At 47.1% G+C, this 72,089-nt stretch overlaps 2 protein-coding genes across 3 annotated transcripts; both read left to right on the top strand.

The window, feature by feature from the left end:
* Positions 1–25,129: 25,129 nt before the first annotated feature.
* LOC136537847 (expansin-B5-like) lies at positions 25,130–27,219 on the top strand. 2 transcript variants are annotated; one of them, XM_066529820.1, is made up of 4 exons: positions 25,130–25,286; positions 25,380–25,477; positions 25,598–25,797; positions 26,694–27,219. In XM_066529820.1, exons 1-4 carry the CDS (start codon positions 25,142–25,144, stop codon positions 27,070–27,072), a joined length of 822 nt encoding a protein of 273 aa, XP_066385917.1. In that variant the 5' UTR covers positions 25,130–25,141; the 3' UTR covers positions 27,073–27,219. The 2 variants fall into 2 exon arrangements, with proteins under 2 accessions (XP_066385917.1, XP_066385918.1); XM_066529821.1 differs by having other exon boundaries at positions 25,601–25,797.
* A 6,116-nt stretch (positions 27,220–33,335) lies between these two features.
* LOC136536048 (uncharacterized) lies at positions 33,336–33,755 on the top strand. The gene has a single exon (XM_066528469.1). The coding sequence runs from the start codon at positions 33,336–33,338 to the stop codon at positions 33,753–33,755; it is 420 nt and encodes a 139-aa protein (XP_066384566.1).
* The last annotated feature ends 38,334 nt before the right edge of the window (positions 33,756–72,089 follow it).

Consider the following 72,089-nt stretch of genomic DNA (forward strand, 5'->3'; position numbering starts at 1 on the left):
CGGTTGAGAAGTGGTGTCCGGGACTTAGGGGGGTGTCCGGGACTTAGGGGGGTTCCCCCTTTTTAGCCCCCGAGGGAGGCTCGTCTTTGCAGAGGCAGAGCCGAGTCTCCCTTATTGCGTTATAGTGACGTCGAGCCCCTATCGATAGATAACCTCTCTGCAAAGAACTTCCTCGGAACCTAAGCTGTCCTTTGGGCGAAACGGTGGTGAGGGAGCTGCCGTAGCCCAGAGGCATAGGCCGTTCTCACGACTCGGCCGGCCTTTTCGCCCTTGAGACGATCTTTCGGTCCTTGGGTTCTATACAGCCGATTTGTCTATAAGGGGGTTCCTCGAAAGATTATAGCAATTTAAAGAACGCTTCTTTATTCGTTTCGAGAAACCATGTAAACAACGTTTGGAAATTTAAGGGTAGAAACGACGTAGCTGTTCTATGTTCCAAGCGTTGGTGAAGATTTCGCCCTTCTCGTTGGCTAACTTGTAGGTCCCGGGCTTCAGCACTTGAGCGACGATATACGGCCCCTCCCAGGGTGGGGTCAGCTTGTGGCGGCCCTTGTTGCTCTGCCTCAGTCTCAGCACTAGGTCGCCCACCTTCAGGTCCCGGCTTTGGACGCGCCGGGCTTGGTAGCGTCGTAGGGCTTGCTGATACCTGGCTGAGTGTAGTAGCGCGACGTCGCGGGCTTCCTCCAGTTGGTCGAGGGCGTCTTCGCGGGCAGTGCGGTTGCTTTGCTCGTTGTACGCCTGTAGCCTCGGGGAGCCGTATTCTAAGTCAGTGGGGAGGATGGCCTCGGCTCCATAGACCAGAAAGAACGGTGTGAATCCCGTGGCTCGGCTCGGGGTATTTCTTAGGCTCCAGATGACTGACGGGAGTTCGGCAAGCCATTTCTTGCCAAACTTCTTCAACTGGTCGAATATTCTTGGCTTAAGGCCTCGTAGGATCATGCCGTTGGCACGCTCTACTTGGCCATTCGTCCTTGGGTGCCCTACGGCCGCCCAGGCCACCCGGACGTGGTGGTCGTCGCAGAACGTTAGGAATTTGCGCCCGGTGAATTGTGTCCCATTGTCAGTGATGATGGTGTTAGGAACCCCGAACCTGTGGATGATATCCGTAAAGAATAGCACCGCTTGCTCGGATTTGATCTGAGCGATCGGACGAGCCTCGATCCATTTAGAGAATTTGTCGATAGCTACCAGCAGATGGGTATAGCCCCCGGGTGCCTTCTGCAGAGGCCCAACCATGTCCAGTCCCCACACAGCGAATGGCCATGTGATGGGGATGGTTTGGAGGGCTTGGGCCGGGAGGTGCGTCTGTCGAGCATAGTACTGGCATCCCTCGCAGGTGCGTACTAGCTTTGTGGCGTCGGCCACCGCCGTTGGCCAATAGAAACCTTGGCGGAAGGCGTTACCTACGAGCGCCCGAGGCGCCGCGTGGTGCCCGCAGACTCCCGCGTGTAAGTCCTGAAGTAGGGATTGGCCAGCCTCGGTGGTGATGCATCGTTGGAGAATACCAGACGGGCTGCGCCTATATAACTCGCCGTTGCAGAGGACGTAAGTCTTGGCGCGACGCGCAAGCCGTCGGGCTTCGGTTCTGTTAGCAGGAAGCTCTCCTCGGACGAGGCGATCAAGGAAAGGGACTCGCCAGTCCGTTCCTTGGTCGGTCTTGGGAGGCTCTTCGTCAATCGCCATCGCCTCGGGCTCGGCTGGCGGGGTCTCGACGGCAGAGGGGGCCTCGAGCCCTGCGGTGGGCTCGGCCGATGGGTCCTCTTCCGTCGCCGAGGCGTAGTCGACGGACGGCTTGTGGAGGTCTCTGGCGAAGACGTTCGGAGGGGCCGGGGTCCGTGCCGACGCCATCTTTGCCAGTTCGTCCGCGGCCTCGTTGAACTTTCGTGCAACGTGGTTGAGTTCGAGACCGTCGAACTTGTTCTCCAGACGACGTACCATCGCACAGTACGCCTTCATTTTGGGGTCGTGGCAGCTTGACTCTTTCATCACCTGATCGACGACGAGCTGCGAATCACCCCGTACGTCGAGACGTCGTACTCCAAGTTCGATGGCGATTTGCAGGCCGTTGACGAGGGCCTCGTATTCGGCGACATTGTTGGAGGCGGCGAAGTGAAGCCGGATCATGTAGCGCATGTGTATTCCGAGGGGCGAGACCAGGAGCAGGCCCGCGCCGGCCCCAGTCTTCATCAGAGACCCGTCGAAGTACATGGTCCAGCATTCTGATTGGATTTGAACGGGTGGCAGCTGTGTGTCGGTCCACTCGGCTACAAAGTCGGCCAGGACCTGTGATTTGATCGCTTTCCGAGGCGCGAAAGACAAGGTCTCCCCCATGAGTTCGACAGCCCATTTGGCTATTCTACCCGAGGCCTCCCGGTTTTGGATTATCTCCCCCAGGGGAAAAGACGACACCACAGTCACCGGGTGGGACTCGAAGTAGTGACGCAGCTTGCGTCGAGCCAAGACTATGGCGTAAACTAACTTCTGGATGTGCGGGGTAACGTGTCTTAGTCTCGGAGAGCACTTCGCTGATGAAGTAGACAGGTCGCTGGATGGGCAGAGCGTGTCCCTTCTCCTGCCTCTCGACGACTACGGCCGCGCTGACCACTTGGGTCGTCGCGGCGACGTAGAGCAAGAGGTGTTCGCCCTCGGCGGGCGGAACCAGGACGGGGGGGGTTGGTGAGTAGTGCTTTGAGCCTGGCGAGGGCTTCCTCGGCCTCGACGGTCCAAGAAAAGCGCTCGGCCTTTCTCAAAAGGCGGTACAGGGGCAGGCCTTTTTCGCCGAGGCGGGAGATGAAGCGGCTCAGGGCCGCAAGGCATCCCATGACCCTCTGCACGCCTTTGAGGTCTCGGATCGGGCCCATGTTGGTCACGGCCGAGACCTTCTCCGGGTTGGCCTCGATCCCACGTTCCGAGACTATGAATCCTAAGAGCATGCCTCGGGGGACCCCGAAGACACACTTCTCGGGGTTGAGCTTGATGTCCTTCTTTCTGAGACATGTGAAGGCAACCTCCAGGTCGCCGACGAGATCGCCGGCCTTCCTGGACTTGACTACGATGTCATCCACATAGGCCTCAATGGTTCGTCCGATATGCTCGCCAAAGACTTGGATCATGCACCGTTGGTAAGTGGCCCCTGCGTTTCTGAGGCCAAACGGCATGGTTACGTAGCAGTACATGCCGAATGGAGTGATGAAAGAAGTCGCGAGCTGGTCGGACTCTTTCATCTTGATTTGGTGGTAACCGGAATACGCATCAAGGAAGGAGAGGGTTTCGCATCCTGCAGTGGAGTCGACGATTTGGTCAATTCGTGGTAGTGGGAATGGGACTTTCGGGCATGCTTTATTTAGACCAGTGTAGTCCACGCACATCCTCCACTTGCCACTTTTCTTCCTGACTAGTACAGGGTTAGCCAACCATTCTGGGTGGGATACTTCCTTGATGAACCCGGCTGCCACGAGCTTCTGTACTTCTTCGCCGATGGCCCTGCGCTTCTCCTCGTCAAACCGGCGCAGGCGCTGCTTTGCCGGCCTGGAGCCTGGCCGGATATCTAAGGCGTGCTCGGCGACCTCCCTTGGTATGCCTGGCATGTCCGAGGGACTCCATGCGAACATATCGACGTTCGCACGGAGAAAGTCGACGAGCACGGCCTCCTATTTGCTGTCGAGGGTGGCGCTGATCTTCAGTCCTCGGCCGTCGGGGACGGCGGGGTCGACGGGGACGTGCTTGACAGCCTCCGCGGGCTCGAAGGCCCCGGCGCGCCGCTTGGCGTCGGGAACCTCGCCACCAAGCTGGACGAGATCGGCGATGAGGGTCTCGGCCTCCACGATGGCCTCGGCGTACTCGATGCACTCGACGTCGCAGTCGTATGCATGTTCGTACGTGGACTCGACGGTGATGACGCCGTTGGGTCCTGGCATCTTGAGCTTGAGGTAGGTGTAGTTGGGGATCGCCATGAACTTGGCGTAGCACGGGCGCCCCAAGATGGCGTGGTAAGCCCCCTTGAATTCCACCACTTCGAAGGTGAGGACCTCCTTGCGGTAGTTGGAGGGAGTGCCGAAACAGACGGGTAAGTCGATGCGTCCGAGGGGTCGCGTGCGCTTTCCTGGCACGACGCCGTGGAAGGGCGCGGAACCGCCTCGGAGCCGTGATCGGTCGAGCTCCAGGAGCTCCAGAGTGTTGACGTAGAGGATGTTGAGGCCGCTGCCTCCGTCCATGAGCACTTTGGTGAGCCGGGTGTTGCTGATGATCGGGTCGACGACCAGTGGGTACTGCCCGGGGTTTGGAACGTAATCAGGGTGGTCATCCCGGTCAAAGGTGATTGCTTCCCGAGACCAATTGAGGTACCGGGGGGTGGCTACCCTGACCGAGAAGACCTCCCGGCGTTCCCTCTTTCGCTGGCGCGCCGTGAGGCATGCCGAGGGTCCGCCAAAGATCATGAAAGCGTTGCGTACCTCGGGAAACCCATCATCTTTATCACCGTCCCTTTCGCCGGCGCCCCTTTTCCTGGCCTCATCATCGTCGGGGAGCCCGAGCCTGGCGTAGTAACGCCGGAGCATGGTGCATTCCTCGAGGGCATGCTTCACCGGGCCTTGATGGTAAGGACAGGGCTTTTTTAGCATGTCGTCAAATAGCCCGGGGCCGCGGGGGCCTCGGGGATTCCTGCGATCTGTTGTGGCGACGTGAACGGCCTCGAGGACTTCCTGCTTCCCCGGGCGGCCCTTCTTCTTTCTCTTAGGGACGCGGGTGGGCGAGGCCTCGGGGGCCTCGTCCTTCTGCTTCCCCTTGGCGTCATTATTGGGGAAGATGGCCCCCACCGCCTCTTCGCCCGAGGCGAAGTTGGTGGCGATGTCGAGGAGCGCGGCGGCAGAGCGCGGGACGTTGCGCCCTAACTCTCGGACCAAGTCCCGACAAGTGGTGCCGGAGAGGAAAGCCTGGACGATCTCCGAGTCACCGACGCTGGGTAGCTCGGTGCACTGTTTGGAGAAGCGCCGGATGAAGTCTCGGAGAGACTCGTCCGGCTTCTGGCGGCAGTTCTTGAGATCCCAGGAATTCCCAGGGCGTACGTAGGTGCCCTGGAAGTTCCCGACGAAGATCCTAACCAAGTCGCGCCAGTCGTGGATTTGCGAGGGGGGGAGATGCTCAAGCCAGGCTCGCGCCGAGTCCGTCAAGAGCAAAGGGAGATTGCGGATGATGAGCAGATCATCGTCCGCGCCACCCAGCTGACAGGCCAGGCGATAATCGGCTAGCCATAGCTCAGGGTTCGTCTCGCCGCTATACTTGGTGAGGTTGGCCGGCTGTCGGAACCGGGCGGGGAAAGGAGCAACGCGGATGGCCCTGCTGAAGACCCGAGGTCCTGGCGGCTCAGGGGAGGGGCTGCGGTCCTCACCACTGTCGTAGCGACCGCCTCGGTGCGGATGGTAGCCTCGGGCGGCTCCGTCGTCGTGGCGCCGTCGCCTGCCAATTACCTCGTGGTCGCCTTGTACCTCGCGTTGGTGTCCAGGTCGGTCGCGCACCGAGGGGGCCCTGTTGACCGTCGGTGCGCGAGCGGGCTCGGGACGGACCGAGGCATCCTGGCCTTGGCGAGGTCGTGCCGTGGGTTGCTCCGAAGTGCCTCCGCGCCGGTGGGAGGCGGAACTTTCGGCCTGCTGCACTGCTGCGGTCTCGAGGAGGTCGCGGAGCTCTCCGCGGACCCGTCGCCCTTCAGTGGTGGAGGGCTCGGGCATCGCTCGGATCAGCATCGCAGCAGCTGCGACATTCTGGCTAGCGCGGTTAAAGATTGGGGGTGGCTCCCCGCCCTCGTTGTCGTTGATGCGGTGATGAACGTCGCGGGCCCGCCCTCGGGCTCCTCCGCCCTCACCGCGCCCTCGCTGCTCCTGCTCGAGAGTGTCCCGGAGCTGTTGCAGAAGGAGTCGGTCCTGTTCGACCTTGGCCTGAAGCTCGCGGAGCTGCTCCAGGTCTGGGCGACGATGCCCGCCGTGGACGAGATTCTCGTTCCGTGCTGCCGGGGCTACGAGACGCGGAGACGTGGCACCACCCGTCCCCGCCCGGGGCGGTGAACGAGTGCCTGTCCCTTCTTCCTCTTCGCCCACGGTTGGCATCCCGAGCCCGACGTGGAAGCACTCACGGGATGGATCGTAAGTCCCTTCGTCGTCGGAGTCGGAATAGCCGAGGCAGTAATCGCTTGCGGCCAAGAATTGGCGTAAAGCCCCAGGGTTGTGGAGTTTGGAGAAATCCACCCCGGGCCACGCCTCGTCCTCGTCCGAGGGGTCGGAGTGGGTGCTCAGGTCGAGAGCGAAGCGCTGGCGGCGTTCCGAGGGGTGCTCGTGAGCGGCAGCGTAAGCGTAGGCGTAGGAGGTGGCGGCATTTCTCAACCCAGAGGGGTATGGGAACGGGGCCGTCTCCAGATTCTGCCCCGCCGGGGTCGGTTCTTCAGGGAGTGGCGGAGCGGGGTTAGATGACTGGGCATCGTCGTAAGCCCCCGGCGATTTTCCTTTGTCCAGGCTCAGGTCAGACAGGTCCCCAGTCAGGGACCCCGTACCAACAGCTGGTCGCAGGATATCGGCGGGGAGTGTCGCGCTGCCCCGGGCTCGCGTAGCGTCGGGGTGGCCTTGCTCGCGCCGTGCCCGGCGAGCGTGGCGAGAGCGGCCGCCCGGACGCCGCCTACGCCTGGGCTGCCGGGGCGCGACTTCGTCGTCGGACGGTGGGGTTCGAGGAGTGAGGAGTACCATGTCGTACTCATGCCCTAGAGACATGAACTCTAGGCTTCCGAACCAAACTATGGTGCCGAGGCGCAATGGTCGTATGTGGTCTGCCATCCGGAACTTGCTAGGATGACGAAGCTGACACGCAGAGTCCCCTACCTGGCGCGCCAACTGTCGGTGTTTTGGAACCGGGGGTCCCTCAACCAACGAGTGAATTTGTACTGCGTGTCCCTAATCCCGGATGGTGATGCAAAGAGACACAAGGTTTATACTGGTTCGGGCAATCGAGGCCCTACGTCCAGTCTGAGAGATTGATCTTGTATTCCTTGCACCGGAGTGCTCGTGGTAGGGGGTTACAAGCTGAGTGAGAGAGGGAGCTAGCCCCAGGTCTCGGCGAGGGTGGTGCGAACCGCTTGGGACGTTGCTCCCAAGCAGCGTGGAAGTGCGTGATTCTATCGGTGTGTTTGTCCTCCTGCCCCCCTAGAAACGGCCCTGGCCACCTCCTTTTATAGCTACAAGGAGGAAGCGAGAGGTACATGAGAAGGCTACTATTCGCTGACGTATTCCACTCCCTGAAGCAGTATGGCGTTGTGGGAGTTCTAGTCGATGTCTAGTCGGCATGGTCTTCAGGCTGACGACATGCTGCGCTCTTGTACTTTTGTTGACTTGGTGAAATGCCGAGGCCTGGGGGCTGCTGTAGTAGGCTATGTCGAGGCCTATCGCGCTGAGGCCGAGACCCTCTGTGCTGAGGCCTGCTGTGCCGAGGCCTTTAGCGGGTGGCGATGTGAGGTCTGGGCGGCCATCGTCGATAGTTGATTTGGGCGGGACAGTGCCGAACATGCGTCTACAGGATACGGTGCCCTGTATCGTCAGTAAGGGATGGTAAAAAGGCGATTTGACCGTTGTCCTGTCGCGGCATACTGCCGATCGTGGCTTTCGTAGTGAGGGCAGCTGGGTGCATTAATTGGATGCGATAGCCTGCCAGAGTGACTGTCGAGGCGGAGACGACGAGATTGCGGGACGCGCCCAGCCTCGGGCGAGGCGGAGCATAGCCAGTTCGCCCGAGGCCCTACCGGGAGTCTCGGGCGAGGCGGAATCCGAGGCTCATCGGGGGTCTCGAGCGGGGCGGAGCGGTCGGTTTGCTGGCCCCGAGGTCACAGGAACCCGGTTCTGACTCCCCACGTCGTGTCCGTCCTTGGTGCAGGAGTTTAGGCAGCACAGTAGCCGGTAATCCTCGCACAGTCCCGTCGTGGATGGCAGGGTGCTGACGTGACGGACGTCTGGTCTGCCACGTCGCCGTGCTGCGCCGTTGTGTGATTTGTCGGAGTGGTTGAGCGCCTTGATGGGACGTGCGGAAGTGACATGCTGGTCGTACTCGGTCTCGTGCGTCGTGGGGCTTCAGTACGGCTTGATGCAGGACATGGCGGGCGACGTGCGGGTTGCCGTGTAACGACGTCGTAGGGGTCAGCGGCTATGCCGAGGCCGAGCCATCGCGGGGGGCTCGGTGGTCATGGACCCTCAGGCTGCCGAGCCCGTGAAGCAAACTGTCGAGGTCCTTGGGGGGAGTTATTGGCCTTGGGTACTGATCCCGAGGCTACAGTAGCCCAGATGTGGCTTCCCACGCTGCATTGTCCTCGGTGCAGGAGTTGGCAGCATAGTGAGGCATGGGCGTCACGGTGGTTAGTACAGTGGCGGGCAACCCCTGCCCAGTCCTGCCTCCTGTCCCATCGGCCATTCTGCGGTACTGTGCCGGGCGTGCGGCTGTTGTCAGGGGCAGCAGTTGGCTGAGTCGTCGTGACGTTTTGCCAGAGGGACGGGAGAAGGAAGAGGTGGCGGAGTGCTGCCGAGCCCGCCTTGCGCGAGACAGAGGGTCGGTGGCCTGGCCGAGGCCTTTGACGGGGAATCGGCCGAGGCCCGTAGCGAGGAGGCCTCGGGCGAATCGGAGAATCGGCCGAGGCCCTTGGAGCCTCGGGCGAGTCGGAGAATCGGCCGAGGCCAGCAGCGTTTAGCTGGTTTCGATCATCACGAAGTGTAAGCAGTTGCTTTTTTGGGTCTTGCTTGGGGTACCCCTTCTCACGGTATCCGACACTATGCTTGCTCTATTTTCGCTGACTCACTTGAGCTAGGCTCATCTTTGACTTCATTATTTGGGCTGCTGCACAAGAGGAAGAAACCGCTTAGGGGGTGTTTAGTTCCCACCCAAAAACTTTACACCTTATCCCATCGAATGTTTGGAGACATGTATGGAGCATTAAATATAGATAAAAAGAATAACTAATTGCATAGTTTGTATGTATTTTGTGAGACAAATCTTTTAAGCCTAATTAGTCTATGATTGGACACTAATTGCTATAGTTATACATGTGCTACAGTACCCCCAAAAACTTTACAGGCCCTAAACTAAACACACCCTTAGCGGCATTCTTGTAACATAAACCTTCCTTCTTCTAATGCAAAGATACGCACTCTCGTGAGCATTCGCGAAAAAAAAACATCATATTTATTACAACGGTATCGAAGGCTTACAGCGAATGTAAAGGCTTGCGTAACCCAATCGACCAATTCATCTAAGCCAAGATATTTCAAAAGCAGCCAAACAGGCAATGCAAAGCATGTTTGAAGACTACAATATTTCCATGGCAATGGCCCCAAGCAGCACAAGGGCCGTTACAAACTACAATGCTGTAGCAAGAACAATTTGTCTGTTCAGCAAGTCGCGCTGCAGCTGCAAGCGTCAGGAAGCTACGAGCAGTTAAACAATTTGCCTGTTCAGCAAGCCGCTTTGCAGCTGCCATTCAGTTTCCAACCAGCAAACGCAGGGAAGGCAGTAGGAAGCAAGCAAGCAGTGTCAGGAAGCTACGAGCAGGAAGAAGGCAACAGTGGCAGCAGCCTAAATGTGAAGTGAACAGGGAAATAAAACTGAGATGAATCACAAATTGATTTCATTTTGGGGACAGCATGATACATTCATTTTCAGAAGCCAAGAATCACTCCTGTAACATTACCTCTACATTCAGAAAATTTCCCTGATGGACCACATACATTCATGCAGAACACCACGCATTGTAGAATTGTGATTAAGCAGAGCACGTAGACAAATGGATGAATGTGTACTGTGTACAGCAGGGCAAGAATCCAGAGACTACATTATGAGAAATGGAGAAACCACTCTATGTCCAGGTGATGCGACTTAAAAAGTATGCAGGCAACACCTTTTTTTAAAAAAAAGGGGCAAACCCAGTGCTGGAGGCTCCCACATGAGTGGGGTCTGGGGAAGGGAAAAACCGAGGCAAGTCTTCCCCCCGCAAAATCTGCGGAGAGGCCGCTTCGAACCCATGACCTGGTGACTCAGTAAGACAGCTCTCACCACTGCATGCTAAAACAGTGATGCCAGGAAAAAGTTGATACATGGGGTGTGACCATAATCAAACTTAGATGACCACATGCATGCACTATTCATTTACATAACCATTAAGCACAATGAATAAACAGTTGGGGGGAAAGAGTTATGGCAACCAACCTTTCGTTGCTATTAGATGATTCACCCGCGATATCTGTAGTAGCTTGATTTAGTGCATGAATTCACCAGTGATATCTGTAATAGCTTGATTTAGTGCACGAAGTGCTATCTTCTTAACCTGGCGTTTTTTTCTTCTTTCTGAAACTTTCTTAACCTGGCGTTTTGGATCCACAAGACACGGAATTGAACGGAGATGCTTCTCATGTAGCCAAAAATAGACGGTGACACGGTGTTGCAATCAATCATGAACCATCTCTTCTTTTTCAGAGCTAACTATCACAAGCATCTAACAGCTCAATCTGTTGACAAACTGAGAATCTAGATATATTTTTTTTGGAAAATAAATGCAACCTGTACGAAAGTTTTTGGAAATTAATAGTGGGTCCCACATAACCTAGCTACTAAGATTAATATCAATCACAAACCATCTCTTCTTTTTCAGAGCTAACTATGACAACCACAGCTCAATCTGTTCACAAACTGACAATTTAGATCTACTTTTTTTGGAAAATAAATAGAACCTGAAGGAAAGTTTTTGGAAATGAACAGTGGGGTCCCAGACCATGTAGCTATTAAGATTAATTTGCAGCCAGTTTGACCAACCTATATTGGCAAATTTGAAGAAATAAATGAGAGGACAAAGGATCATTAGCGGTAGATCTGTGCTGACCTGCATTAGTCATGACTTTGTGGGTCCTCAGCGGCATTCCTGGCCAGGTTGAGGGCCCTAGGAAAAACGAATGCAGAGATGTTTGTCAGAAACTAACAAAATCGAGAAGGCAAATGGGCAATGCAAAGCATGTTTGAAGACTAAAAATTTTCCATGGCTACTGGGATGAAACCGAGAAGGCAAATGGGCTATTCGTTGGACCAAAGGGAGTTAGTTTTACAACCTGAGGCTTTACTGCTCGTGGCAGCACTGAATCAATGGCAAGAATAGAGTCTGCTTCCTGCAGATCGTGTTCAGGTAATCAGAAAGAATCCCACCACTGCAGGTTGTGTAACTAATGGTAGGACTTTTTTTTTTGGGAGAGAAGCAGTAAAGAAAATGTGGTTAAATCTAAAATATGGTTTTCTTAATTTTCATAATGAAAGTATATGCAGCTGCATCGGTTTTCCCTATAGATATAAACTAATGAATAATGCTCAGAGTAACAACAATTGAGAAGACGGTACCTGCATAGCATACGATAATCAACAAACTTCCGTTTAGCAGTATTATTTATGAGGTGGACCTAAAAAAGAAAAGAAGAGTGGAAAAAGAAAGTTGTGGTGCTGTAAACTTACAGCTGTGAATCAATAGCAGCAGCCGGAGGGAGGGGAAAGCTGGAGACCACACGCAAATCAATAGCAGTAGTAGGAGGGACAGGAAACCTGCAGAGTACACGCGAATGAAGCGGGGTGTGGGTGTGGGGAAGGAGATCGAACAACTCAGGTGGGTGCCCAGTGGATCCAGGTTGAGATCAAGCCAGAGATGATTGGCCACTGCCTCGCAGAGTTCTCCATCTCGTACAAGCCAGTCAAGCACGGTAGGCCCGGTATCGGTGCTACCCACTCTTCGCGGTTCATTCCTCTCAAGTGAGGGCCAAATATGGGCTTCTGTTCTATCAGTTGTTGTTTTTTTTCCATGTAGCCTGAGCGGCAAAGTTAAAACGCTGTATACCTACTACTATGTAATGAGCGTACTGGCTGTGAAACCATTATTGACTGTTATGTTGTTTTTGACGTTCTATTTGATTGCCATATACCTCACTGGATGTCATGCATGTTGCTAAGTTCCACGTCTCTTCTGAAACTGTAACACGCGTTCCACGTTCATGGTACTGGAGCACGAGTTATTTTGTGCCGCCAATGCCCAAATCCCTGCACAAGCTTGCTCAAATGGCCCGTCAGTGCCAAAATCCCTGTCTCATATGCACAACCTTGCTTATGGACTCACTACTGGAGAACGATGTACCAATTTAGCATTAGCCTCGGTATTTTTTTTTTTTTTTTTTTGCCACCGGGACTAAAGGACCCTTTAGTCCTGGTTGGTAATACCAATCGGGACTAAAAGTCCCTGCCCAACGGTTGTCCGCGGGGCAGGGATCTTTAGTCCCGGCTGGTATTACCAACCGGGACTAAAGGTTTATCTTTAGTTTCGGTTGGTAATACCAGCCGGGACTAAAGCTTTTAGTCCCGGTTTGGGTAATGCTCCGGGAATAAAGATTAATCTTTAGTCTCGATTTGACCTCCTAACCGGGACTAATTATCCCGGCCTATAATCCAGCTCGTTTCTTCCTCCCGAGCCCGAGCCATTCTATTCAAACTCACTGCCTCTGTTCTTCAGCTTGCTGTTGTTCTTGCTCTCTCCCCTTCCATTGGTGTTGCTCTTCGATTTTAGAGGTAACAAACTTAATCCTCTTATGTTTTATCAGTAGCTTATCTCATTTTGCGATGTAGATGCATGTGTAACTTTATATGTTAGACTTTATTATGATTTTATATGTCATTTTTAGCTCAAAACACATGATGATTTGCATATATGTTTGGATAAACAAAAGTTAAATTAGTTCATCAAAATCACGCCTCGCTCGTCCTCGCTGGAGCACGCGCCATCCTTGTCCCCGGTGGCTTACGTGATCTTAGAATTAATTTTTCATGAAATGAAAAACTTAGAAAATTGTAGAAAATCCGTACTAGTTGAACTTGCGGACCGTGTTCAGCTCGACAAGCATGTTCTCTGCCGAGCGGTAACGGACGTTAAGGAGGAGCTTTGATTCTACGAGGGAGAGCAGCAACGGTCGTGGAAGACCGTGTTCCCTTTCTCGTAGAATCGAATCTCTTCCTTGGCCAAGTACGGTGCCGTCCGGTGGAGAAATGCTCGCCGAGATGATCACGTAAGCAAGGTCAACTAGTACGGATGGTTATTTATTGAAACATGTTTTTGAGCTATAATTTGATGGATATTTGATAACTTCAGACCTACAAATGTCATCTACAAATGTTACTATCCTCGGCAACCTAAACGCCCGCGAGCTCGCCGATATCGAGCAGGTCACTTAGAATTATTTTTTTCATGAAATGAACTACTTAGAAATCGTGCCTTTTATTTTTTAGAATTAAATTTTCCATGAAATAAAAAACTTAGTAAATAGTTAGAAAATTATAAAAAATCCATACTAGTTGAACTTGCGGACCGTGTTCAGCTCGGCCAACATGTTCTCTGTCGAGCGGTAACGGACGTCAAGGAGGAGCTTTGATTCTACGAGGGAGAGCGGCAACGGTCGTGGAAGACCGTGTTCCCTTTCTCGTAGAATCGGAGCTTTTCCTTGGCTAAGTACGGTGCCGTCCGGTGGAGAAATGCTGGCCGAGATAATCACGTAAGTAAGGTTAACTAGTACGGATGGTTATTTATTGAAACATGTGAAATCCATACTAGTTTTGTTTAAATATATCATTTTAGAAAATATGAAATTTACACTAGTTTGCAAAAATAAGTATAGAAAGTAGGTGACAATTGGTACCAGATCCTCGGCCTCTCGTTCGGTTGCGAAACGACTGAGGCCAAAACTTCCTCTCATTATCTGCGGCAGGTGTAAGCAGAAGATTGTGATGGAGTACCGAGTCAAGAGACAGGGACCCAACAAGGGTCGTGTTTTCTACAAGTGCCCGGATCGCGATGTGAGTTTCTTACGCATTTTATAATTATGGCTAATTGACCTGTTTTTTTTGAATATTTTTTACTAAATATTTTTTGGCTTTAATTTCAGTGGGAGGGCAATGGATGCGATGGTTGGTACTGTAAGGAAGATTATGCTACATACGTGCATAATTTGGTTGCGCTTGAGGTAGCGGCTGCTGATAATGAGGCAGTAAGCCAGCAGGAGAAGCTTATTGATATTCAACAGAAGAATGATTTGTCTGTTTTAATTGCGTACGATCACGAAATAATTATGTTACTGAAGTGCATTGTAGTTTTAGTTTGTTTAATGATAGTTGGGATTGCTTACGTTATAGCCAGGCTTAGTTAATTAATCAACCATGTGTGTCATCTATGTTGTGTAATAAAATACTTAATTATGTTCAAGGTTTTCATAATTTGTCGTGTAATGCAGATTATGTCACGCCATTGGATGTATAATACCAATTGCCGCTTCCAAGACTTTATTGAGGGTGTGCACTATTTCTTAGGTGTGGCTGAGGCAAATAAGTGGGATGGTTTCATGTGCTGTCCATGTGCCATATGTAAAAATTTAAAGGAATATTTAAGCTCAATGAGTCTTCATTCACATTTGCTTAAGTCAGGTTTCATGTCAAACTATATATGTTGGACTAAGCATAGAGAAAACGGGGTCATGATGGAAGAAGGTGAAGGAGAAGATTTAGACATTGATAACATTATTGCTCAATATGCTGCCTTTGATGATACTACAATAGGGAGAGATGAAGAAGAGGTAGCGGCAGAAGATGATCTTGGTGATGCTCTTGGCGATGTCATTCGTGATACACAACAAGAATGCGAAAGTGAAAAAGAGAAAGTTAAGTTCGAGCGCATGCTTGAGAATCATAGGTAGTTGCTATACCCGACGGCCGAAGAGGGGCAAAAAAAATTGGGTACAACACTGGAATTGCTACAGTGAAAGACAAAGAATGGTATATCCGACAAGGCATTTAGGAATTTATTGAACCTCATAAAGAAGATGCTTCCGAAGCCAAATGAATTGTCCACCACTACGTACGAAGCAAAAAAAGGTTGTCTACCCTTTGGGATTAAAAATCCAGAAGATACATGCATGTCCTAATGACTGCATCCTCTACCATGGCAATAAATACGAGAATTTGGATGAATACCCGGTATGTAAAGCAGTGCGGTATAAGATCAAACACGATGATCCTGGTGATGTCGAGGGTGAACAACATCCTAGAAAGAAAATCCCTACCAAGGTTATGTGGTATGCTCCTATAATACCACGCTTAAAACGTTTGTTCAGAAATAAAGACCATGCAAAGTTGTTGCGGTGGCATAAAGAAGACCGTAAGGTAGACAATATGCTGAAACACCTAGCTGATGGGTCCCAGTGAAGAGCGATAGACAGAGAATTTCCAGAGTTTGCAAATGAGGCTAGAAACTTAAGGTTTGCCTTAAGTACAGATGGTATGAATCCTTTTGGAGAGCAGAGCACTAGTCATAGCACTTGGCCAGTTACTCTATGTATCTACAATCTTCCTCCATAGTTATGTATGAGCGGAAGTTCATTATGATGCTGATCCTCATCCAAGGTCCGAGGCAACCTAGCAACGACATTGATGTCTATCTGAAGCCATTAGTTGAAGAACTTCTAGTTTTATGGAACAAACCAGGTGTACGTGTCTGGGATGAGTACAAACAAGAACATTTTGACCTACGAGCAAAGTTGTTCGTAACAATTAATGATTGGCCTGCTTTAAGTAATCTTTTAGGTCAGACAAATAAAGGATATAATACATGCACACATTGTTTTGATGACCTTGACGGTATATATTTGAAAAGATGTCGAAAGGTCAATCAACAATATTGGGTACAAAGACGAACCATTCGTCCTTGCTGCCGATGTGAGTCAGATGTTCTATGTGAAAGACATGTCTACAAAATTAAAGAGAGGAAAAAACGAAGACATCAACTCAATGATCAATGAGCCAAAGCGCCACATAGTTCTTTCTGGGAAAATAAATATAGTGGGAATTAAAGACAAGTCAGACATGTCAGAAGATTATGAAAGAAATGTCCGAATTCCACCCTTCATAGTGAAGAAAGATCCAAACATCATGTTAAATGATGAAGCCACTCCATGGTTACGACAAGATCATAACCAAGGGTCATACGTCAAGAAAAAATTCACTATTGTGCCCGCATGATACAACGATGCAAATCCTAGATTGTCTCCAATTGAAAAGTTTTGAATACCAAGTTTGTTTAGCTCATCAAGATATACAATCCTTATATAGGCTATTTTTTCATTTGAGAAAGTTTGAACAAAATGTAGTTTAAATTTCACAAGTGTGTGACAGTTTTAGAAAGTCTATATGAGAATCAAGAATTTGTGACTAGTGTTTGATAAAACTTTCTCAAATGAGAAAATGAGCTATGTAACAATTGTAGATCTTGCTTAGATGATCAAACTTGGTATTCAGAGATTTTTCATCTGAGGACATTTAGTGTCTCATTTGAGCAAGTTTGACCAAGTCAAATTTGGTCAAATGAAAAAACAACACTTTAACTCTAGTATTCTGAACTCTAAATGACTTCAAATTGAAAAGTTTTGAGTACCAAGTTTGTTAAAATCATCAAGATCTACAATTGTTGTTTTGGTCAACTTTCCATTTGAGATAGAATTTGTGATTTTTAAATTTCGACGCCTACAAACTAGTTTTCGGAACCCTAGATTGTCTCTAATTGAAAAGTTTTGAATACCAAGTTTGTTCAGCTCATCAAGATATACAATCCTTATATAGGCCATTTTTTCATTTAAGAAAGTTTGAACAAAATGTAGTTCAAATTTCACAAGTGTATGACATAGTTTTAAAAAGTCTATATGAGAATCAAGAATTTGTGACTAGTGTTTGATAAAGCTTTCTCAAATGGGAAAATGAGCTATGTAACAATTGTAGATATTGCTGAGATGATCAAACTTGGTATTCAGAGATTTTTCATCTGAGGTCATTTAGTGTCTCATTTGAGCAAGTTTGACAAGTCAAATTTGGTCAAATGAAAAAACAACACTTTGACTCTAGTATTCTGAACTCTAAATGACTTCAAATTGAAAAGTTTTGAGTACCAAGTTTGTTAAAATCATCAAGATCTACAATTGTTGTTTTGGTCAACTTTCCATTTGAGATAGAATTTGTGATTTTTAAATTTCGACGCCTACAAACTAGTTTTCGGAACCCTAGATTGTCTCTAATTGAAAAGTTTTGAATACCAAGTTTGTTCAGCTCATCAAGATATACAATCCTTATATAGGCCATTTTTTCATTTAAGAAAGTTTGAACAAAATGTAGTTCAAATTTCACAAGTGTATGACATAGTTTTAAAAAGTCTATATGAGAATCAAGAATTTGTGACTAGTGTTTGATAAAGCTTTCTCAAATGGGAAAATGAGCTATGTAACAATTGTAGATATTGCTGAGATGATCAAACTTGGTATTCAGAGATTTTTCATCTGAGGTCATTTAGTGTCTCATTTGAGCAAGTTTGACAAGTCAAATTTGGTCAAATGAAAAAACAACACTTTGACTCTAGTATTCTGAACTCTAAATGACTTCAAATTGAAAAGTTTTGAGTACCAAGTTTGTTAAAATCATCAAGATCTATAATTGTTGTTTTGGTCAACTTTCCATTTGAGATAGTTTGGACGGTTCAAATTTGTGATTTTTAAATTTCGACGCCTACAAACTAGTTTTCGGAACCCTAGATTGTCTCCAATTGAAAAATTTTGAATACCAAGTTTGTTCAGCTCATCAAGATATACAATCCTTATATAGGCCATTTTTTCATTTGAGAAAGTTTGAATAAAATGTAGTTTAAATTTCACAAGCGCGTGACATAGTTTTAAAATGTCTATATGAAAATAAAAAATTTGTGACTAGTGTTTGATAAAACTTTCTCAAATGGGAAAATAAGCTATGTAACAATTGTAGATCTTGCTGAGATGATCAAACTTGGTATTCAGATATTTTTCATCTGAGGTCATTTAGTGTCTCATTTGAGCAGCTCATCAAGATCTACAATCCTTAATGAAAAAATAACACTTTGGCGGGCTATAAAAATTTCAGGCCTTCAGTCCCGGCCCAGGCCAGAAACCGGGACTAAAGGGTGGGCGGAGTTGCCCGCCCAAAAATACCTTTAGTCCCGGCTGGTAACACCAACCGGGACTAAAGATCCTTTAGTCCCGGCTGGTAAGCCGAGCCGAGACTAAAGGGTTGGACCTTTAGTCCCTGTTCGGCTTACCAGCCGGGACTAAAGGATCTTTAGTCCCGATTGGTGTTACCAGCCGGGACTAAAGGGTCCTGGCCTATATATATCGACCGGTTCATCTTCTAATTTTTGATCTATAATCGATCTCGTCGTCTCTGCCGCACCCGCGCGCGCCGCCGTCGTCGTCTACCCCCGCCCGGCCTCGATCGTCGTCTCTGCCGCGCCCGCGCCGCCGTCGTTGTCGAGCCCCGCCCGACGGCCGTCGAGTCTCTGTCGTACGTCGTCCTCGCGCGGCTCTGCTCGGCCCCGTGTGGCCGACCAGCACGCCCAGCCGCCATGCATGCATGGCCATACATCCATAGCCTGTTTTAGATAGTTTTTAGATACTTTTTAGATAGTTTTTTAGGTAGTGTTTGATATATATGTTAGATTTAAATATTTTAAAATTTAATTAGTAGTTTATTCTTAGTTTTTAGATAGTTTTTGATATATGTTAATTAGATTTAAATGTATTAAAATTTAATTAGTACTTTATTTATATAGTTTTTATTATAGTTTTTGATATATTTAGTAATTATTATTCTATCTCTCTCTCTCTATATGTGTTAGATTTAATTTTGATTTAGTAAAATTCTATCTATGTATATATGTTAGGTTTAATTAGATTTAGTAATTAATTCTATCTAGAGATTCTATATGTATATATATATATGTACTTAATTATTTCTATGTGTATATATACATGTACTTAATTATTTCCATGTGTTGAGAGAGAGAGAAAATTATATCTAGAGAGACATTCTATGTGTTATCATATGCATATCTAGATATATATATATATATATATATATATATATATATATATATATATATATATATATATGCACTTATTCTATGTGTTGAGAGAGAGAGAAAATTATATCATTCTATATGTATATATACATGTACTTATTTCCATGTTTTTTAGATCGAAAGTGTTTTTTATTCGATTCCAAAGCCTATACCTTATTATTGTTTATCCTTATGAAATATTATGTGTTATTATATTTAATTGGATTTAGTAATTCTATATGTGTTTTCACATGTACTTATGTTATGTGCCATAGTAATTCTATCTATGTGTTATCTTGAAGATACAAATAGCTGCTCCGGATGATAACTTGAATAATGACATAATGGCGAATATTATCAACGCCGGCACCAATGTGGATGACACGAGTCAGTACTTTGCTGATTATGATGATATCCTGAATATGCTGGTGGTTGAAGATCAACAAATTGTCGCGCAAGAAAATACTGGCGAGGTATATTCGATTATCTATCATCTCTTATAGATGCATGCGTACGTATATTTATTGTTAATCGTTGTGTTTCTACTCATGTAGCCAGTCTCTGGATCTACATCAACCACCGGCAAGAGTAGGAAAGTCCGAGGGCCAAAAAAGCCATTAGAGGGCTGTTTCATAATATCAGAATTCGACACCGACACCGGTAAACGATTGGGACCACATGCTCAGACATATGTCAATCAATGTGGGTTCATTGTAAGGGATAGGATCCCAGTTAGTGCTCGTGAATGGAAGCAGAAGATATCCGCTCCTAATGTTAGTTTTGTATCTGATCGTGATAAGAACCTAGCTTGGAGAGATATCACTTAGCATTTCACATTACAAGCAGATGATGCTTTGAAGGAGCTAGTGAGGGATTGGACAATGAAGAAGATGGCAACATTGTTCTAGAGTTGGAAGAAGACATTGTATAAAAAGTTTATCTTGAAGAATGAAACACCGAATTTCAATGCTAAGGCGTTTGTCAAGTTGGAGTCCCATTAGGATAACTTCGTACAATACAAGACATCTCAAGAGAGTGAGGAACGTGTGATGAGGAATCAGCAGAATGCCCGACAGAAGCAATACCATCATCGCATGGGATCAGGTGGTTATAGGAGTGCTATTCCCAAGTGACAGAACCTAGAAGCAGAGATTACTACCAAGGGAATCATACCTAAAACAATAGAGAAGAACTGGCCTCAACGCGCGAAGAATTGGTTCTACGCTCATGGGGGAAGCCTAGACCTAGATACTGGCAAGCTAATTTTTGGCCAAAAAATTAAGAGAGCAACATAGAGACTAGCTCGTGCTAGGGAAGAAGCTGATAGTGGTGTTTTCAAGCCCAATAGAGAAAAGGATGAATTGACATATGCCCTAGAGAATCCCGAACACGGTGGTCGAACAAGAGGCTATGGGGCGGTTCTGTGGCTACAAGCATTCCTAGCAGACAGGGATACCTACAGAAGCTGCCAGAGAAAGAAGGATGAAGAGGTAGACCGAATCTGTATATTGGAGCAATTTGTTAATGAGTCACGACAATCATTGCTTGAATCACGTGAACGAGAAAAATCTCTTGAGGCAAGAATGCAGGAGGAGATCAAGAGGCAAGTGCAGCTAGCAATGAGTCAAATGCAATTGACGCCGGGAGTCACCATTAGCCACGTTGGTCAGATGAAAAGCAGTTGTGCTTCCACGGAGCTGCCAGTTATTCAAGGTGATGATGGGTTGCGCTTCCCTGTTGATGACATTACCGAGCCTCTAACAACATGTGAGCTGCACATTCCAGATGGTAATAATACATCAATCATGGTGGCTGTCGGGGTTGTATCTCCAATAGACCGAACGAAGACACCAAGAATCCATGGGTCAGTTATTCAACCTAGATATGGTAGCGTCTCGGTCGATAGAGTGCTCAAAGGTTACAGCAATGTTCCTCTTGACATTGAAGGCGGTGATGAGGAGAAGACACTAGGAGAAGCAGAGAAGACATTTATTCAATGGCATAAATGCTTCATCATCATTCCTGGGGCGCCACCGCTTCCCCTACCTCACCCTAGGTACGAATGATAGTGAATGAAATATTATTTTTCCATTAATTTTATATTGGCTTCAAAAATAATTGACCACAACTTGTTTTTGTAGCAGGGACTCCCCCTAGCCTAGCCCAATCATTCATTCCCCATCTCATCACAACATCGCGGGGGGCGAGACGACTTCATCCCCACGGTGATCTCCAACTCCTACACCGGCCCCATCGCCTCCACAACGATCTCCAACTCCTACACCGGCCCCACCGCCTCCACAACGATCTCCAACGCCTCCACGCCGGACTCCAACACCGGCCTCATCGCCTCCACGCCGGTCTCCAACACCGCCCCCACCACCTCCATAGCGACGCACTACAAAGACGTCTAAGGTCCCGGCGGTAAAGAATACCCCAAAAAAGAGTTATTTCTCAAGAAATACTTCCCGAAAAGATTGATGAGCAAATAGCAGCTGAAGAAGGCAAAAAAGTGAAAGATTTTTTTATAGATATCCAAAAGCAAAGACAAGCAAAGCTTAAGGAGAAGTCATACTTTTACATACCACGAGATCAGCTGAGGCAGAAGGTCGAAGCTCACAAGAAAAAGATGCTTGAAGTTCATAAGCCACCGTCACTATCAGACTATGACCGCTCCCTCCTAAAGTCACATGATGCACATAAGAAAAGGAAAAGATTATCAAGGAAGGATGTCCCACAGCTCAGATAACAGAAGCAACCAATGCAAAATCTTGTTGTTGCTAATCAATATGGTTCCAACATAGAAGTCTATCGACCAGACAACTCTAGAGAAGTGTCGGTTCAAGACCTTAATGATTTTTTTGAACAAACTAGTTTAACCTTGGATCAAGTGACGGGCAAAGCTCTAATCCAGAACCTAGAAGTTGATACCTGGAAGACTTATAAATTTGGCAAAAGTCTGTACAACTCTGTGGCTCTGAATGAATTGGGTACGCAAATATACTTGCTCAACAAGTGGTATATGCAGGCGTATGACAGGGGTGAGCAGTGGATCTTTGTCAGATTTAGAGACCATCATTACTTCCATGGAGATGACATCTTACATATTAGTTTCAAAGAATTGCATCAACTATTCCACTTGGACGCTCTGGACAAATCAATCATTAGCTCCTTTTGTTTGTAAGTGATTCTTACTTTTATTTAATAAACTCACTTCCATGCGTACGTGTATATAATTATCCTCACATGTAACTTATATTTATATATAGATTCCAAATGTCAGAGCTCCAAAGAATACAAGACACCAGTATTAGCTTCATTGATCCTTATATCGTATTCAAAACCGATATTATTGTCAAGGACCACTGGGTATATGAAGCACAGACGAATATCATGAAGTTCTTCGTGAAGCAGCACGACAAGACAACAATACTTTTCCCGTACAACTTTAAGTAAGTGTTAATAATAATGTAGTCTACACATTTTATGTAATATCAATACAACTTATATGCATGTACGTGTGTGTATAAACCAATGCAGGTTTCACTGGATACTCATTGTCATTGAGTTAAACTCAAGTCAGTTAGTAATCTTGGACTCATTGAGAAAAGAGCGAGCACTATACCAAGATATGATAGACATTATCCAGGGGTAATTTTGATCTCTCGCGCACAACTATTATTGAATAGACTTTGCCATAATTTATTAACGTTCGTACTTTATTGGTCACACAGGGTTTGGAAAGAGTTTATTCGGCAACACCGCAAGGATTGCAAGGCACCACTTAATGTAGTTGAAATACCAGTAAGTAGTACTATATATACTTTCCCACGTGTTTAATTACTATATCGTACTTCAATTTACGTGTGAGATGATGAGAATAATCTTTTTCTCGTACAGTGGTGTTTGCGGCAGGAACCAGGTAATAACTTGTGTGGATACTACATTTGTGAATTTATCACTGCATACATAAGAAGAACTCCTGAAGATGTCCTCAGAGTACGTATATATCAATTTTTTATTTATTTTTAAATGAATATATATATATATATATGTATTAATACTTTTTCTTTTATTTCAAATGCAAGACTGAATGGTTGAAACGAAGAGTCATGCAAAAAGACCATCTGAAAGCAGTTCAAGAGTCAATAGCAGGATATCTTTTAGAAAAAGTGCTAAATCCCAACGGCGAGTTCTACTTTGATCTAAGGAACTAATGATGTAAATTAAATGTTTATTGATATCGTTATTTTCGAGAACAAGATTATGAAAGCGTTGTATATATACATATATATCTATAATATATATAGTTTCATACTTTATTCGAATATAATAATGCTCAAGATGAGAATTAGATGTAATTATATGGGTGCGTGTATTTATATTAGCAGCGTAGAATACGTACATAAAAACATATTATATATTAAACAAATATGTGTAACTGAACTGAAAACAAATTAAACAAAAAAAAGAAAAAGAAAAGGAACCTTTAGTCCCGGTTGGGGTTACCAACCGGGACTAAAGGGTGCGCCAGGTTTGCTCGGCTGGAGGGCCTTTAGTCCCGGTTGGTAACACCAACCGGGACTAAAGGTCCCTCTTTAGTCCCGGCTAGATGACCCGGGACTGAAGGTTCCACCTTTAGTCCCGGGATCGTTGTCCCTGGCGCGGTAACCGGGACTAAAGGCCGTTACCGTCCGGGACAACAAGTCCATTCTGTAGTAGTGACTGCATCTGAATTGTGAAACACACGGACGGCATCTGATGACGTGAATTGTGAAACAAGCTGCCAGGCTGAGTTATTACATACTCACATCACAGCTCTCGAACAAGAGATGTATTTAGGAAAAGAAGCTTTGAACCAGAGACGCAATCGATGAAAAGAAGCTTTGAACCAAATGTTATACCCAATGTGGCTTTGAACCAAGATTATCCAAATGTTACTATTGATGGCCGTGTAGGATCATCTAGCTGTGGATCTAGGGGTACAAACTTGGTCTTTCCGTAATGAACATGGTGTCCTAGAATAAGTTCTAGTAGAGAGAAACAGAGAGGAAGAGCAAGGAGAGAAAAACAGTGAGACGAAGTGTACAGACCATCCGAGGGAGGAGCGAGAGCGTTGGAGTTGGAGCCGGTGGCCGCCATCACGAACGTTGATGGAGGCTACGCACGGGCAGCGACGATCGAGGAAGACGAAGGCGGCGTGGCGGTGGCGCTTCTCGTCACTGGCTGCGCCCCTCACTTAGATCGGGTTTAGGGTTTCGGTGGCGAGCTCGGCTCAGGGCAACCTCGTGGTTTGAACCGCCGGCCCTCACCTTTCTTTATAGCGCAGGGTGACGGGGGCACACCAACCATGTAGGGTTGGGCGCCCCCGATCAGGGCGCGAGTTCAAGGCCCAAGAAGGCCGTTGGGCCTTCTGTGGTTAGGAGATCATTCTAACAACTATGGGTTTCAAAGATCAACATCCCAGCCCACGTGGCTTCAAATGTTACTATGGGTTTCAAAGATCAACATCCCAGCCCACGTGGCTTTGAACCAAGATGATCCAAATGTTACCAAGAACTTTGAACCAAGATGATCCAAATGTTGCCAAGAGCTTTGAACCAAGATTATCCAAATGTTGCCAAGAACTTTGAACCAAGATTATCCAAATGTTACCCAGAACAAGAACTATACTAATCGATAGGTTTCACAGAGCAACAGCATTTGCAATTCGCAATATGCTACCGGCAAGAATCGAGGGAAAAAAAGGAAAAGAAAGAAAGAAAGAAAAACAACAATTTTGCCAGCTCTACTAGAAGCTGTTTAAATAACCGCCACAGCTTACCAAAACAAGTTGTAAGTCAAGGCTTCTGTTTCGCTATGCCTTTTGTGGGGCGGAAGTTGGGATCAGTTGCGGCCAACGACGTCGTCGTCGTCTAGTGGATGCGTATGCATGCAAGCCAGCCCCCGATATGACACTACCGTGCACATGCACTTTGTCACGTTCTTTGGCTATTAGAATGAATGAAAGTCACATACAGTATTAAACTCTAGATCCAGATCAAAGCGTCCTGTGGAATTCCCTCCCGGCCGGCGGGCTATATATACGGCCGCGCCGGGACGCCGCTGTCTTCTCATCAGCACCCATCGCGTCCTGCTCCTGCTCCTGCCGTCATGGCGACCACCCAGCTCACCCGCGGCGGAGGGCTCCCGCTCGCCGTGCTCTTCTTCATTTTCCTGGTCTCCGGTGCTAGTGCCCAGCTGGAGAGGACTGGCACCGCCAGCTGGGTTGGGGCGCCGGACGGCGCCGGGAACGAGAGTGCGTGCACTAGTACCACCTGATCTGATTGATTTTTGCATCGCACTATAGTATATCTTTTGGTCGCTGATTAATTTGATCTGTGAATCACAGACGGGGGTTGTGGATTCGGCGACACCATCACGGTGCCACCCTTCTCGGCCCTGGTCACCGGCTTCGGAAACGACGACGAGTGTGGAATGTGCTACCAGGTGCAGTAATACTACATGCATATATATACACACTACTAGCTACACCAGCTGTCTTGTGTAATTAATGACATATACTAGTGTACGTACTAATGCATGCATTAATGCATACATATCATGTAGCAGGTCAGGTGCACCGGCCACCCCGCGTGCTGGTCGATGGGCGTCAGAGTCACCGTGACCGACTCCTGCCGCAGCGCGCTGTGCGCGGAGCCGAACAACCAGCATTTCGACATGGCCGGCCACGCCTTCGGAGCGATGGCGAAGCTCGGGCGCGCCGCCGAACTCCGTGCCGCCGGGAATGTCACGGTGGAATTCGAGGCGTACGTGTCTCTCTGATCTGGCTACCCTCCTGCATGCTTCTTCAATTCAATTCAATTCACTCCCCTAGCTCCGACTGAATAACCAACTGCGCGCTGATGGTCAGTTTCTTCAGTAGTTGATTCAACACCATCGAGTTAATTGTTTCTGCGGGCGTATAATAAATAGGTGCTTATCCTTTTCAGGATTTTTAGTATTATTTGTCTCCTTGAGTAGCTTTCGTCTCCACGATACGATGAGATTCTTAAGTAGTAACTCCATGACCTGTACTGATCAGTAATAAGACGGTCACCCAATGCAAGCAACCATTTGGGGTAGTCATATCTTGTGTTGCCGTGTGGGTGTTTCGCTATAGTTGTCGGCACATTACTACTGAGTAGTACTGTAAAACACCACGCTAGCTAGCCGTTTAATGTTGAGAAGTTGAATGCACTTTCCATGCATGAATGATGATCCGCCTGTTTGTACGTACGTACGCAGTGCTTAATTTGTCAGAATCCGCCCGCCCGGTCCCTAGCTAGCTATCAAGCTAGGAATGAGAGTTCAATTTGCACGTTCCTTATTCTTCCAGTAACAACTAAAATAAAAATGAAGAAGAAGAAGGATTCAGTCGATCTCGCACTCTTTATATCATTTCCATGTATCAGAAGCACTAGTTACTTGTACTACTCATAGGCTATATAGCTCGCATTGTTATTTTTCATTCAGTTGTCTGCCAGTCAAACTTGCAAGTTCCAAATTAAAGCGATATATATATATATATATATATATATATATATATATATATATATATATATATATATATATATATATATATATAGCTCGCATTGTACTATGATCGAATTATATGGACATGCATTAATTAATATAACATACTCACTGTACAGTTGCATTACAGGGAGGATTGCCACTACACCCCACCGTCGAACCTCCCCCCAAACGCCAAGTTCCCGTTTTTCAAGGTGGACCCGAGCGCCACCAAGGACAACTTCTCAGTCACCCTGCTCTACACCGAGGGGTGGGCTTCCTGGAAGGAGATGCGAGTGCTACTCGCGAACGCTGGGAACAGGATTTTTAGTACGATGACCCACAGCCACGGTGCCACGTGGAAGTACGTGGGCCGCTACAATCTTTCTTCAACCGTCTCGCCTCCAATGTCGATGATGGTCTACACCTCATCGCTAAGTGACCCAAAGGCCCCCACGAAGGTAGTCTCCATGACCGGCGTCATCCCGCAGGGATGGCAGCCAGGCGCGGTTTATTTCCGGCTGCTTTAGATTGACCGAGCGTCTTGCATGCATGCCGCTGCGTCCGGTCTGACTCGCCCTACTATCTACGTACTACTTAATATACTAGTACTCGTGTATCTCCGCTGCTGCTGCTGCTGAACAATGTAATACTTTACCCGCTGGATACAGTGAGCCAAAGATACAATCTTTAGTGAATAACACATTGATGTTGAAGAAATTTACAAACTGACATATGCAAAGTATCTTGAATTTAAAACAGATTTTATCAATGAGCTCCTCGGTGTATGATTGGCCTAAAAATTAATCATTCATTCCAGCATTTTGATTTTGCACTTCTCAAATCAATATCATGTAAATTAGGCAAGAATATGATCAAGGAAGTTTATTGTTATATGCATGTTGGAATTGAAGTAACGGAAGTGTTTGAGCTGGCAACTCTGATGCATTTCTTTCCTTCAGCTGTTTGCATACCTGTGTTATAGTCTTATAGAGATGCTTGTTCAGAGGGATCGTCATTGTCCACTTGTCCGCCACCGGCTAGGGAAGGTCTCAAGGTCGAACAAGACGTATACAGCCTGTTCGCTTGGCTGAAATCTGGCTGGCTGAAAGTACTGCTGGCTGGTTTTTGTAAGAGAAAAACACTGCTGAATAGCTGGCTGATTTGGCTGATAATCTCAAGCGAACAGGCTGGTAGTTGGCGTCAATGCTCTATTCGTCCTCGTCGCTTGTCCATATTTATCAGGTGAAGGACCATAGGTGTGCTTGCCTGGGACATGGTGAGATGGCAGCGTGGCCAATCCCACAAATGGCATTTCGTCAAGCAGGCAGTGTGCACGAGAGCGGCTGGCACTGGCACCATCCCCTGCCATCCGCGAACTGCCGTTGATAGGCGTGGTACAAACCCAGCCATGTGTTTACATTTTGTGGTTCCTACCGTTAATGGTCTGATCAATGCTATAAAACAAGATTTCATATTACTGATCTTTGAAGCAATACACGAAACAGCTGCACTTCTCTACCGCAAGAGTCCTGCAATAATCTATTTTCCCAAACCTTTTATAGTTCCTTGATCTGCATTTCCATTAACAGATAAGTAAACAGCTTAGCTATTTAGTTATATCAGTTAGATCAGTGAGCTAAATATCCCTTCACCAGTTCAGTTTTGTTGTACAATTTAAATGGCTAGAAACCAGGTGCAGATTAGTTTCCATATGCAAATTCAAAAAATTCGTTTTCTCATTTTTGCGGTACTAATGCCCTTTGTGCTTTACATGTCATCATGTGTTAAAAAGCATTGTTGGTTACTATACCATTCATATATTCAGTTAAGTTCTTAGGACCCTACTATTCAAACTGAAATGTCAGAGCATCAGGCAATTCGTTATGCACCTGCTTGCTGTACATTAAACAAATCAGTTCTTTGTATGTATAATTACCCCCTAACCTGACTTCCTACACTACCCTGCTAAAAACGACGACAAAAGTAAATCACAAAATTTCCATTGACTTTCACGGTTTCACCTACATATGTTTCTGTATATAATAGAATTTATAGGTGGCTATCATGTAATCGCATAAGTGCTAGCGCTTGTATAAGTGTTCGTGTGCTGCTTCGGTAACCTTGGATTACCGTAGCCGTAGGCTTGTAACAAACTCTCTTCTCCTTAATGAAAAACGTGCTAAAGCACGATCGCGAAAAAAAATATAATAGAATTTATAGGTGCCTCCAAGAAGCCAATGAAGGTACAGGTACTAGGAGGCTGGAATGTTCTTTTTCTGTCTTCCTAATTTCTCATTCACTGGCTTAGTGGTAGTCTAAATTTCTGACTGTACAACAGCAAAATGTCATATAGTAGTGCCAGCAGAATCATAAGTAATCCCAATATGAGTATGGCAATTCCACCATTGTACAGAGTGTATGTGCCATTTTAACCCTTGATTGTCAAGTGGGTAATTCTAGAAAACCAGTGGAATTGCTTTGCAAAATCTAATCCTTCATCTTGCTCTGTTTATCTACTTTGGTAATTATAATATAATCTTTATGCAGTGTGCTATTTCGCACCATCGTGCAATTTATTGTTAAATCCATGATTTTTATGATAAAAGTTAGCACCAAAAGCAGAACAGAACATAGCTTATCAGTGATGACCTCTCAACCTTTTGCTTTAAGTTGAGTTCTGACCCTAGGGTACCAATGTGCAGCAAATTTTTTTTTGATGTAAAATAAATGTTATTCACAATTCAAGCTCCCATTCTAAAATATAAAACATAAGAAAATACAGTTTTTTTCAGTTATGGAACATTTGTCCAAAACTGTAAGCTTGTATTTAAGAAAGGTTATTCAATTGCATTGGTTGACCTGGACTTATATTGTTAAATGTTTGCCACTATAGCTTCTTCTCTGGCTGATCTATTTTGCCATCCTTCTGTAAGAGGCAACATATACTTGCAAGATCTCAAGGCCTGGCCCGACATTATGATTATCACTGTATTCTTGATTCACAGCTCATTCGTTGCAACAAATGGAAGCTAGGCCTAATCCAAAGCCACTTTTGCCTAGACTATATGAACCTATTGACAATTGAGGAGGGGTTCAGCAAGACGACGGCCAGAGAGACACCAAGCACGACAAAGATGCGCTCGAGGTCAAATACTGGGAAGCCGCGCTTTTCATGGTGTTGACCACTAGTGTATCATGCTGATATTGGACATGTACTATCATCTCGATTCGCTTCTCGTAACTCGTCAGATTGGATCACTCGGTTATAGATTAGGTCTATGTTTTAATCAGTCAAGATCCCAAACTGGGTGCATATTTAAGATGTAGCTACTTTAACAGCAGGAACAATGTTGCGGCCCTTATAGACCTTGCCTACGAAAGCGTCCACAACAGATAAGGTGAAGATATATCTGACTATCTGTTATGATCTGCCAATCAAATGAGAGCTAACATACCAATCAAATGAAATCTAGTATTATAGTAGAGTGGCAGCTCGTTCCCTCAAAAGTGGTCTGATAAAGCTGAAAATTAAAAAATCATGGCAGAAATCACAACCTTTAGGGGAATGAAAAAGATACTACAGCCCTCCAAGTAGTAGCAGCATCTCAGCCCTCCAAGCAACCATCCATGGCTAGGATGAAAACCCCTTTTCTCTCTCATATTTTTTTCTCATCCAGGTGCTATCGGTCTCTCTTTTTTGGAGGGAAAGAAGTCAGTTGGCGCTATTTTGTGAGTCACGTATCGGTCTCTCTTTTTTGGAGGGAAAGAAGTCAGCACAGAAGAGTTGGCGCTATTTTGTGAGTCACCAACAGTGCCAAACTCAAGTGTGAAAATTATAAAAATATACCACTGAGGAGCATATATGTTGAAAAATACAAAAATATACATGGAACCACTAAATTTCAAAATTATTTTTGATCCATGCAAATAAGTTCTAAACATATATGCTTAAGAGAAAATTAAATTATTTTCCCCATTTGATTTTACCTTTTAGTTTTTCGGCGGAACAATTTTCGAAAAATTGTTCTACCAGTAGATGACTTCGTATTATTAGCAAATGTGTCCGTGCATCGGAAGAACATGCCACCAGCTTCTCGAAAGAACGCGACGGCATCGTACTATTAGCAAATGTGAGTTGAGCTGGGCGCGAGCGAGCGGACTGAACGGTCGGGTCAAATCGAATGAAAGAAATGGAGTGATTTTGGCTCTTTAATCTTATATATATTTTGAGATTTAGTTGTTTGAGGTATACTTTTTTGTATTTTTCAACATATATGTTCCGTAGTAGTATATTATTGTAATTTTCATACTTGAGTTTGGCATTGTTGGTGACTCACAAAAACAGCGCCAACTCTTGTGTGCTGACTGCTCTTTCCCTCCAAAAACAGAGACAGATAGCACATGGGGGAGAAAAAAAAAATGAGAGAGAAAAGTGGCTTTCATCCTAGCCATTGATGGTTCCTTGAAGGGCTGAGATGCTGCTACTGCTTATCTTGCAGTAGTAGCCACTGCACCAGATCCTGGTCCCATCCAATGGTCTCTCTATTGTAGTAGTACCAAATCTAGCGTTTGCACAAATTGGAATGATGGTTTGAATTACCAGAATGCAAGGAATCCAAATAATGCTGCATTCCACATATCTAAACCTTGAAACTTACTTCTTCACTTTTCTTCAGGTTATCTGTGGGCTGATATGAAGATGAAGATACAGTAAGCAACACAAAAAACGTAAAAGCAACGGTTCAACATAGGAGTAGCTAGTTTCAGAATAGTTGAATCAGATATCATGAGTATAAACACCTCCTGCTTTGTGAAGGGTGTGCCCAGGTGAAACCAAACGCAAAAGCATGCATGATAGCTGTATGTTCAATAAGAATATACAAGATTTCAGTCACATTTAGGCACACTTAATTATATCCGGCTGGATATGGGACGCAAAAAATAATATGAATTTCATGAAAGATTCAGAATGCATAAATGACAAATTTGGGATGCCTAATTGCCTAAATAACTCGGTTCAGTCAGTTATGGAAAACATATTATGGTAAAACCCTTTTTATTGCCCATAGATCTTGGCTGCTATTTTGGGGATTAATCACATCAAATAATCCTGAAAATTCTAAATTAGACTTGGTAACGTTTTATTATGACATAGTTACTTCACCTGTATTTTATTATTTAATACTAACCACACGGTTTTTAATGCAGATGTAACTATGAGAGAAAAGGCAGTTCCAGTTCAGCCATTACTGAATAACATTGTCATAATCCTAAACAATGAATAAATGATTTCTTAGAAAAACAAAAGGTTAACTAAGAGTTCACTTTGACTGTAAAGAAAACTGAGTCTGAGTGTTTCGCATGCCCATGGTACAGTAACACATCTTCCTTATTTCAGCAAATTATTCCAAATCATAAGCATACAGATACGGTCGTAGGTTATGTTATGCGAAAACGATTCCAAAACATGCTTATTACCATAACATAAGGATATTTCAAATATTATCAGGTAATCAAGGATAAGAAAATAGAAGGTATTACATGAGTTTAATGAAGACTAACCAATAACTAATTTAAGTGAATTGAGCTATCAGCGATAATGCTAGATTAAAAAATAATTCTTTCAATTAAGAAATTTTGAGATGTAAATAATCTCGTTGGTATTTGATAATAGTAGTGATTTTTTATTGATTTATTCCTCTTGAATGAATTGAAATTCAATAAACAATTGCCCATGTATCTTGAGTGTTAAAATTCATAGAAGTCTATAAGTCTCTGAATAGGCCCACGAACTCAAACTGAATGTACCTCTGCAACAGAGTAGACTGCACAACACATGATATACCAGGCTCAAAAAATTAAAAAAAAAATCACAGAAGCTGGGTCTCAACGTTAGCTATAGTTTCTCAGTTGACAATTTCTGCAACAATATGAACTTCACCTAAAAACTTTTCGCTCCATCACGTCGAATCTTTGGACACATGCATGGAGCATTAAATATAGATAAAAAAATAACTAATTACACAGTTTGCATGTATTTTGCGATACGAATTTTTTGAGCCTAATTAGTCCATGATTAGCCATAATTGATACAGTAACCCACAATGTGCTAATGATATATTAATTAGGCTTAATAAATTCGTTTCGCGGTTTCCAGGCGAGTTATGTAATTAATTTTTTTATTAGTATCCGAAAACCCCTTTCGACATCCCATTAAACATCTGACGTGACATCCAAAATTTTTTCGTGCACCAACTAAACACGCCCTGAACTTAGAGAATTCTCTTTCATTCTACAGATCTGAGAGAGAGGGAAGGTACGCACCCAGCAGCCGTAGGGACAGCTTATGGCGTGGAGGTCGTGGGCTCATGGCCGGTGAGGATCTTTGCTTAACTTTTGCATCGTGCCGTTGCTGCCGAGGAAAGGGAAGAGGAAGGGCCGGGGAGTGTACTGAGAGGAGGCGTCCATTGCTGCTCTGTCCTCTTTGGTGCTTGCAAAGCGAAGACAAGGCACCATGGATTAGCCCCCGTTGTTCCTCCGCGCTCACCAATGCGCTTCTCGCCGCGGGAGCTGCACTCCTACATGTATCACGGCTGCGGCGAGGCGGCAACGGATCGATAAGTCAGCCATGGCGCTTGCTGCAGCGACGAACACATAGAGTGCGGGCAGGGGAACTGAGCAGAGAGGGCGTGAACGCGAGCGAGGAGCCGTGCGTAGGCTCGCCTCCTTCTTAAGCGCGGCGCAGGGGCAGGGCACGGCTAGCACGGCGGCATGGACACCCTGGCGAGCCATGTGCGTGCCTGTGCCCGCAACGCTGGCGGCGCCGGGGTCTCAGGGGCCGCTGGTGCCTCTGCCCGCGACTGGATGGCCGGGTCGGAGCGGCCAGGGCCGCCGCGCCCGCACCCCGCCTGCGCCGGAGTCGTCGCGGCAGCTGGGCCCTCACCCGCGCCGGGATGGCACCGGGGTGGCCGGAGCCCACCACGCCATCACCGCCGGCCGCGCCGGGGTCGCAGGGGCCGCTGGCCCCCCGCCCGCGCCGGGATGGCGGAGACCGGAGCGGGTCCGCCGCGCTCGCACCCCGCTTGCGCCGGGGCCGCTTGGGCCCTCACCCGCGCCGGGATGGCCGGGAAGGCAGTGCTCGCGCCGGGAGGAAGGTGCGGTGCGGGAGTCGCCCGCGAGCGGGTTCGCGAGTCTTCGGGTTGATGGCTAAACGGGTGAGAGGTCTGCTAACCACATCGGACGGTTCACGTTGCTTGTTGGCTCGTTTGGCTTATCGTAAACGATCGTAAATTTCCAGCCGGAACAGTATTTTTCTCTCACACAAATCAGCCAGCAGTACTTCTTCATAAACCAGCCACGATACAAACCAGCCAACCGAACATACTGTTGATTCGACGGCTGGCGGGTTTGCGGGCGACGTGGCTATATCCGTGGGCTGCCTGTCTTTGGGCCTTTCTGTGCCATATCGGAGAGCTGGCATTTGATTTACGTAGCCATATCATTTTTGTCATTAGATAACAAAGATATGGCTGTCTTCCTTGTCCATGGTCCACGAATTTCTCTCCTTGGGTGTTCCTCCCAAATCTTCCCTTAGCTAGAGCAGCGAGCCGATCAAGATAACAAAATGATTAAAATTTCGACTCCTTGTTTGATGTGGCTTGGAGATCTATCCAAACTTGAGGATATGAGCTCTAAATTTTGACATATTGGAGCGAGTATTCACACTTCAAATTGGCATTAGTGTACGTAATAATGCTGCAGAATCCGGCCATGGTAAAGATCGACATGGTTGGAGCATATGTGGCATATATGGCTCAAAGTAGCGTTATTGCTAGAAGTGAAGATATTGTCTGCTTAACAACTTGGCAGGTGCTTCTTCACTGTGAAAATGCATGAAGGTGCTTTAATATGTAGCATTGGCGCGATTGGTCGGCTAGTATCAAACTATTCATTATTCAGATTAAATTTCCATGTCAAAGTTTTAGATGTTGCTACTCTTCTTGACCCCTGAAAACTTAGAAGAGCAAGCTATATCTGACTACACCTGATGAAAAATTAAGAAACATGCACATGGAGAGATAAGAACCAAATTGTAAGATGCGTTGATGAGCTGATCATGATGATTATTTGCCCAGAAACGATGCTACTTGCAATGACGGACGGCAGAACTCGAGTGAGCGATGTCTAAGTTGTTATTATTGACAAAGAGAGTAGCAGGTTCGGTTAAGAGGGAAACTTTTTTTTTCCTTTTCGGTTATTACTCCCTCCGTCCTCAAATAAAGTGCATTCTAGCATTTGAAATTTATTCTCAAATATAATGCATTCAGGAAACAAGAAGATATTGTTTACTTAAATAAAATACGTGATTATTTTGTCTATGGAAAGTAATTCATGCACTTGCCATATTTTTATAGGAGACTAAGAGTTCACCCTTTACTTATGCGAAAAAGAATTAGATTTCAATACATTAGGAAGGTAAGTGAAGGGTACATGCATCTATTGCACTTTCCTTTATTTTGTTTAAAAATAGCCGGAATGCATTATATTTGAGGACGGAGGGAGTTTGTGTATATAAATTGTGGATAATTTGTAAAGTTATCTTCTAGATAGATGTAAAGCTCTCCAACTGTCTACAAACATGATTTCCTCCGTGCAAGATGAAGGACACGTGGCCATCTGAAGAGCAGAAGATGTGGCAAGATAAGAAGCTAGAAACGTGGCCATCTAAGGAGCTCAATACGTGGCAAGATAGGAAGCTTGATTCACAGGGGCAGATTTCGTATAGTAGAGATAGAGATGAATGAATGAATGATCCATCCTATCCATCCATGCCGCGTGACATCTGTATGCGTATGCCATTTCCATGGAGATGGCGCCCGAGGACCTCGAGCAGGAATCGACGACGACCTATAGTATGAAATCCTTGCTGTAACAATAAAAATCTTACCAGCAAGGTTTTCTACAAAATCAAAATTAACCGCGCCATGTTCGTCTAGTGGTAGGTTGAGATCAAATGCTGTCAAAAAAAATGAAAAACGATATGAAATCATATGCAAGGAGAGACGATTTGCTTTGGAGCTGATGGAAGGCAAGCTCTTATGTTGTGAGTACGTATCCAGCAGGAAACAATGAAAGGAGAGATGATTACCGTAGCCATGGCCAACGTTGTCATCTGCAGGGTCGTTAAGATCGAACCCAACGTCGCCGTCGCCGTCGTCGTCTTGAGGCTCGTTGAGATCGTTGAGATCGAACACGACGTCGTCGTCGTCGTCGTCTTGAGGCTTGTTGATCGAGATCAAACACAACGTCAGCCATGCGTAGCTAGAAGATAGTATGGCTCGGTACATGAACAAGAGGAGAAAACGTGAAGTGAAGAAGAGAAGAAGAAATGGAGTGAAGAAGAGATACCAACTACAAATTTTTTTTTTAGAACTCCCATGTGATGATGAGTGTCATGTATAGAAACCCAACCTAAGAGATGCATTAGGTCTAACCCCAACCCAAGTCAACACATAAGCATGGCATGTCATTAGTTAATTGTGTTTATTTAAATTCTAACAAATAAAGTAATGTATACATTGTTAATTCAAAATGTGATTTGGATTTCCATTTGAGTTATGATATGCTTAACAACTCCAATAAAGTAATAAACCATAAAATAATTAATACTCAAACCAAAGAATAAAGATTTAAAGAGAAAAACTAATTCTATTTTTGTATAACAAAACCACACCTATTTTTGTTATACAAAAATAGCTAAATAAATTCCTAATATTTATATAATAATGTTGTGGGCCTCATATCTAAAACTCCAATGAATTTGGTGCACCAATTTTTAATTCGAATTCTAAAACCAAATTTGAAATCAAACAAAGGAGAAGAAAATAAAACAGAAAAAGATAAAGAAGTAAAGCAGACCCATAGTAGGCTCGGCCCGCCAGCGCACAGCAACCAGCCAGCCCCGCCAGCACGCCGCAGCAGGCCGGCCCACGAGCTCGCGCAGGCCCAGCAGCCAGCCCGCACGCCGCTCTCACCTCGCCTACAGCCACTGCCACACGGGCCCCGCATGTCAGCCCTCCTATTCATCTTCCTCGCGCCCACGCTCAACCGCCCGAGCGACCAAGGACCGACAGCGGTGGCAGGAGCGGGCCAGGGGGTCACGCCTGGGGCATGGCCTTGCTCCCCCCTTGCGCCGCGCTCACGCAACCTCACGCCACCGTTGGATGAGATGCACACGCCTCCGACCCCCCCTCAATCACCAGCCGCCGATCACTGAGCTCCATGGCCGAGTTCGGCTATAAAAGCCTCGGCCCCGGGTGCCCTAGACCTTGTCCCATCGCCCCGCCGCCACCTTGGTGGCCGTCCACTGCGCACCCGAGCCAAGAGAGCAGAGGGAGAAGAGGAAGAAGAAGGGGGAGTGCCGAAGCCGTGCGACGCCGCCGGTGTTGCCGGAGCAGGAGACGACGCCACGATGCTGCACTGCACTGCGCTGCTTCCGGAGCTACACGGCCGCAACCCGCCACTACGTCACCATCCTATCTCCCACGACACCAACGGTGAGCCCCCCGGTTCTTCCCCTGCTCGCCGCCGGACCTCGCTGCTCCGGCCATGGCGCTCCACACCGTGAGCGCATAGGCTAAGGCCGTCCCTAGCTTCCGGGTACACAAGCACAACCCACTCACGCGCACACCCGCGACCATCTCCTAGCCCCTAGACACCATCGTTGTGCACGCGCTCGCCACGCTCGCAACGTCGCCATCATGGCGCGGCCACCGCACGCGCATCCGGCCGCCTCGCTGGGCTAGGACGTAGCCGTAGAGCATCACCGTGACGTCTAGACGATAGCCGTGTAGACCGAAACCCCGTTAGCCGACCACAGCGCTCCGGCCACGAGCACCGGACCTCGGTCGGAGTCCCGCCGTGCACCGCCACCGCTGTGACTCCACCGTGGCCAGGACCGCTGGGGGCGCCTGGAGCTTCCTTGACTCGTCCGCCTTGTTCACTGGAGCCACGGGAAGCTCACGCGCCCCGCCAAGCAAGCTCCCAGCCACCACTTTGCCCTGTTCGTGACTCGCCGACAAGCACCGCCACGCCGATCCGCCTTTCACCGTGGCTAGAGCCCTAGGAAGTCCTAACCGTCGCCCCGACCCCACCGTCGCAGTCGCCATGGCGTGGGGGAGTTCTTCCCCTTCTCAATTGGACATTAGCGCCGTCGCGGAGGCTCACCAGCGAGCTCGCCATCGGCAAGAGCACGCCAGGGAGGAAACAGAGGATTTCTTCCTCGCCGCCCCGCACACGCCAGCACCCGGTGCACATGGACCACGCCTGAGAGAAGAAGGGTGGACTCGGTCCACCGTAGACCTGTCTGCGGTCCATGGACCAACGCGTCTTGGTCTACCGTGAGCCACGCTCACGCCCGCAACTCGAGGACCACAGCCCAATGGAGGCCCACGGCTACGATGTGGCAGCGCCACAGCTTGCCACGTGTTCGGCCCGGCCCAGCCCAGACCGACCCAACCCGAAGCCCGCTAGAGCTCGTATGAGACCCAGTCCGTGTTGACCGATGACCGATCAACGTTGACCGTTGACCTGGCCCACATGTCAGCGACACAGAGCCGCTGGACCCACGTGTAAGATGGTGACGTCACGTGGGACCCACATGTCAGAAGCAGACACATCTGGGGTGACGTCATGGTGACGTCATCTGCTGATGTCAGTAGACCTGGCCCTCCTGTCTGTGACTGTGATCCGATGACCGTTGACTCATCGTTGACTTTGACCGAACCCACATGTCAGTGACCCAAGAGCCTCTGGCCCCACCTATCGGAAAGGATGACGTTGATGACGTCATGCTGACGTCATGCTAACGTCAGCTGGACCTCACCTGTCAGCTCAGAACTGAGATGATGACGTCATGCTGACATCAGCATGCCACGTGGACCAGTCACAGCGTGACACGTTCCAACCCAGGATTAATTCAGCCTTTTCCATTTTCAGAGATGATTTTAATCTTCGGAAATTCATAACTAATTCATATGACCTCAGAAAAATATGAAACCAGGACCAAAATTCATCTAAAATCGAGCTCTACGCAATGAACCCATGTTTGAGTGCATTTGACTCTTTTGAATTTTCATTGCTTCTTTGTGCTATTCTATAGACATCGCTAACGCGACTATAATACGATCGTTTGCAGACTCGGAGGAGAACCAGACAGACGAGGATCGTGAGTACCGTGAGGAGTACAGAGACGACTACACTAAAGGTGCCACATCCCACCCAACCTCATAGCACCTAGTACGCATGGCTAATATAGAACTGCTATTACTTTACTTTACTGTTATAATCATACTATGATAGGACTTGCATGGTAGTATGCTTTCTTGTTGGCCCTTACCTTGACGCAACCTTACCCCTACTCACCCTGCTGTTAGGCTAGTCACACGTTTGTTGCTATATTTCATTGCTTATTACTTCTACTACGCTTATACCACATTGATGCGTGGTGGAAAACTGGTGTTATTTGGACTATGGAGAGAGTGCTGCATGTGTGACTTGGGTGTACGGAGGGTGAGGGTTGTGTCGACCAAGTTGGAGTATACGATGAGCCTAGGGCAAGTCTTGCCGTGGGATGCTACCTGGGCACCCCTGGAATGGATATCTGTGGTGGGTAAATGGTATATGAGGTGGCCCTAGGTGTGAACCTATGATGGGAGGAGTCCGGGGTGGAGGTGCTGTGGTGGCATGGTAAATGGGAACCCTGATGAAGACGTTCTGGCTTGGTCATCCTTAAAGACTTACTAGTACTCAGATTCACCAGGAAGCCTTACGTACCACTCGCCCTATATGGTGTGGGATGGCTGGACTACTTGGTAGGATATTGCCACTACTGCTAGGTTAATAGCGGACAGTGTAAGGAGGTACGGGGCATGGAGGATTTCCCCCACACCCTTCTGAGACTTCATGGAGACCTTGTGGACCCGGCTCATGACTCATAGTTTCAGCCACCCCAGACTAGACTTAGGGTGTACCAGGGCTGAATGGTAGAGTGGCATTATCCTAGGCTAGCAAGCGGCCGGAATCAGCCCAGTTGACGACGGTCAGCGAAGAAGGCAGATCTTGTGGTTATGTAAAACCTCTACAGAGTGTATGGTTGATCAATCGATACATGTGCCGACTTGTCGGCTATGGACCTTTCCTGGGTTTTGCTTAAACTAGATAGTGAGATAAGTCCTTCTCTTCTTCCCCCATGAGAGAGAGTGTCGGTCGTAGCCAGGGGCTATGGGCCTTGAGACAGTGCCGAGAGGGAGTTGGCCTGTCGACTGAGCGATGGTATGGTGTTGGTGGAGATGGTGGTATATCGATCCTAGGATCAAAACCTGGCTCTGGGAAGGGAATAGGGTTGAATGTGTGTGGGAATGGTGTTAAAACTTGACTATACTTTTATATATACTTGATATGCTAAATACATAGAAAACCCCAGCCTTATAGGCTCCTTTTGAGTATATCCAACTTGCATCCAATTTCCACAAAGCAATACTCATAGGATTGGGAGTGGCCAGTACAAATCGTACTGATAAATTTTGGCACACAGGTTCTGCTGAGGAGTATAGCTCTGAGGAGTTTGATGGTTGAGGGGTTCGTGCCTACGCTCGAGTTTGGCGATCTTATCTTCAAGCTGTTCTGAATGAATGCTACTTTTGATTCCGTCAATGCGGCGATGTAATAATTTATGTAATTTCGCACTATTTATACTCTGATATTATCGTTGTATGGATGTGATAATCGACTAGAATTTGGGTAATATGATCTACAACGGTCTTATTACACTTCGACGCTGTGGATTTCCCTTCGCGGAAATCGGGGTCGTTTCAGTTGGTATCAGAGCCATACTTGACCATAGGACGAAACCCTTAGGAATGGACGATAGAATAGGACGTGAACAACCCTTCTTTCGGTTATATACCGACCCTGCATTTACTTTTATGCAAGGCTTATCTATTATTGACCTACTAACACCTGATTCCTTAAAACATGCAGATGGCAACGAACGTCGACTGGCCGCCTTTAGGACCGCTACCTCTAGACCACGCCAAGCTTACCTTCGACCTACGTGAGCTCGGGGGTTTTGCATAGACCCTCTGCCGAATTCTCGTCATGTTAGGTGTCCCCGATGAGCTTGTCAAGGTCACCTGCACCGAGAAGCCAGCTCAGGAAGGAGGAATCGAAGGACCTATTGTCACCTTAGTCGAGTTCCCAGCTAGCACTACCTTACCTTCTGTCCTAGCTTTCACTGAGTTGACTATAGAGGACACAATCGAGGAGGGACTGCAAGCTATCTCACACAAGACACTTCGTAGAGTGATGAGGGACCACTACGAGCACCTAAAGACGATAGAGTTCCATCTACTTCCCTAGGCCCTCGACCTCAGCCTTACCCCTAGTGAGCAGAGCTTCACAGCTGGTAGAGTTATCTTTGCTGAGGAGGACAGATGCCTTCGTGTCTCAGCTATCCACCTACTGGAGCAGGACAGGTACATGACCCAGCTGGAGCAGAGGAGACGTCAGGACCAGGCCCTTCTATGGGAGCACTAGGAGCGAGACTCGTAGGGAGCATAGGAGCGAGCTAGTCTACTTGAGACAGTTGCCAAGCTACAGAATGAGCTCAACTATCGTGAAGAAGTCCACAGAGCCGAGGTCGCTGACTTACAGGATAAAGCAGCCGACCTAGGCAACAGGAACTGCTACCTCGATAGCAAGGTATTGGAGTTGCAGAGAGAGTTGGACGACAAGAAGGCCGAGTTCAACCGCATAGGAGATAGAGAGAGATCCAAGGGGATTGATATGCTAAAGATCCAATCTCAAAATAAGACAATGACTCAAGAGCTAGAGGAGTTCAGGAAGAAGGCCGTTCGCAACCAAGGTCACCTGATCGAGGCACTCAGGCAGACCGAGTACCCACAGGACAAGTGTGAGAGGACATGGCAGGCTTGGCAGAAGTCTGACAGGAAGCACATCAGGGAGATGAAGGGTATGTGGGATTAGCTACCCAAGGAGATTCACAGCAAGACAAAGCCTAGGATAGAGGAGTTTGAGTTAGCCCCGACTCACCTTAACCTAGACGCCTGCCCTACCCTACCTAGAGCCAAGCCTACTAAGGAGCTCGCTGAGGCCTTGAAGTACGTATCCTGACTTCACAAGTCTGACGAGAAGATTGAGATCGAGAACAGTCGTATCCCAGCTGCGGTGTACGAGTTAGAGTAGGATGACCCTGCGTGGTCATGAGTCATGTCAGTAGCTTCCGTAAGTTGTACCCCATGATGTACCCCTTATGAGATGAATTATGAGACATTATGCGTAGTACGATTCCCGCATGTCTTCAAGTGTAACTACTGGAGATGATGCTATGTAATAAAACCCATGTAATGAATGTTTTGGATCTTGTTGCATCTTATGAATCTTATTGCTTCTTTGTAATGAGTGTTGGATTATATAAATGTTTTTCTTTAAATCGTCGAAATCATATAATCATATTGAATTATAAGTACTTATGGCACAAACACTAAATTATCTATGATCCGTGTTGCAGATGCCGAACCGCCGATCTAATCGCTTAATGAACCATGGACGTGCGCCCACCCCTGAACCAGTTGAACCAAATGGGGGGCTGTGGTGACAACAACCGTGGCCATGGACGTGGAGGGATACCCTTCAACCTGGAGAATACTCCGCCGCCTGAGGAGAACATTCCTCCACCACCACCACCGAACCTGGCAGAAGTAATGCCACAGTAGACCCAACTTCTTGCAGCTCTTGTAGAAGGAGCAAACCATCGCCAGGGAAGTCAGTAGAATGATTTTCAAAGGAAGCTAGAAGGATTCCTAAAGCTAAGGCCACCTACCTATGATGGCACCGACTCTGACCTGCTTGTAGCTGATGACTGGCTCAAGGAGATGGAGAAGAAGCTTGACCTCACTAGTTTCACCGACGATGAGTGTGTTGGAGCAGCCGCACACCAGCTCATAGGTGCAGCACGCGCCTGGTGGGATAGTTTTAGTGATTCCCATGAGGACCCTGCCAACATCTCATGGGATGAGTTCGCCGAAGCATTCACTGAGTATCACATTCCCAAGGGTGTCATGGAGGCCAAAGCTGAGGAGTTCCGCAACATCAAGATGGGAAAAGACAAGGTGACTGAGTACACTACTCGTTTCACCAACCTTCTACGCTATGCACCTTCCTATGTTGTGAACTTTGAGAAGGAGAAGCTGTACTATTACCGCAAGGGACTTAACCTGCACATCAAGCTGATGTTTGGCGGTATTGAGAGTAACACGTTGCGTGCTCTAGTGGATTGCTGCATCCAGATCGAGAAAGATCACGCTGAAGCTAGAGAAGAGTACAGGGAGAGGAAGCGTAAGCCTGAGGAGTTCTTCCATGGACATGATCACAAGTGGTTCCGCAGAGATGCACCATCCAGGGAATGCTCTCGTCACAACAGGAATGACAACCCTGGATCAAGTAGGGGTAGTGGAGGCTACACCGCCAAATACTCCCACCCTACTCAGGATCGTTACACCCGGGACTGTTATGCATAGGACCGCAACACTTAGGACCATTTCAACCATCCCTGCTCAGCGAATGAACGCCTAGCACAGAACTGCCCTACACAAAGCACTGGAAACTGGAAGGCACCCGCGCCAACCCCTACAAGCGGTACGCCTTTCACCTACTTTGTTTGTGGCCAACCATGTCACAAAGCCACTGAGTGCCCTTAGAACTCAGCTGCTCAGAAGTCTCAGTTCAAGGGATCTGCTAGTCGTGGACGTCTCAACCATCTGGACGCTGAGGAAGCACAGGCTGCCCCTGACATTGTGTATGGTATGTTTTTAGTTAATGGCAATATTGCATCAGTTCTATTTGACTCTGGAGCAACTTATTCTTATATATCATCTAAGTTTGCATGAGAACATGACTTGCCTATAACCCCACGTGAAAAGCCTATCATCACCTACTCACCTTTAGGAGACCTAAAGTGCACCCACATCTGTAAGGGAGTGAGTCTTACCATTGAGGGTCTTATCTTTAAAGTCGACCTAACCCTATTCCTTCCACAAACCTAGATGTCATCTTAGACATGGATTGGCTAACCCTTCACCGAGGTATCATATCATGTTCACCTAGATACGTCCAAGTGACCCACCCATCAGGCCAAGTCATTAGATGTGAACCCCAGTCTAGAAAGTCCACCTCTATCCTATGTGCCCTTAAAGCCAGTTCAGAATCACAGAAAGAGGAGAAGACAGTTCATGATGTGCCTATGGTCAGAGACTATCCCGATGTATTCCCTGAAGAATTACCGGGTATGCCACCAGACCGTGATGTAGAGTTCATCATTGATCTCTTACCGAGAATAGGACCCATTGCCAAGAGACCCTATCGCATGTCAGTTGATGAACTGGCCGAGCTCAAGAAACAGCTTGATGAGCTCATCTCGAAGGGATATATCAGACCTAGTGCTTCACCCTGGGGATCCCCTGTTCTGTTTGTTAAGAAGAAGGATGGCTCAATGAGATTATGCATTGATTACCGAAACTTGAACGCAGTCACCATCAAGAACAAGTACCCCCTACCAAGGATCGATGATCTGCTTGATCAGCTCAGAGATGCCAAGTATTTCTCCAAGATTGATCTTAGATCTGGCTATCATTAGATGAAGATTTGAGAGAGTGACATCCCAAAGACAGCTTTCGTGACTAGGTATGGGCAGTTTGAGTTCACTGTGGTATCCTTTGGACTCACGAATGCTCCCGCATACTTCATGAACATGATGAATAAGGTTTTCATGGATGAACTGGATAAGTTCGTGGTAGTATTCATTGATGACATCCTTGTCTATTCATCCATCGCTGAAGAACACAAACATCATCTGAGAACGGTGCTTGAGAAACTAGCCCAACATCAGCTCTACGCAAAGTTCAGCAAATGTGAGTTTTGGCTATAGAAAGTTGCCTTCCTAGGCCATGTACTATCAGCTGAAGGTGTTGCAGTTGACCCAACTAAGATTGAGGCTGTGAAAGAGTGGGATCAACCCCGTAATATGACAGAAGTCAGAAGTTTCTTGGGATTGGCTGGATATTATCGCCGATTCATTGAGAACTTCTCCAAGATAGCCCGTCCAATGACCAACCTTTTGAAGAAGACTAAGGAGTTTGAATGGACGCCCGAGTGCGAACAAAGCTTCTAGGAATTGAAACAGAAGCTTACCACAACTCCTGTGCTAGCATTGCATGATATCAGCAAAGATTTCGTAGTCTATTATGATGCATCTCGTCAAAGACTTGGTTGTGTACTGATGCAAGATGGGAGCATGATAGCATATGCGTCTCGATAGTTGAAAGAACACGAGAACCGTTACCCTACTCATGATCTTGAGTTAGCAGCAGTTGTGCATGCCTTGAAGATCTAGAGACACTACTTGATAGGCAACAAGTGTGATATCTATACAGATCACAAGAGTTTGAAGTACTTTTTCACTCAAGAAGATCTAAATATGAGGCAACACCGATGGCTTGAGTTGATCAAGGACTATGACCTAGAAATTCACTATCATCCGGGAAAAGCTAATGTAGTCACAGATGCTCTCAGTCGCAAGAGTTACTGTCACACTTTGATCACAGAATCTGTACCACCTGAGCTCAAGGAAGAGATTGATGATTTCCAACTAGAGATACTACCGCATGACTTGTTAAATGAGCTCCGCATACAGTGTGATCTCATAGATCGTATCCGTCAAGCTCAGAAAAGTTGCGAAGAGATCGAATATCTCTATGGTCTAATGAAACTAGGCTACAAGACCAACCACCAAGAAGATAAACAAGGAACCATCTGGTTCAAGAATAGAATTTGTGTTCCATCTGACCCAGTACTACGAGAGGAAATTCTATCAGAAGCTTATGATTCCAAGTACTATATTTACCCTGGAGGTTCAAAGATGTATCAAGACTTGAAGAAACACTTCTGGTAGAAAGATATGAAGACAGACATTACAGGACATGTGGCACGATGTGACACCTGTAATAGAGTCAAGGCTAAACATCAAAGGCCTACAGGTTTGCTAAAGTCTCTTGACATTCCCGAGTGGAAATGGGAGAGCATATCCATGGATTTTATAGTTGGATTGCCCCGTTTGCAGAAAGGCAATGATTCCATCTAGGTGATTGTTGATTGTTTGACCAAGATTGCTCACTTTGTACCAGTTAGGACCAAGACCAATGCCAAAAAATTAGCAGATCTATATGTTGAGCATATTCTCAGACTGCATGGAGCTCTTTCTAGTATTGTATCTGATCGTGGTCCCTAGTTTGTGTCCCGATTCTAGGAAGCTCTGCACAAGTCCATTAGAACCAAACTTGATTTCAGTACCGCTTATCACCCATAGATAGATGGACAGACAGAGCGAGTAAATCAGATCTTAAAAGACATGCTTTGCGCTAGTGTACTAAATTATAGCTCTGATTGGAAGAAATGCCTACCCCATGTAGAGTTCTCTTACAACAATAGCTACCAAGCCAGTATCATGATGTCGCCATTTGAAGCTCTATATGGCAGACCTTGTAAGACACCTTTGATGTGGTCCCAACCAGGAGAAAGATCGTTCTTTGACTCCGCTAAGATCCAAGATGTAGAAGAAGGAGTTGCGCAAGTGAAGGAGAATTTGAGAATTGCCCAAAGCCGATACAAGAGTTATGCTGACAAAAGGAGAAGAGAACTTGAGTTCAATGTGGGAGATTTCGTCTATCTCAAGGTATCCCCGCTACATGGGACTGTCAGATTCCATGTGAAAGGAAAGCTTGCCCCTAGATTTGTTGGCCCATACAAGATTTGCAAGAGGATTGGAAAGCTCGCCTACAAACTTGAGCTATCCGAGGAATTAATGGATGTACATCCTGTATTCCATGTCTCACAGCTACGCAAGTGTTTAAGAGTGCCCGATGAAGTAGTTCCAACTGATACACTTGACATTCAAGATACACTCGAGTATAAAGAACATCCTATCAGAATTCTGGGCAGAGATACCAAAGAGACCCGAAGCAAGACTATTCCTATGGGCAAGATCCAATGGAGCAATCACACAGAGAGAGAAGCAACATGGGAGAAAGAGTCTGACCTCCGGCTACACTATCCTTATCTTTTCAAAGAGTACGTTACGCTTTAATCTCATGGACGAGATTCTGTTAAGGGGGTAGGACTGTAACAACCCAAAAATCCATACACTAAAAATACCAACTACAAAAATTTTCTTAGAACTCCCATGTGATGATGAGTGTCATGTATAGAAACCCAACCTAAGAGATGCATTAGGTCTAACCCCAACCCAAGTCAACACATAAGCATGGCATGTCATTAGTTAATTGTGTTTATTTAAATTCTAACAAATAAAGTAATGCATACATTGTTAATTCAAAATGTGATTTAGATTTCCATTTGAGTTATGATATGTTTAACAACTCCAATAAAGTAATAAACCATAAAATAATTAATACTCAAACCAAAGAATAAAGGTTTAAAGAGAAAAACTAATTCTATTTTTGTATAACAAAACCACACCTATTTTTGTTATACAAAAATAGCTAAATAAGTTCCTAATATTTATATAATAATGTTGTGGGCCTCATATCTAAAACTCCAATGAATTTGGTGCACCAATTTTTAATTCGAATTCCAAAACCAAATTTGAAATCAAACAAAGGAGAAGAAAATAAAACAGAAAAAGATAAAGAAGTAAAGCAGACCCATAGCAGGCTCGGCCCACCAGCGCACAGCAATCGGCCAGCCCCGCCAGCGCACCGCAGCAGGCCGGCCCACGAGCTCGCGCAAGCCCAGCAGCCAGCCCGCACGCCACTCTCACCTCGCCTATAGCCACTGCCACACGGGCCCTGCATGTCAGCCCTCCTATTCATCTTCCTCGCACCCACGCTCAACCGCTTGCGCGACCAAGGACCGATAGCGGTGGCAGGAGCGGGCTAGGGGGTCACGCCCGGGGCATGGCCTTGCTCCCCCCTTGCGCCGCGCTAACGCAACCTCACGCCACCGTTGCATGAGATGCACACGCCTTCGATCCCCCCTCAATCACTAGCCGCCGATCACTGAGCTCCATGGCTGAGCTCGGCTATAAAAGCCTTGGCCCCGGGTACCCTAGAGCTTGTCCCATTGCCCCGTCGCCACCTTGGTGGCCATCCACTACGCACCCGAGCCAAGAGAGCAGAGGGAGAAGAGGAAGAAGAAGGGGGAGTGCCGAAGCCGTGCGACGCCGCCGGTGTTGCCGGAGCAGGAGACGACGCCACGATGCTGCACTGCACTACACTGCTTCTGGAGCTACACGGTCGCAACCCGCCACTGCATCACCATCCTATCTCCCATGACACCAATGGTGAGCCCCCCGGTTCTTCCCCTGCTTGCTGCCAGGCCTCGCTGCTCCAGCCATGGCGCTCCACACCGTGAGCGCGTAGGCCAAGGTCGTCCCTAGCCTTCGGGTACACAAGCACAGCCCACTCACACGCACACCCGTGACCATCTCCTAGCCCCTGGACACCATCGCTGTGCACGCGCTCGCCGCGCTCGCAACGCCGCCGTTAGGGCGCAGCCACCGCACACGCATTCGACCACCTCGCTGGGCTAGGACGTAGCCGTAGAGCATCACCGTGACGTCTGGACGATAGCTGTGTAGACCGAAACCCCGTTAGCCGACCACAACGCTTCGACCACGAGCATCGGACCTCGGCCGGAGTCCCACCGTGCACCGCCACCGCTGCGACTCCACCGTGGCCAGGACCGCTGGGGGTGCCTGGAGCTTCCTTGACTCGTCTGCCTTGTTCACTGGAGCCACGGGAAGCTCACGCGCCCCGCCAAGCAATCTCCCAGCCACCACTTCACCCTGTTCGTGACTCGTCGACGAGCACCGCCATGCCGATCCGCCGTTCGCCGTGGCTAGAGCCCTAGGAAGTCCTAGCCGTCGCCCTGACCCCACCATCGCTGTCGCGGAGTTTCCTAGCCGTGGGGGAGTTTTTCCCCTTCTTAATTGGATACTAGCGCCGTCGCGGAGGCTCACCAGCGAGCTCGCCACCGGCAATAGCATGCCGGGGAGGAAACAGAGGATTTCTTCCTCGCCGCCCCGCACACGCCTGCACCCGGTGCACATGGACCACGCCTGAGAGAAGAAGGGTGGACTCGGTCCACCATAGACCTGTCTGTGGTCCAAGGACCAACGCGTCTTGGTCTACCGTGAACCACGCTTACGCCCGCGAGTCGAGGACCATGGCCCAGTGGAGGCCCACGGCTACGACGTGGCAGCGCCACAGCTTGCCACGTGTCCGGCCCGGCCCGCCCAGACCAGCCCAACCCGAAGCCCACCAGAGCCCGTATGAGACCCAATTCGTGTTGACCGTTGATCGGTCAATGTTGACCGTTGACCTAGCCCCACATGTCAGCGACACAGAGCCACTGGACCCACGTGTAAGATGGTGACGTCATGCTGACGTCACGCGGGACCCACACGTCAGAAGCCGACACATCCGGGGTGACGTCATGATGATGTCATGGTGACGTCAACTGCTGACGTCAGTAGACCTGGCCCACCTATCTGTGACTGTGATTCGATGACCGTTGACTTTGACCGAACCCACATGTCAGTGACCCAAGAGCCTCTGGCCCCACCTATCGGAATGGATGATGTTGATGACGTCATGCTGACGTCAGCTGGACCCCACCTGTCAGCTCGGAACCGAGATGATGACGTCATGCTAACATCAGCATGTCACGTGGACCAGTCACAGCGTGACACGTGTCAGCCCAGGATTAATTCAGCCTTTTTCCATTTTCAGAGATGATTTTAATCTTCAGAAATTCATAACTAATTCATATGACCTCAGAAAAATATGAAACTAGGACCAAAATTTATCTAAAATCGAGCTCTACGCAATGAACCCATATTTGAGTGCATTTGGCTCTTTTGAATTTTCATTGTTTTTTTGTGCTATTCTATAGACGTCGCTAACGCGACTATAATGCATTGCAGACTCGGAGGAGAACCAGACAGACGAGGATCGTGAGTACCGTGAGAAGTACGGAGACGACTACACTGAAGGTGCCATATCCCACCCAACCTCATAGCACCTATTACGTATGGCTAATATAGAACTGTTATTGCTTTACTTTACTGTTATAATCATACTATGATAGAACTTGCATGGTAGTATGCTTTCTTGTTGGCCCTTACCTTGACACAACCTTACCCCTGCTCACCCTGCTGTTAGGCTAGTCACACGTTTGCTGCTATATTTTATTGCTTATTACTTCTACTACGCTTATACCACATTGATGCATGGTGGAAAACTGGTGTTATTTAGACTATGGGGAGAGTGCTGCGTGTTTGACTTGGGTGCGTGGAGAGTGAGGGTTGTGTCGACCAAGTTGGAGTATACGACGAGCCTGAGGCAAGTCTTGCCGTGGGATGCTACCTGGGCACCCCTGGAATGGATACCTGTGGTGGGTAAATGATATATGAGGTGGTCCTGGGTGTGAACCTATGATGGGAGGAGCCCGGGGTGGAGGTGCTGTGGTGGCACGATAAATGGGAACCTTGATGAAGACGTTCTGGCTTGGTCATCCCTAAGGACTTACTAGTACTCAGATTCACCGGAAAGCCTTACGTACCACTCACCCTATATGGTGCGGGACGGTCGGACTACTTAGTAGGATATTGTCACTACTGCTAGGTTGATAGCGAACAGTGTAAGGAGGTACGGGGCACGGAGGATTTCCCCCACACTCTTCCGAGACTTCATGAAGACCTTGTGGACCCGGCTCATGACTCACAGTTTGAGCCACCCCAGACTAGACTTGGGGTGTACCAGGACTGAATGGTAGAGTGGCATTATCCTAGGCTAGCAAGCGGCCGGAATCAGCCCAGTTGACGATGGTCAGCGAAGAAGGCAGATCTTGTGGTTATGTAAAACCTCTGCAGAGTGTATGGTTGATCGATCGATACATGTGCCGACTTGTCGGCTATGGACCTTTCCTGGGTTTCGCTTAAACTAGATAGTGAGATGAGTCCTTCTCTTCTTTCCCCGTGAGAGAGAGTGTCGGTCGTAGCCAGGGGCTACGGGCCTTGAGACAGTGCCGAGAGGGAGTTGGCCTGTCGACTGAGCGATGGTATGGTGTTGGTGGAGATAGTGGTATATCGATCTCAGGATCGAAACCTGACTCTGGGAAGGGAATGGGGTGGAATGTGTGTGGGAATGGTGTTAAAACTTGACTATACTTTTATATATACTTTATATGCTAAATACATAGGAAACCCCAGCCTTATAGGTTCTTTTTGACTATATCCAACTTGCATCCAATTTTCACAAAGCAATGCTCACAGGGTTGGGAGTGACCAGTACAAATCGTACTGATAAATTTTGGCACACATGTTCTGCTGAGAAGTATAGCTCTGAGGAGTTTGACGGTTGAGGGGTTCGTGCCTACACTCGAGTTTGGCGATCTTATCTTCAAGCTGTTCTGAATGAATGCTACTTTTGATTCCGCCAATGTGGCGATGTAATAATTTATGTAATTCCGCACTATTTGTACTATGATATTATCGTTGTATGGATGTGATAATCGACTGGAATTTGGGTAATATGATCTACAACGGTCTTATTACACTTCGACGCTGTGGATTTCCCTTTGCGGAAATCGGGGTCGTTTCACAAGGCACATTATATTACTCTGCTTTCTACAGCTCTTTTGGATAGATAGATAGATAGATAGATAGATAGATAGATAGATAGATATCAAGTGCTCTTGTTTCTGACCAGAACAATGTCACTTTAGGCTAAGTTCACTTAGCATGGTTGTAATCTGGTAGCTGGAAACAAACATCGCGATTTTAAGCTGCTGTTTGGTTGTGTGCTCTTAGTTGTATAGTGGATGGTACGATGCCAATTAGGACGCACATCAGAGCACACAAAGCACACGCACATTGACCTGCTACTGCGTGCACAAGGAAGCTAGCTAGGTGCATGAGAGCTACGGAAGGAGATGCTGGCCAGGGGAGAGACATGAGCGGCAGCGACCGCGAGAAATGACGGAGCCACGGAGGAATGGGGATAAGGCGGCCATATAAACAAAAGACTTTTTTTCCAATATTCTCGTGGACGCAATGCAAAAGATCACCCTTCGCGCGACGGCAAAACTCCCGCCATGCCACGGAGGCGGAACTCGGCGTCCCGACTCCCGAGGAAGGTTTCGATCTGGATGACAAAATTAGCAAGTTTCGGGACATGCATGTTTAAGGACCGACCATGTATTCAGTCTTTCATCAAATATAAGGCCACTTTATTTGATGATTGTAAGTTGTATTTTCATGGATTTGATGTATATCAGTGATGCATTATGTGTATAGCTAGGGCTGTGTAAAATGGTCAGGTCGTTTCTCGTAAAAAGCCTCCGACCAATAGAAGGCATTTTTAAACTTGCCCATAGGAAGATTCCAAGGCATTTGAAACGCCTGCAGGATACTAGAGGCGTTAAAAAAAATGTCTCGTATGCATACTCTCTCCGTACTCATAAAGAAAGTCGTCTTGGATAAGGTTTGGGTCAAACATTGGGAATATAAATCATCAACAACTTTTAAGTTGTCGAGTTTGCAAATGTAAAAATTATATGAATAGATTTGTCTCGAAAAATACTTTCATAAAAGTATACATATATCATTTTTCCATAAATATTTTTATAAGAACAAGAGATCAAAGTTGTGTTTTGAAGACCGTGTTGCTGTCCTAAACAACTTCCTTTACGAATATGCAGGGAGTACATTGTTTGGAGGCGTTTTCATAAAACGCCTAAGATGACCTTTCTCATCTATGGCATTGAAACAATTCCCTCATGTGCCATCCAAATTCTACTTTTTCCTTGTGTGCCATTAGTTTAAATTTTCATTCCCCTCTTTGCCACTACGGTGATTATTAAACTGATAGTCTGTTGTTAAGTGTATGTGGAAAAGACGATTTTGCCGTTCTCAAATGGAATGACGATGCAAAATTTAGTCTGTTGTTAATTGCCATAATGTATAAATCAAATTTGGCGTGCCAGCAGCATATATGGGGAAACAAAGACAGCCACGAGAAATATTTAACATATTCAAGGAACATGATGGCATCGTTTATCCATTTGAATCGTGTTTGCACAGTTGCTAGCTATCTTGCCTCAAGCTGTAATCCGCCGCCTCCCTCCTCCCGCCCATGGCCAGCGGCTTTCGCCGCCTTGCCATGCCACCACGCTAACCACCCCCGCCTCCTGCATCGGCCTTCTCTGAACTCCTCACACGCGCGCCCCAACCTTCCCTCCTTCCACCGACGGCTCTCGCTGCCGCGCCAGCCTCCGCCGTCTTCCTCCTTCCCGGCAGCCCCTAACCACTCACGGCAAGGTCGCCCCGCCCACCGCCTTCGTGCCGCCCGCGGCTCCGACGGCGAACATGCTGCCTCGCCACATTGCTGACACCCCCACTCACACACCGCGGTGTTGAGCCCCCCCCCCCCCCCCCCCCCCCCCCCCCCGCACACACATTTCTAAGGTCCGGTTGGCGGAGGTCCCTAGGCAACAACCCTAGCCCCTAGCCCTGGCCCTGGCTTCTCCCGCAACGGCGACAGAAGGAAGGAAGGAGGGGGGAGGGTGTGCGACGCGAGCTTTGCCACCGAGTATGCGGTGGCAACTATTGGCGCACTACAACACGCATGGCATTTTTTTTAGTAAATTCTTTCTATGCCATTGGAACATATACCGTTCCCTCATGTGCCATCCAAATTCTACTTTTCCCTTATATGCCATTCCTTTACATTTCTTCCCCCCTCTACCACTACCGTTAATTGCATCAAAAGTCCATGCCATTAGAGCACTGAGTGTCGTCAGATTTAAGATAAGATCCCATTTTTGCCCCTCAGAGTGACTGACGGGATGGGCCCACCTCTAGAACACCACCAAAGGCCCACTACCCCCACGGAATCACCCATTCCCCATCGCCAGATCGAGATCGCCCCAAATCCCTAGCTCATCGTCTTCATTGTGTACAAGATCGAGTGATCCCTCAAATGTTGATTCAGTGGTCACTGTGGCCTACTTCTATATCTACCTGGGATGGGAAGGCGAACCATGACATTCTAAGAGAAGGAAGCAACGCTGGGCCAGGTTGTTAGGCGCGTAGTAAGAGAACAAGGCCTGATTGGGTTGTGTAGCTATTTCAACCCATTGTAATAACTAATAAAACTAGAGTTTTTTTACCTTTATGCCCTTGAAATAATGCATCTTCCTTGTATGACCTTTTTTTCTTTGAACTTGGCCCCAAAATGAAATTCCCTTTCTTCTATGACCTTTTGTCCGATGTTAAGTCAAGGGTAAAATGACCATTTTATCCCTAGCGAAAAAATAAAATGCATGCCATAATCTATCTTTCAATAAAATTATGGTTCCCATAGGAGGAAAACGAGGGAGATAGAATTAACAATCTGTGGAGATTTTTTTGCATGTGGATGCAACAATAAATGGGAGATAGAATTAACAATCTGTGCTGCGGGTTTTTTTTCTTTTTTTTTTGGTGCTAGCTGGGAGACTTTTGATGACAATGAAATGGATGTACTTGATGATTCTACAAAGGTATTCCCGACTGCTGTCTGGCATTATCATTATTTATTTTAATCAGTTAGATCTCAGATATATCTCCGAAACACATTTTAGTTTCCTTTTGTTCTTTATATTATCGATTCCTATCCTCTTTCAGGATGGAGAATAGCATTGAAAGCGAAAATGGTTCATTCAGCTCCCAGGATGGGAGTTCTGTTGCAATTGGTCCCCTTTCAGTTGCTTTTGGGTTTGTGACCCGACTGGCGAGTGATCTCTTTGCTCGAGGTAGAAGGCATTTAGATGGACCATCAAACTCAGATGCTCCAAGGCATTTCAAACGCCTGTAGGATACTAGAGGCGTTAAAAAATGCCTCGTATGCATACGTTATTTGGAGGCGTGTTCATGTTAGCAACCCACTGGTAGAACACGATCTCAGGTAACCGATACAATAAGGAATGGAGTTCAGGGGAGCAGCAAGCAGGGGGAATCGGAGAGGAAGAGGAGCAGGGGGCCGGTACAGAGGAAGAGGAGGTTGGAGGAAGATGAACAGTAACGGGGTAAGAAGGATTCTGTTTCAGATCATTTGTTCGATGCCTACTCTGCTCCTGCTCTCTTGCCTTTGTAGGCTTCCATCCAGGCAGAGTCTGAACTAGGCTCATGCGACGGCCTAACCATAGCAAGCCCAGGCCCATGTGACGGCCCAGCCATAGCTGATCCCTAACATTCCCCTCCCCTTGAGATTCGGCTTGCCCCCAAGCCGATGGAGAAGTATGGAAGCACCGGGATCCCAAGCAAACTGCAGAAACTCGTGTTCTGTATACAGACCCTGACCAATGCATAGACCTCTTAAACTGCAGATATGCTCTGTGGAAGCACCAGTCCATTTTTGTTGCCTTGACTCTAGCGGGAATGTGCATACTAGCCATGTCGGTTCCAGACGCCAGGCTGATGTTTCAGGTATCTTCTGACCAAAGACATCCACTATCTGAGAGGGCTGCAACTTGATGGTTTCTTGTTGAAGTGGTACATGCCATGGGGGCTTCCAGATCTGACCGGGCTGGCACGTGACAGAGAACCTCTCAAGCATATCAAACAACAGCCATTGTACAGGCCCTAGCTCAGCAGCATAAATTGTGAACCTCAGTTCTGCAGGTGGTGGCCATGGTTGGTGTTGATCATCTTCCTGCGCCCATGATGGCCACAAAGACATGCAACCAGAAGCAAAGATAGAAACATAATCTCCCAGCCATAGCTCATTATGGACCATGTATGATAGAGTACGCTTGGACATCACCAGCAAAACAGAAAGCACCTTCTCCTTGCTGCATCCATAGAAATTTGGTACCACATAAAGGACACTTAACGGCATGTGAAAAATCGCACGAGGATTTAACGATTTGCCCTTATGCTAAACTGAAACCAGAAAATGCTCCATATTAGCAGCTGAATTCTCATGCAGCATAGGCAGTAACAACCAAAAACTCTCAATTCCGAACAATCAGCTGGAGAACCAGACCATACCTCAATTGGAGTTTTCTTACCAAGAGTAACGCAGGGTGAACGATTAATAAGATAGTAATAAGTGGAAGCAGCTTCAGCCCAAAAACGCTTATTCAAACCCGAATTAGACAACAACAGCGGGCCTTGGAGATGATAGTTCTGTTCCAACGCTCAGCTACACCATTTTGTTGAGGCGTATAAGGAATAGTGTAGTGACTAACAATGCCTTGAGACTTGCAATATGCTTTAAACTCATTAGAACAGAATTCCATCCCATTATCAGTGCGAAGCTTTTTAACCTTCTTCTCAGTTTGATTTTCAATCATAGTCTTCCACTCTTTAAATGCTGAAAATGCTTCTGATTTATCTTTCAAGAAATAAGGCCATACCTTATGAGAATAATCATCAATGATTGTCAACATATAACGAGAACCACCAATAAAAGGCTTGCGAGACGGTCCCCATAAATCAAAATGCACATAATCAAGAATACCTTTACTTTTATGAGTAGAGGTATTAAACGACACCCTATTGTGTTTGCCAAACACACAATGCTCACAAAACTTCAACTTACTAATGCTATGTTCATCAAGAAGTCCTCTCTTGCACAGTTCATGCATGCCTTGCTCACTCATATGTTCAAGACGCATATGCCAAAGATTAGTAGCATCAAAATTAGATGATGAATTAGAAATTACAGTAGCATCACCTGTAATTGTAGTACCACGAAGATGGTACAAATTTGGAGATTTCAATTCGATCACCTTTCATAACAACAAGAGAACCTTTTGACACCTTTAAAACTCCATCTCCACTGGAGTACTTGTACCCTTTAGCATCAAGAGTACTCAGAGAAATAAGATTCTTGCTCATGCTTGGAATATGCCTCACATCAGTCAATGTTCTGCCAATGCCATCATGCATCTTAATTTGAATAGATCCAATGCCAACAAATATCACGTGGACTGTCATCACCCAATTTAACAGAACCTCCACCTTGGAGAGAATCATAGGTGACAAACCAATCTCTATTAATGCATATATGAAAAGAAGCAGCGGAATCAAGAATCCATTCATCATTACTATTTGCACATCCACCAAAAGCAACAAGCACATCACCAGTAGAATTATCTGCCTTAGAAGCAGCAACAGAAGCATTACCTTCAGCATTGGATTTACCTTTTTCTCTATATGTGCCGGTTCTCTTCTCCTTGTTCTTTAATTTATAACACTCGGTGATAAAAGTGATTATCCATCTTGCAATAGTTGCAAAATTTATCTCCTCTACTTCAAAATTTTGATCGGCCTTTGTAACGATTAGAACTTTTGCCTCTATTGCCATTGTTGGATTTATTTTATGTCCTCCCTCGAACAGACAATGCTTCTCCATTGAAAGTAGAACCTTCAGAAGACATTTCATCTTTTCCTTAGCATGCAATGCCTCAGAAACCTCATCAAGCGTTAGAGTATCATGACTATATAATAATGTATCTCTAAAGTTTGCAAAATAACTAGGCAAAGAGCACAAAAGAATCAAACCCAAATCCTCCTCATCATAATCTACCTCCATAGCCTGTAGATTAGAAACGATCTCCTTGAAGACCAGAAGATGGTTAAGCACAGAACCACCCTCTTGCAGCTTGTGCGTATATAACTTCATCTTCAAATGCATCTCGCTTGTCAAATCCTTAGACATGCAAATTGACTCTAACCTGAGCCACAAAGCAGCTGCAGTTTTCTCCTGCAGACAATCTTGCAAAATATTATTTGAAAGATGAAGCTGAATTTGAGTCAAGGTCTTACGATCTTTTCTTTTCTCCTCATCGGTCCAAGATTTGAAATCCTTGTTACCGAATTTATCAAGAGCATCATCGACTCCAGCCTGCGTAAGAATAATAGCCCGAATCTTGACTTGTCATAAAGCGAACCTTGTGTCGCGATCCCGTTGAGGAATATCATACTTTATTGAAGACATGGTGAAAAAATAATAGCAATAATCAGAAGAAAATAATCTGCAGAAATCTAGGCATGTTACTGTGTAACCCTAGCTGAAAAACCTGCAGCCTGGTACACTTCCCGTGTACAATTAGCAAAACAATTTGCTGAAGAACTCTTCTGGTATGAATCACCGTGTGCACTTAGCAACAAATCTCCAATGTTGATTTCCACTCCTCACGAACGAGCAAGAAGCAAACCTGACAACGTGACGCAACCCCTTTCCTCGAGTCACGTGCACAGCAGGACAGCATGCAGTAGCACGTCTCGAACGCAGCAGACAGGGCAGCAGCTATGGCGTGTTTGGCCCTGCCCAACACGGCTCGCCGTCCTGGCTCTGGCCAGCCTAAGCACGGCTACACCCTCTCGTGTTTGGTTTACTAGCCCAGACAAGGCTAGTTGAATTGAGATCGTGTTTGGTTTTTAGTCCGGATGGATACGGTTACATTGCAACAGAAAACTAGTAGCGTTACCACCATGTTTTCACCTTGCACTCTTCGTTCACATTTCATCGAGCACCTGATGGGCGTGCCAAGTCTCGCCATTGATAGTGCAACTGCCGAGCAGTGATCGAAGAGGCAGCAGCAGCACCACAACGGCAGCGCCGCCAGATCACCGCACGGCGCTCGCTCTGTAGCCTATGGACCCCGTGCCGTCGCGGCCGCCGGAGGAGAGGGGAACGGGCTGTTGTTCCTCACCAGCTCGTCGTTCTCGTCAGTGGGCTCGACCTCCCGCAGCAGTCCAGCGTGGGATGCAGTCGGCGGGGGTAACAGGACGGCTAGGGCGCGCTCGCCGCCAAGGAGCTCGCGCTGCTCCGTTCCGTTGTCGCCGCGCGGGCGCCGTGTAGGCTGCTGGTTGTTCGGCCTCTCCCCGCAGCTCCTCGCCCTCACCAAGCTCAACTCCGGAGCCGGCGCAAGATCGCGGTCCACCTCCTCCTCCCGCCAGATCACCGCGGGGAAGGCGCTCGGCGACCGCTTCCTTGCCTCCCACCACGGACACGGCCACGGCCACGCCTTCTCCTACGCCTCCGGGGCTAGCGCGGAGGGCGGAATGTTCTCGTGCGGCGCGCTAGACCCGAGCCTGGCGGTGCACGAGCCCTCGCACAGGCGGCGCGAGGTCGAGTTCAGCTGCAGCAACACCCCGTCGTCCACCCTAGGTGGGGGCCTCCTCGGCGCCGCCGTCATCGGAGCAGCCGCTAGCACCAGCAGCACTGCGATGACCTCGAGGCGGCGGCCGGCAACGGCAACGAGTACCTGATGCAGTATTACAGCGGCTACGACGCGGCCAAGGTGGCGCGGGTGTTCGAGATGCGCAGCGACAACGAAGATCGCGGGAGCCGTCACCGTCTTCATCACCGACGACGCGGACGCCGCGCGCTGCGTGCTCCTCTCCGGGCGCGGGGCTGCGCTGGGTCCGCCGCGCTGGCCGTCCACCGGGGCAGGTAATGGGGACTAAGGCCTGATCTTCCGATAGGTAGATGATAAGTCGAATTGTGGAGATCATGACGTAGATGATCCAAGAGCTCCGACTGGCAGATCGACTCCCTTGCAATCACAACACCACTGCTCCGACCGAGCACGAAACCCGGATGACCTCGCCAAGAAGGCCAGTCTCTGCAAGCAATTTAAGAACACAAGCAAGAATTGATAAAGGCAATCTAAATTTGCAATTTGGGGTATCACAAACCAAAGTAGCAGCCTAGTCGGTCTGGTGCAGAGGCGAAGTCTCACAAACAAGTGTGCAGATGCAGATGTAATCTAAGCAAAACCCAAGTTTTGTAGCAGTACAAAGGTGATATTTATAAAAGAAAACAACTCTCCTATAAGGCTATGGGCGCATGTCACCACTTGGGGAAGTGGAAGGCCAATTGGTTTAGCTTCCATGATGTCTGTTGGAGTTCTCGCGCTGTCTTCTGAGCTTCTGCGCAGCGTGAAGTTGGAGTACTTGTCACGTGAACTCAGTCTTGTGCATGTAAACGTTTGTTGCTTGAGCATAAACTTGGCGTAGAGCTTGAAGTTGGCATAAGCGGAGGTTGGCTCGATGTAAATGGTGTTGATCCCATGTTCCTAAGCAATAAGACATCACAAGACTTAAGTAGCATTCCATCCTCATGAATATTAGTATGTAAAATAAGGAACGAACGCACCTCATAATTCAAATGACGTGCACGAGCCCTTGTCATTGGTCCTTCTAAAGAATTTGGTGTCGAATTAGTCATAGGGCTTGTATCTGGTGGAGCGATGTCATCATCAGCAGGTACGGCGGCGCGCGCGCGGGAGCCCGATGTGCCGCCGGCCCATGGGGACGGTGTGCAAGTCCGGGTGCCCGCTGGCGCTCACCTCACTGCCGCAGGAGGTGCTCCACGCGCGGTGGGACGTGGTCGTCGTCGACAGGCCCAGCGGGGCGGCGCCGGAGGAGCCCGAGCGGATGGGGAGCGTGAGCGGTGGACTTAACTCGACGAGGGAGAAGAAGGTTGGTGATGAGGGAGCGGTGGGTGAGGACCGTGAGCGGTGGAGGTAACTCGACGAGGGAGAAGAAGGTTGGTGATGAGGGAGCGGTGGGTGAGGACCGTGAGCGGTGGAGGTAACTCGACGCAACCCATGAGCGCTCGTGAGTGCCGAAGGCAGCCAGGCCACGAAAAAACGGAGGATTTGGGCGTTTCCCTAGAGCCAGGAGAGAGAATAGATTTTGCACGAGTGGAGACAGGCCGAGGGAAGGGAAAACGACGCCAAAGAGCTGGGCCACATCCCGGGGGCGCAACCAGGCCCACAGGCCACCCTATCAAACACACCCGCGGTACCCTCGTCGAGTCGGTCTTGGACTCGGCGCAACACCGGAATCGACTCAGGCTCGAACTCCAGAGGACACGACTGCGTGGCAACCGATCCAACTCCGCCTTGAACTCAGCGTCAGAGCCGTCAAGTCGCTGATTCAACAGCACCGAAGAAATCGCCAAAATTGATTCAGACGGCGGTGCGACGGAATAGGGTAAAACCCTAATTTTTTTTTCTCAATCTTGTCTCTGGCTCAGATACCACTTGCTAGTAAATAATGTGAATAAAGATCGAACACGAGACACAGATTTTTACGTGGAAAACCCTTGCGGGAAAAAACCACGGACATCGACCGGCGATCTTCACTATACGATGGGAGTTTACAGAACGTAGGGAATACAATGAGCCGTCAGCTCTTCCCGTGCGGCTCGGAAGATGTATTTATAGGACGGACGGACTGCAGTCAAATACGGAAACAAATCCGCTAATAAACATAACTCGAACCACGGGCCCTCCAGGCGTCTCAGCAAGACTCACACGTTAGAATTCGGATCATATTCAAACACGCTAACAGTACCTGCTATAATAGACTCGACGGAAAGCCGTAGGAGGAAGAAAATTTCAGTATAAAAAAACGGATTTTGTACATGGCCACTGGCAGTAGCCAAAAGCCTTCGCTTGCCCTTCATCAATACTCCTGGCAGCTGCAGCCTGCATGCTGAGGCGCGGTTGCAGCCTCGTTGAAGTCCCTGGACCCTGGGTGCTCTGGTCGTTGGGTGGAATTTATTCGCGGCCAGATTGAAGCCCCTGGGCGCGCTGCACGAACGGGGGTTTGCGGTTTGCCCGTGGTTCCGGGAGGAATTCACGGTGTCTTTCAAGATGCACTGCTGACATTGGGATGCGATGGGATGTGATTGGGTTGGATCCCCCGGTTCGTCGAGCAGGGCAGACTGGTGTGTTTAGTTCGTGGACGAAAAGTTTTTTAATCTGTCACGTTGAATGTTTCATGTGGGAAGCGGTTTTCGGATACCAATAAAAAAACTAATTGCATAACTCGGCTGGAAACCGCGAGACGAATTTATTAAGACAAATTAATCCGGCATTACTACGTGTGCGTTTACTGTAGCAATTATGACTAATCATAGGCTAGTTAGGCTCAAAAGATTCGTCTCGCAAAATACATGCAAACTGTGCAATTAGGGCAGTCCCAATGAAAGAAACTAGTAGTTTCTATAACATAGGATATCGCACCAAAAAAAGTACTACTTTCCAACCCATGGTTTCTATGAGTAATAACTATTTTCTCTTTCTCTCTCTCAACTCTATCTTCTTCCTCCGATGGGAGTGCGACACGAGCTCCCTAGAAACTGGTGGTTTCTCCCCAATGGCGATTTCATGGTTTCTTGGTGCATTGGGTCAAGAGTAGACCTGATTTCTTCATGAAGAAACCATTTCTATGATTTTTGCTCTCTTTCTTCATTAATTACGTTGCCATGTTAGCGTTTTGCCTACGTGGCAAGTCATTTAATGCGGATAAAAACCATCATCAATGCACCATTGGGACTGGCCTTAGTTATTTTTTTATCTATATTTAATGCTCCACGCATGTGTCCAAAGATTCGATGTGATGGGGCGAAAAGTTTTTAGTTGGGCCCAGTTTGGTTGCCAAAAATTTTGGCAAAACGACACCGTAGCGTTTTCGTTGTTATTTGACTATTAGTGTCCAATCATAGTCTAATTAGGCTTAAAAGATTCGTCTCGTGGATTTCGTCTAAACTGTGTAATTAGTTTTATTTTTTATTTATATTTAATGCTTCATGCATGCGTCCAAAGATTTAATGTGACGTAGAATCTTAAAAAATTTGGTATTTTGGGAGGGAACTAAACAGGGCCTTGAAACTAAACAGAGACTCACGTGATGGCACTTGGTGATGGACCATGATCAATTGATCAAGTACATAAGGGTCATCAAGTCGTCAAATCTAGGAAACATGGGCGGAGCTATATTGAGCTCAGTGGCACCCAAAAATAATTGAAAAACAGTGATAAGATATAAATTTTCACCAGTACATGTATCCACACGTAGGAAACTCTTACACCCACGAAGGCAAATGCACCCCCTACAGATTTGCTTTAGCTCCGCAAATCATAAAGGCCCTCACTGTGTCGTCAAACGTCACTCTGCAACTACCAACATCTCTCATGGTACGAAACGAGATCTGCTGACTGAAAGCACGGTTAGATCGAGTCAGCAGCGCCGTGCTTCCCACACTGAAAACTCTCTCTGTCTCTCGAGTCTCGTAAAATGGACGCTTATCGACAAAATTGACAAATGTTAATCGGAACGCTGTTCTAAGACTCGCACAAAAACAAACCGTTTGCCCAGCCTCGAGCCTTGTCAACTTGTGATAACCAAGAAGTCCAAGAAAAAAAAAAACTTGTCATAACCAAGAGGACTAACTGTTGTATCCATTTTGCGTTACTAATAACCTAAAAATCAAAAAATCAAGAGGCTGTTTGGAGGGGCTCGGCCAGCTCCGACTCCGGCCCTATGCAAGTACTGTGGCGGAGCCGGTCAGAGCCACAATCAGGCAGCTCCATCATGAGCCGCACTGTAGGAATGCTAGCAGAGCATCACACCATCATGAGCAGTTGAGCACAAATGCACATCACATTTAACAAGTACTTGTAGCTAGCTAACACGCGGCTGGTACATGAGCACACACATTAGCTGGATTCACACAAGCACGCTGCTAAGAAGTACCCGGACCCGGACCTCACACACACACAAGCCCTAACATTTACGGACTCCAACCTCTCTGCGCACTGCAGCCACATACAGGAACACACGGACATGCCGCACAGACAGCGCTACAAACGAAACGAACTCTGCACGTTATTATTGTTACTCCTACATGCCACGCTCACGTACCACACCGGCAACACACGCGTGCATGCATCTACTAGACCAGGTCGTGCGAACGCCATGCACCCTTGCCGGTGCGCTCACGACCAGACGACACTACCATGCCTCCCGCAGGCCAGCAGCTCAAGGCGTGACGCCACCAACGCCCCCGCCGCCGTAGCCGCCGCCGCCGAGGGGGCCGAACCCGCCGACGCCGCCCATCGGGCCGACGCCTCCGACGCCGACCCCGACTCCGCCCAGCGGGCCCGTGACGCCGCTGAAGACGCCCCCGCCGTTGTTGCCGAAGCCGCCGCCGTACCCGCCGCCCACGGCCGGGAAGCCCGGGAGGTCGCCCATGCCGCCCACGCCCACGAAGAGGTTCTTCTTGTCCGCCACGCCGGAGCCAGCTGCGCCGCCATTGTTGTCGTTGCTCTTGGTGCCGGCCGCGGCCGCCGCAGCCGGGAGCGAGGCGGTGCCGCCGGTGGACCTGGAGGATACGCCCGGCACCGGCACGGTCCTGGCCGCGGCCGCCGCAGCCGGGAGCGAGGCGGTGCCGCCGGTGGACGCGGAGGAGACGCCCGGCACCGCCGGCACGGTCCTGGCCGCGGCGGCGGCGTGCAGCGCCAGCGCACCTCAGGTCGATTTGGAGCGGGAGCGCGACGTTGATTCGGTCCACGCCGGATGGCAGGATATTAATTGCCATATTAGGTTCCTGTGGAAACGACCACCAGTGAAAGCAGATTGTGATGCATCATTCAACGTGCGGAATGGCACAGGAGGCTGGGGGTTTGTGTTGAGGGGTGAAGATGGTGTGGTGATTAGTGTGGGCTATGGCAAACTGGAGAACGTGCTTGAATCTCACCATGCAGAAATCATTGCTTGCCTACAGGCTGTACAGCGAGCAGCAGAGTTGGGGATTCATAATTTTGTCCTGGAGACGGATGCCGTTATGGTGGTGCTGGCAATAACCACGCTGGAGGATGATCGTAGTTCTGCGAGTGGTCTTATTTGGGAACTAAAGGATTTACTTTCTTGTAATTTTGTTTCCAGGATTGTTTTACATAAGTTGCTCATGAGCTAGCTGCTATAGGAGCTGGTCTTAGTTCAGGTTTAGCCTCTGTCCGAGATTGTATACCTCGATGTATCCAGGTCCTTGTGGCCAACTATTTGGCCTCTGTTAATGAGTAATGGAGAATGCTTCCATGTTCGAAAAAAAAAGTAATTGCCATTTTAAGAATGACAACTCTTCGATTATCATTTTACATGAAAATGATTATATTTTTGTCACTTTTGCAAAGTGGCACGCCAAGTGACCAGTATGGATAATAGGCAGTGGCGGATGCAGAATTTTAACAAAAGGGTACGCCACACCAAAGTTTTTACATTCATTTCTATAAATAGTTATACCCGCAATTCGGTGTAAAAGCATTAAATGATATAGTAAATCTTAAATATTAAGTTTAAAGTAGTTGTTTGTCCATTCTAGGAGGAGTAGATCGACCATCTGTTGCTCAAATTCTATTTTGTAGTAGAAGAAAGAACTTGTAGTGTTTCTCGCATTGCGTATATGCATGTACTACTCCGTGCATTACAGCGGGGGTCAAAAAAATTTCATGACATGTTTGGGATGGTTGGAGAAACAAATTAGCCGTGTAGCACACTAACACTTCCCTAAACAAAGGGCCGTGTACTGTAACACCAGTGGAGGAATGCATCAATGGCTGACATTTGACTATTTGAGCACGGCCAAATTGTTGGTGCCAACATCGATTGTGATTGGGAGGCATTGCCGCGTAACTCTTTGCCATCTCATGAGGAAAAAACAATAAATCAATTCCAAACCGTCGAGCGAAGAAAGACGATTGTTTTTTCCTAACTTTTTTTTTTGAGAAAACAAGAAAAACGATCGGTATGGAGATCGACTCTAGCCTCTAGGACAGTAGGACCAAGTGGGATTAATTTAGTTGGATTTGCGCGTGTAACTCAATTTCAGCCTGCTGTTCTTCCTTAGCTAGGTTTGGATTTGTATTGGACCTAGGGCCCTGTTTAGTTCCCTCTCAAAATGTCAAATTTTTCAAGATTTCCTGTCAATACGAAAACGCATGCATGAAGCATTAAATATAAATAAAAAATAAAACTAATTACACAGTTTAGACGAAATCCACGAGACGAATCTTTTAAGCCTAATTAGACTATGATTGGACACTAATTGCCAAATAACAACGAAAACGCTACAGTGCTCATTTTGCCAAATTTTTCATATCTAAACTGGGCCTAGGTCCAACTAAACGCTGCGCCTGCTCCCCCCCTATAGTGGGCCTATGCCCAAATCCCCGCCGGAGCTCTCAGACACGCCTTGATAAAAACACGTCTTCTATTCCGTGGGACAGTTTGTTTTAAAAGTTTTTTAGATGACTTTTTTTAAAAAAATTGAACAACCAGAACCAAGGCTCAAACTTGTGAGCTGACTTTTTTTAGTCAGTGTCGATGCGGGACCCACGGGATACCTCGCAAGAAAGAGAGAAGATCTAGTCTAACTAGGATTCCTCCCGTGTAATCCTATTAGTAGTACTACCTGTAATCCTACTATGACTCTACATTGTAAACCGACTAGGACTCTTGCCTCCTGCACCATATAAAAGAGGGCAGGGCTCCCTGAATCGGTAAGACAAGTCTAGGTAATCGCTCCACGACCTATTCTGTCTATATAAAGAGAGGCAGTGGGCACCAAAGAACAACAATTGAACACATACAAATCAATTCAACGCAAAGGCTAACGCCGACTGGACGTAGGGCTATTACTCGATTACGATCGAGGGGCTTGCGTTAACCGCCGAGTTTTGCATACGCCGAAGCCCGAACAACTGTCCCGGGTACCCCCGTGGCAAGCTATCGGTGGTAAAACATCGACAACTGGCGCGCCAGGTAGGGACTTTCGGTGGATTTGCATCCGAGAGCTCGACGGACCTCGACAACATGATATTCTCAACATGATCAACTTTCATCTTTGGATCATGGATCTGTGAGGCGGACGACGACGGCAAGCTCCAAAACCGTCTCCTCGAAGATTCACATCGCCATGAAGACCTCGCTATTTCGACGACTACGACAGATCAACTCGTCGAAGGACTCGCACGCCTCGTGATGTCTGATCTGACTTAGACTTTGTAGCCAATCGCATCCGACTCAAACTCGGACTCTGCATCCAAGATGGAGTCTTACCCGAGTTCTTTCTATGATAGTCCGAGTTCTTTTCCGCTAGGACTCCGCAATACAACCTCGGTCTATCAAGAATTCAACTCGGAGTACATTCAGAGTTCTTTCAAGAAGTCAGAACCTTTTCTGTTTGGGCTCTATAACATGGCAACATCTTATCAGGCATAGCTCGGAAGATCCATCGTTCCGTTGCTAAGAATGCCACTAAAAGGAGCTCAGGAAGGCCTCGTACTAACTATAACATCTCAAGATTGCATCGTCCACTGGCTAGGCTCTATTCCTGAAGATGATAGAACCCGACTAGTTGGCACGACGACGACAATAATTCCACCATACCAAGAAGGAGACTCAATCTATGATCCTAAAGCCTCTACTGAAGTTCTCAACAACTCTGACAGCATGGAAGCCGACGTCAATAACAGAACACTTCACGTACGAGAAGTATTCATGGTTCGCCGTCCCCGATCACCGTTGACCCCTCTAGAAGCACCCAACATCAGGTCATCGGATGAATCCGAATCCAACATATCACCCTTTACCCAAGGGCACGATGGTGAAACTGAGAGCCAGAAACAAGCCAGAGAAAGAAGAAACAAATTGAAACAAGGACGCCAATGCCGTGCCAGGCAATGCAAAGAAGCTTGGATTAGATATGAGTCAGATCTGGCTGAGTACAATAGAAGAAAATCAGAGCAAGAAGCCGAAGAAAGACACGCGGCAAATGTACCCTACAATAGGATCCGAGAAACACTAGAAGAACTCGGAGCAATCTCACATCCCAATGAAGAACAAGAACAGCTCTGGGATATTCTTCGGTCAACGGCCTTAAGAACACACAATGGAAGGACCCGCTTGAGGCTACCCGCCAGATCAACATCTCACAGACAGGAAGATCAAAATCAAAGAAAGTCCGCTTTCGAGAGACTTGGGTCAAGCAGAAGTCACAACAGAGAAAGTAGAAGGGACCATAGTCAAATCAACCGAGTTGAACAACCGAAGAAGATCAGGAGCAGAGCACCCATCCAGACATCCCCGCGGAACTACTCTCACCAGAATGATAGCTGGCTGGAAGGAGGGGCTAAATCAGAATACAAAGAAGCCAGAACACATGATAGGTTCCCCTATTTTGCAAACCGACTTGCTTCGATATGACTACCTCACAAGTTCAAGCCGTCCAACCACTCTAAATATGATGGCAAGACCGAACCAAGGTAGTGGCTCAGGATCTACTCGCAATCGATTGAACTAGCCGGAGGAGATGACGATATCAAGACCTTGTTCTTTCCCATGGCCCTAGAAACCTTGCCCCTCCAATGGTTCGACAAATTGAACCCAGTGTTAATCAGAGGCTAGGAGGACTTGCAAAGAGCTTTCTGTGAAAATTTCAGTGGGTATCATTACGCACCCCATCACCCACGTAGAATTAAAAGGACTCAAGCAGAAAGGGGGTGAAAGCCTCAGAGATTACTATCGATGATTTGGCGAACTATGTGCTCAAGTATATGACATCACCGAACGAGAAGTAATCGAAGCCTTCTCTCACGGAATCATGGCCATGTGGCAATTTCAGGACTGTTGCAAAGAAAACTCGAGAAACAATGAAGAATTCAGACGCATAGTAGAGAAGATGATCATTATAGGAGAAAACGTGAGAAAGGTTCCCGGATAGAAACAACCAAGACAACTCGAACAGGCAAAATCATCGAAACATCAGGCATCAAGAAAGAAAGCGTGGACCCGACAACACCGTAGCGGTGGCTGGCAAATCGAAGAAATTTTCCAAATCCAGAAAGCACGAAGACATCGAAAACATGCATTGCATCTGGCACCCTAAAGGAAATCACACCATCGGAGATTGCTACACCTTCATTAATCGATACACAAGAAAAGATAATAAGGGGAACAACAAAAAAACAATCAAAAAAAGATGAAGACAACCATGAAGATAAGGGATTCCAAAAATCCAAGGGGACAGTAGCAGTCATCTTTTCTAGGGTCTCGGGTTCTAGAAGCAAGCACCAAGACAAGCTAGGCTCTACGAACCATCATGGCAGCAGAACCGGCTACTCCAAGATACCTCAATTGGTCGCAGTATCCAATCTAGTTTTCAAGGGAAGATCAATGGACTAGCGTAGGGAAGGTCGACCACTACCCACTGGTTTTAGATCCAACTATCGCTGGTATGACCGTCACAAAGGTACTAATCGATGGAGGAGCCAGACTCAACATCATTTTTTCAGAAACTCTAAGGAAGATGGGACTACAACTCGCTGGGATGATTACTCCAACAAGTGTTCCTTTCTATGGGATAGTACCCGACAAGGCAGCCATGCCACTTGGACAAATCACTCTACCGGTTACTTTGGGGACTCCCTCAAACTACCATACATAGTTTATCAAATTTGAAGTTGTAGACTTCGAATCATCATATCACGCCATCCTTGGGCGCCTAGCACTAGCAAAGTTCATGGTGATACCACATTACCCGTACCTATTGCTTAAGATGCCAGGGCCCAACGGTGTTCTTTCTCCCCAAAGTGATCTAAAGCGTGCCTTCGACTGCGATGTTCAGGCAATCCAAATTGCGGCCAAGGCACAAGCCACCAGCGAAAGGGAAGAAATAGCCTCTATTGCTGCAAAAATGAACCCAAAAGAACTAGAGATCCCGGCTAAGAAGCCTAGCATTCTCGCACCACCAAAAGAAGCCGACGTCAACCAAATTGACCTGGGCACCAGGTGATCCCTCCAAGACGGCAACCATCAGTGCCCACCTCTCGGCAAAATAGGAACTCGAGCTCACCAACTTTCTTCGGGACAACAAAGATATCTTCGCTAGAAGCCAGCCGACATGCCAGGTGTTCCAAGAGAGTTGGCTGAGCACAGAATTGACATCAATGAAGGCTCCAAAGCTTGTGAAGCAACGGCTATGACTGATTCTCACCCAACAAGCAGGCATCAATTAAAAAAGAAATTACAAAGTTAATGGTAGCCGGATTCATAAGAGAAATCCTTCATCCAGATTAGCTAGCCAACCCAGTTTTAGTACAGAAAAAGAACATGGACGAGTGGCGCATGTGTGTCGACTACACAGATCTCAACAAGCATTGCCCGAAAGACCCATTTGGGCTACCTCGCATCGATCAGATAGTTGATTCAACAGCAGGATCTGCCCTATTATCCTTTCTTGATTGCTATTCAGGATATCATCAGATCATATTAAAAGAAGAAGACCAGAGCAAGACATCTTTCATCACTCTGTTCGGCGGCTACTGATACAAAACCATATCGTTCGGACTCAAGAACGCTGGTGCTACTTACCAAAGAGCTATCCAAACATGCCTTAGGTGAGCAGATCGGCAAGAACGCGGAAGCATATGTGGACGACGTGGCAGTAAAGACAAAGAACCCGAACACACTAATTGAAGACTTAAAGCAAACTGTTCGAAAACCTGAAAAGGTGGAAGTGGAAATTAAATCCAAACAAGTAGTGTATTCGGAGTTCCTTCAGGATAACTACTCTGATTCTTGGTCAGTCATTGTGGAATCAAAGCCTAGCGCTAAGCAAATTTGAGTTATAACTGAGATGGGCCCTCCTCGATGTGTCAAAGATGTGAAGAAACTGACTAGGCTGCATGGCGGCCCTCAATCATTTCATATCAAGACTCGGCGAAAAAGGGTTACCTTTCTTCAAGCTACTAAAGAAGATGGGCAAGTTCAAGTGGACTGAGGAAGCCAAAGAGGCTTTCGAAAGCCTTAAGGCATACCTCACCTCCTCACCCATCCTCACACCTCTAAAGAAATACGAAGACATGCTGCTATACATTGCGGCAACTTCACTGTGATCAATGCAGCGATAGTCGTAGAGAGAGAAGAAGAAGGGCCGTGTATAAAGTACAATGCCCCATATACTATATCAGCGAAATACTGTCAGAATCAAAGATCCGGTACCAGCATGCGCAAAAACTACTCTACGCCCTCCTGGTCACTTCCCGCAAGCTTTGCCACTATTTTAAAAGACACACGATTACTGTGGTGATAGATTTCCCACTCGAAGACATCCTACACAATAGAGACACAACGGGGCACATATCTAAGTGGGCAGTTGAACTTGACACTCTCAACGTCGATTTCACACCACGAAAGGCAATCAAGTCTCAAGCCCTTGCCAATTTTATTGCTGAGTGGATAGAAATTCAACGACCTATGCCAAAAATCATCCTTGACCATTGGAAGATGTACTTTGATGGATCACTCAAACTAGGCGGAGCTGGTGCAGGCGTTCTCTTCATCTCTCCAGATGAAAAACAACTCAAATATGTCCTTCAGATATTATGGCAAGCTACAAATGATGAAGTAGAATATGAAGCCCTCATCCACGGGCTCTGAGTAGCAATCACCCTCGGGATCAAGCGACTACTCGTCTACGGTGATTCGGCAGTAGTCATCAACCAAGTCAACAAAGATTGGGACTACACCAAAGAAAACATGGGTGCTTACTGCGCTGAAATACGAAAACTTGAAAAACATTTCCAAGGTTTAGAAATTCTACATGTCCCATGCGATTCAAATATTGCAGCGGACATCCTTGCCAAGCTCGGATCGGACAAGGCAAAGGTCCCACCCGGTGTATTCGTAGAGGAGTTATCAGCATCCTCTATCAAACAACCTAGTTTTTATTGATTATATCAAAGAGAATAAGTTGCCAGCAGACAAAGAAGAAGCTACGCGAGTTGTTCGTAGAAGCAAGAACTATGTCCTAGTAGGAGACAAACTCTACAGAAAAGCCACATCATTAGGAGTACTCCTAAAATGTGTCTCATCAGAAAAAAGGCAAAGAGATCTTAGACAAAATCCACTCAGGTTGCTGTGGAAATCATGCCGCTTCAAGAACACTAGTCGGCAAAGTATCCCACACCAGATTCTACTAGCCAATCGCTTTGAAAGACGCAGAAGAACTCGTTAGAAAATATAAAGGTTGTCAAATGTTCGCAAGACAAACTCACATCCCAGCTCACAATCTCATCTGCATCCCACCCGCTTGGCCTTTCTCCTGCTAGGGGCTGGATCAAGTAAGACCTCTCAAGAAAGCAAAAAGGCGGTTTTGAGTACATCTTTGTAGCAATTGATAAGTTCACCAAGTGGGTTGAATACAAACCACTCGTGAAATATAGCGCAACCAAAGCAGTCGAGTTCATCCAATACATTATGCACCGCTTCAGGATGCCCAATCGAATCATCACAGATTTGGGTTCTCCCTTCATAGCTACAGAATTCCAAAGTTGGGCACAGGATTACGGCTTTAGCATAGATTACGCATCGGTCACACATCCAAAAGCCAACGAACAAGTAGAAAGGGCTAATGGACTCATACTAGCCGGATTAAAACCCAGATTGTATGAAGAACTAGTGGACTATGGATCCAAATAGATTGAAGAATTGCCCAAAGTAGTATGGGGGCTACGAACTCAAATAAGCAGAGCCACCGGATAC

This window comes from Miscanthus floridulus, chromosome 2 (assembly GCF_019320115.1).
Source record: "Miscanthus floridulus cultivar M001 chromosome 2, ASM1932011v1, whole genome shotgun sequence".
NCBI lineage: Eukaryota > Viridiplantae > Streptophyta > Magnoliopsida > Poales > Poaceae > Miscanthus > Miscanthus floridulus.

Coding starts and splice junctions, on each gene's coding strand:
- LOC136537847 (XM_066529820.1), top strand. CDS start 25,142: ATGGCGACCACCCAGCTCACCCGCGGCGGAGGGCTCCCGCTCGCCGTG. Junction 25,287..25,379: donor GGACGGCGCCGGGAACGAGA/GTGCGTGCACTA, acceptor TGTGAATCACAG/ACGGGGGTTGTGGATTCGGC. Junction 25,478..25,597: donor AGTGTGGAATGTGCTACCAG/GTGCAGTAATAC, acceptor CATATCATGTAG/CAGGTCAGGTGCACCGGCCA.
- LOC136536048 (XM_066528469.1), top strand. CDS start 33,336: ATGTGCGTGCCTGTGCCCGCAACGCTGGCGGCGCCGGGGTCTCAGGGG.